The sequence below is a fragment of the Oreochromis niloticus genome, linkage group LG13 (genome assembly GCF_001858045.2).
Source record: "Oreochromis niloticus isolate F11D_XX linkage group LG13, O_niloticus_UMD_NMBU, whole genome shotgun sequence".
Lineage (NCBI taxonomy): Eukaryota > Metazoa > Chordata > Actinopteri > Cichliformes > Cichlidae > Oreochromis > Oreochromis niloticus.
Genome location: NC_031978.2, coordinates 3,552,888 through 3,624,976, shown reverse-complemented (window position 1 = coordinate 3,624,976; position 72,089 = coordinate 3,552,888). Strand labels below are relative to the sequence as shown.

Here is a 72,089-nt window from a genome sequence, read left to right as displayed (position 1 = left end):
CAACAAATGGCGAAATGAAAAGCCGAACAACAACAACGCTGTTTCTTTAGAGAGTCTTAGCTTACATGTGTGTTTATTTCCATATTTTCAGTTGTTACCCTTCACGGCTAAATAAATCGGTTTCAGTAATGTACTGATATACAAGAATGGCCATAAGGAGCTTCTTTCAAAGAAAAAACTCTGGTAGATGTTATTTTATATATTATGCTTTGTATGTTGTTCAGTATATTTCTATGCAAAACAATAGGAATTTCAACACACAGCAGTATATTCACAGTTTAAAGCAGATACTTACATACACTTTATGGAAAACACAAGAACATTTTTTTACTGTACAAAGTCAATTTAGAGTAAATTTGTTTTGTTTTGGATAAATAAATATTTGAAATATCTTTTGAATTAGTTAAATGTCAGAATAAAGAGAGACAGAGCTGTTTATTTTAATCACTTTCATCAAATTTAGGAGTACATATACATTAAGTTTATTGTTAATTAATAAGAAAACTCCAGACGATTCCATTCTGAGTTGAAGAAGCTTCTGATAGGTTAGTAGAGTCCATGTGAGTAAATTGGTGGCACACCTGTGGATGCATATAAGGCAAAACACAGAGCCTGTTTCTGTGACATGGGAAAATCAAGAGATGTCAACCAAAACACCAGGAAAAGAATTGTGGAGCTCCATAAGTGTGGCTCAATTTTGAATACAATTTGGTGCCATTTGCAATTAAGAAAAACAGATAGTTTCTCTCTTTACTCTTAAAGTTAACAAATATGTTTTTTATATTTATCAATCTAAAAAATAAACATTTAGTCTGATTTGATGTTACAATTAAAAAAGTGTTTGTGTTTTGATCTGAAGAGAATGTAAATATCTGGTTTCCACTATATATTTGATGATTGTCAGCACAAAGAGGGAGAGAGAGGAACAGAGAGGGAGAGAGAGAGAGAAAGGAACAGAGAGGGAGATGGAGAGTGAGGACAGAACAGAGATGGAACAAGAGCAGGTGAGACACACATGTTAGTCAAATGGTTGTTTAACAAAAGTATCACCGTATCATAGGTACTCATGTATCTCGTACCTAGTGTTTCTTTTTAGGTTTGTTACTTTTCAAATTCTATATTTATTAAGTTATGCAGGCTTGTTTGCACAACAAGGCTAAATAATTATATCAACTTTTCTGAATCTAAATAGTGGACTTTGGTAGAATTAAAAAATAAGTGTAGTGCAGGTCTGTGATGATTTTTAGTGCTACTATCATCTAGTTCTGATTCTGGTTCTGTCTTGGTTAAGTCCTAAGTAGTCCTGATTTTGAACTGTTGTAGTCCTGTTTTAATTCCGGATCAGTTCTGGGTCTGGTTGAATTGGGGTTTAGTCCCTGTGTCTTGATACAGCCTGACTTTGTTCTGCCTTGCTGCTTAATTGAAAAACTAGTTTAAGGTGTCCTGCATATGTGATATATATTTTTCCCTATATGAAGTCATTCTTTTTTGAACAAAACTCAAAACAGAGCCAATTAATCTTTCAGTCATTTCTAACCCCCCCCCCAAAAAAAAAAATCCCACATGCATACTACCCTTTAGGGGTAAGCCCCGGGTGTTTCAAATGTCTGGCTCCGCCTCTGGTAATCGGCCTACAAATGCCGTTATCTTGTGTGCAGCACTTTGTGATTCTGTCTAGAAAGGTGCTATACAAATAATTTTTTATTTATTTATTTTACCTGGAGACAACCCTTGCAGACTTGGGAAGAACATGGAAACCCCAAACAGAAAGGCCCCAGACTGGATATGAACCCATTACCTTCTTGATGTAAAGTGACAGTGCTAACTACTGCACCACCATGCTGCCCGTCAGAAGAGGTGATGAAGTAATTTGAAAATTTTCACTAAACTCATCCAACTACTCAACAAAACAATGCTTCCTGTTACTCCTATAGGTGCAGATTCTCTACAAAAATTGATTTCAGGTGATAAAAATATTTTGGAAATGATGGTGTTTATCTCACACTTTCTAATTCCTCTTTTCACCCATCATGTGATTCTCCATTTTCTCTTTCCCTTTATCTCTGACTATGTGAACCTAACTGTCTGTGCTAACATCAGTCACATCTCCTGTGTTGTTGCTCTCCATACTGCAGCAGCACAGACGTGCCAGCAGCCTGTCAATGGGCCCATTACACTTGAAAACAAACAGAATCAAGTCCAACAATGAACTAAAAAGAAATAAGATCATGATAGTGAAATCAATAGTTGTAATAGGGAAGTGTAGCTCTAATTTGAGAGTTAATAAGATGACTGCAGGAAGGTTTATGAGAAAGTAATTAAGCAGCAACAGAACCAAGGTTCCTACAATTCTTCGTTTTTCTTCAGTGGGCACTGAGGTGGCAGCAGGCAGAGCTTTAAGCGTCCCAGCTAGACAGATGATGAACAGGGGGGCAGGGAGGGCGGCATAAATAATTAAACGTACAAGGTCATGTAAGATTATTGCAAGAGCAACACTGACAATACAAAAGACCCAGACCAGAACACAGACCAGAAGAGAACTGTTAGTTTGTCTGAAGCAGTCCAACAGTGGGAGGGCGATGAAACAATACCTGCAACACAAAACAGACAGATGATCACAATAAAGATGAGTTTATTTCTAACTATATTGAGCCTTCAGAGTACAATATAATGTTCAGAGACATGCAAGTACACACACACTGAAAGTAAGATAGGTACCTTTCTAGAGCAATGCACAACTTGAAGTAAAGACTGGTTGTCACAACTAAATAATAAAAGAAATACAAGGTCCTGTCATGCAGTTTTGTCCACAAAAAGAACGTCATGCAGCGATGGATTAGATTGGAGATGAGGAGGTTTATGTAATAGATGAGAGGGACCTCAAAACTTCGACCCTGCAGGAAATATGAATTGAAAACATTCTTTTTTATAATAATGATAACATAATCATAGGTGTAGCTGTCAGGACATTTACAGTAGAAAGTCATTTAATAATCTAAAGAAAATGTATATGTATGTGTGTGTGTGTGTGTGTGTGTGTAAAAACCGAAATTAAGTAAGTAGTAAGATTATGTATGCTACAGAACATTACTGTTTCATATCTATCGATCGATCGATAGATAGATATGTACAATACGGTGTATATATATGATCTACAATATGGCTGATCTACAATACGGCAGCAGTGATCAGCAGTGATCAGTGAGATGCTTGGCTACAAGTTGATCAGCCACAAGGGGGCAGTACCCTCCATGGAGAAGGAGGCTAGAGGCTAAAATCAAGGTAGCACAGAGGGAGGTTAGCCAACTTGGACTTGGAAACTGCCAAGCAACAACTCACAGCCTTGGCCAGCTGCTTGATGACATACACCAGAGAGATCAAAGGCAGGAGAATAAACCAGCTGTTCTCCATAAAACCAGCCAAGGTCTACTCTGAGTGGCAGGGGAAAACAGCACCACCAAGGCTGGAGACGAAACAATACTGGAAGAGCATATGGGAGAAGGACGCAACCCATAACAGTAATGCTGGGTGGCTAGTGGATCTGAGGGCAGAACACAGCAACCTCCCTGAACAGGGTCCAGTAACCATCAAAGTGGCAGACATCCAAAAAAGGGTCTCTAGTATGAAGACTTGGACAGCACCAGGCCCCAGGCCTCAGTGAGATTATTAACAAGACTGGCTACCGATACAGAATGGAGCAGTTGTCAGCCACCTCCTGTACATGGATGACATCAAGCTGTATGCCAAGAGTGAACGAGACATCGATTCACTGATCCACACTACCAGGATATACAGCAATGACATCGGAATGTCATTCGCACTGGAGAAGTGTAGTCGGATGATAACAAAGAGAGGGAAGGAAGGTAATCAGAACTGAGGGGTTCAAACTACCAGAAGGCTACATTGCAGACATAGAGGACTGCTACAAGTACCTGGGGATCCCACAGGCAAATGGGAACCATGAAGAGGCTGATAGGAAAGCTACAACCACCAAGTACCTGCAGAGGGTCAGGCAAGTCCTGAGGAGTCAGCTGAATGGCAAGAACAAGATCCGGGCTATCAACACCTACGCCCTGCCCGTGATCAGGTACCCTGCTGGGGTAATAAGTTGGCCAAAGGAGGAGATAGAAGCCACTGACATCAAGACAAGGAAGCTCCTGACCATGCATGGAGGGTTTCACCCCAAGTCTAGCACCCTGAGACTGTACGCTAAGTGGAAGGAAGGAGGCCGGGGACTGGTGAGTGTCAGCACCACAGTCCAGGATGAGACAATTAACATTCACGAACACATCGCGAAGATGGCCCCAACTGACAGCGTGCTCAGTGAACACCTCAGGCAACAGAAACCCAAGAAAGAGGAGGAAGGCGAGGAACCAACATGGAAGGACAGGCCCCTGCACGGTATGTACCACTGGCAGATAGAGGAGGTGGCTGATATCCAGAAATCCTACCAGTGGCTGGACAAAGCTGGACTGAAAGACAGCACAGAGGCACTAATCATGGCAGCACAGGAACAAGCTCTGAGCACAAGATCCATAGAGGCTGGGGTCTATCACACCAGGCAAGACCCCAGGTGCAGGCTGTGTAAAGATGCCCCAGAGACAATCCAGCACATAACAGCAGGGTGCAAGATGCTAGCAGGCAAGGCATACATGGAACGCCATAACCAAGCGGCCGGCATAGTGTACAGGAACATCTGTACTGAATGTGACCTGCAAGTCCTGAGGTCAAAATGGGAGACGCCCCCAAGGGTGGTGGAGAATGACTGAGCTAAGATCCTGTGGGACTTCCAGATACAGACAGACATAATGGTGGTGGCTAACCAACCGGACATAGTGGTGGTAGACAAACAGAAGAAGGCGGCTGTAGTGATCGATGTAGTGAATGACAGCAGAATCAGGAAGAAGGAACACGAGCAGCTTGAGAAATACCAAGGGCTCAGAGAAGAGCTCGAAGATGTGGAGGTCCCAGTGGTAATCGGAGCACTAGGTGCAAACTAGAATGAGTGGCTTCATCAGATCCCAGGAACAACATCGGAGATCTCAGTCCAGAAGAGTGCAGTCCTAGGAACAGTTAAAATCCTGAGGAGGGCCCTCAAGCTCCCAGGCCTCTGGTAGAGGACCCGAAGGATAGACTGCCCGCAGGGGTGAGCGGGGAATTATTTATATAGATGTGTATATAGATAGATAGATGTGTGTGTGTGTGTGTGTGTGTGTGTGTGACATTTCAGCCACTTACATGAGCACTTTTGGCTAACTGGGATATTAAATTAATCTTTTGTTGCATAACCAAGAAACAGGAAGAACAAAGGAGGATTTAAATACATCACCTTCTTGTTATAAAGTGAGTGTTAAACCACAATCCATGCTCTAAAGTAAAAGGCAGATACTAATTATTTTCTATTTAACTTCAATAAATAAGTAAAATTTGTTCTCCAGGATTTAGAGACGATTACCAGAAGCTGTCAAAAAACATGAACAGCAGGTGTCACACTGTATCAACCTGCTTGGTTTCTCTGCAGGAGAAAGATGAGTGACAAATTAAAGAAAAAAACCCCACATCCTTGCATACCCTCTTCAAGTGAATTGTGACCCACTAGAATGTATGTGGGAGATTTTGTCAAACAGTGGTGTCAAACTTCATCAAAACCCAAAAGGATGAAACACATTTTAATAAGTTTTCTTTCCTGTAATAGTCCCAGACACTTGGAGGATAATTTCAGAGAAGTATTGAAACTGTAAGAACATGACTGGCTGCAGTACCTTCAATTTGTCAGCTTATCTGCATGTTAAGAGTTTTCATGAGATGTACCAATTTTATCGAAACATATTAGAACATGTTGACATTTTCAAACTTTAGTTTTGCTCCATAAGTAAAATATGCTAAGAATTTGTTATTTTATTCTACTCTTCCTAGACTATCAATTGGCTACTTAGGTAGTCAGATGAACCTATAGAGTATCACTGAAAAGTAGTTTTATTTTATTATATTTTAGTATGTTTTTTCAATTTCTCCATTTTGTCAACTGTTTGTCTTATATTGCTTTTAAATTGCTTTTAGTGTTTTTCCCAAGTTCTTAAATTGTTCACATACTCAGAGATATAACATATTTACTTACCGCACAGCACACACAGCAGAAGAACAATATGGTCACGGGAAGGAAGACACTGACGTCGATCCATATCACCACTTCTTGCATCTCCAACTGACTTTTTCTGTTGAGTTGTAGCAAAAGAATCTTTGATTCTCTTTTATCTAAAAAACAACAACAACAAAAAACTTAATGTGAAATAGCAGTTGTGGAGCTGTGGTCTTGGAGACACCAATTTATATAAATTATACATAGTATATACACCTCTCAAAAATTTGAAACACCCCCCACGTCTTTGTGCTCTTTTGCACAAATGGGTAGATACTGGTCCTGCTGATGGGTTCAGGACCTTCTAAAGCAAATTTGACATTCTATTTCCCCAACACATAATATTTTATTAGACTAACAAAGTGTACCCACTACACTGGTAACTGATAATATCAGCTGTACACAGTACTTGCCTTAATGAGGATCAAACAACTTATTTAAGGAACATCTTTGTAGTAAAGATGAGGTTGTTTTGGTTTCTTTCTAATACTGTAGGAACTTTATCTTAAAGCACCTTGAGGAAACTGATGTTATGAATTACACAAAAACACACTGCAAACACAAAAGAAATGAAAGCATTCACTAACTATTTATTAAGTTCACCTTCACAGACATATTTATTAAGTTATTTCCTCAGAATTATGCTCGTCTTCAAGTAGAAATAATAATAATAAAAATCCCTGAAAACATTGGCTCTACTTACCTGAGGACTGCTTTGACGTGGTAAAAATCTCTTGTATGATGATTTTGTCTTAAACGGAAGTTCAGGTGCTTACTTTACACCCCACCCCCACTCACATGTGGTAACACTCACAACGCAGATTTGGCTGATTTGCAGCACAGAAACATTTTTTTGTTTTTTCAAGATGTGGCCCACTTTTTAGTTTAATGTACAGGGTGGGCCATTTATATGGATACAGCGTAATAACATGGGAATGGTTGGTGATATTAAAGTCCTGTTTGTGGCACATTAGTATATGTGAGGGGGCAAACTCCTCAAGATGGGTGGTGACCATGGTGGCCATTTAGAAGTCGGCCATCTTGGATACAACTTTTGTTTTTCCAATAGGAAGAGGGCCACGTGACACATCAAACTTATTGGTAATGTCACAAGAAAAACAATGGTGTGCTTGGTTTCAACGTAACTTTATTCTTTCATGAGTTATTTACAAGTTTCTCTTTGTTCACAGCCATTGACATGTCGAAGAGGTTAACACGTGAGGAGCGGATCGAAATTGTGTTGATATCTGGTGAACGCAGTAACCGGGTCATTGCAGCAGATTTCAATGCAAGACACCCTACGAGACCACCCATCTCCCATGCTACAGTTAGCAAACTGCTTGCTAAGTTTCGTGAAACTGGTTCAGTGTTGGATTTGCCAAAATGTGGACGCAAGAAAACTGTCACTAATGCAGAAACATCAGTGGCTGTCCTAGCTTCATTCAGCAAGAGCCCACAGCGTAGCACTCGCCGCATGTCACTGGAGAGTGGCATTAGTCGAACATCCCTTCGGCAGACATTAGCTACTCACAAATGGCACCCTTACAAACTCCAGCTACTGCAGCATCTCAACGAGGATGACCCAGATCGGCGCACAGAATTTGCAGAATGGGCAAAACAAAAATTGGAACAGGACCCTCAGTTCACGCAGAAGATTTTGTTCAGTGATGAGGCAAACTTTTATGTGAATGGTGAAGTTAACAAACAAAACCACCGCTATTGGTCTGACACTAACCCACATTGGATGGATCCCTCCAAGACTGTTGGAACAACAAAAGTGATGGTTTGGTGTGGTATATGGGGTACAACGATAGTGGGTCCATTCTTCATCAATGGAAAACTCAAGGCCACTGGATATTTGAAATTGCTACATGATGATGTGTTTCCCTCTTTATGCACTGAAGCTGGCACGTTCCCTGAGTTTTTCCAGCAAGATGGTGCACCACCACATTATGGGTGCCAGGTCCGAGCATTCCTAGATGAACAGTTTCCTGGAAAGTGGATTGGTCATCGTGGGCCAGTTGAATGGCCCCCAAGGTCTCCTGATCTGACCCCCTTAGACTTTTATCTTTGGGGTCATCTGAAAGCAATTGTCTATGGTGTGAAGAGACGAGATGTGCAGCACCTGAAACTACGGATACTGGATGTCTGTGCTGGCATTTCTCCTGCTGTGTTGCTATCAGTGTGTGAAGAGCGGGAGAAGAGGGTTGCATTGACAATCCAACACAATGGGCAGCACATTGAACACATTTTATAAGTGGTCAGAAACTTGTAAATAACTCATGAAACAATAAAGTTACATTGAAACCAAGCACACCATTGTTTTTCTTGTGACATTACCAATAAGTTTGATGTGTCACGTGGCCCTCTTCCTATTGAAAAAACAAAAGTTGTATCCAAGATGGCCGACTTCTAAATGGCCACCATGGTCACCACCCATCTTGAGGAGTTTGCCCCCTCACATATACTAATGTGCCACAAACAGGACTTTAATATCACCAACCATTCCCATGTTATTACGGTGTATCCATATAAATGGCCCACCATGTACAATAATTCCAGTCTGTCTATCTGTGCCAGAGTAACGCCAGAGATTAACAATCTTTATCTTGACGTTTGAAAATATGGGAACATAGTTGAAGCACAAACATTTGTCAACAAAGATTGGTTTCCAGCTTTAGACTTGGGCAAAGGTCCCACACAGTCAACAGTTACACATTCAATTCAATTCAATTCAATTTTATATATATATCGCCAAATCACAACAAAAGCCGCCTCAAGGCAAATGGTGCCACCTTCTTCTTCATGGCATCCTGCTGACTAAGGACTTTGACAGCATTATATTATCTTCATCATCAAATTACAAATTACTTTATTTAATTCATTAAAGAAACTGTTGGACATTATGGACAATGCTGGGGATCCTCTGCACACGGTCATAAACAACCAGAGCAGTCTGTTCAGTGATAGGTTGCTTCTCCCAAAGTCAAGGACCAGCAGACTCCTTTGTCCCACACACCATCAAACTGTTTAACACCTCGCTGAAGGGGAGAGGGAGGGGAAACGGGGACAAAGGAAGACGGGAACAACTAATCTGTAGTGCCCTTTTCACTGTGCAATAATTTTTCTATATTCAACGGCGCAATAGACTCAAAGCAGTTGAAATGTGCAGTTCCCTAGCATTCCTATTCCTATTTATATATTATTATATATATATATATATATATATATATATATATATATATATATATACACTCTTATATACTCTGTATTTATATATGTGTATATATGTTATATTTCTGTTTCTGCTTACATTCTTTTGCAACTTCTGTCGGTGCTGTGCTACTGGAAACAGAATTTCCTGGAGGAACCCACCCAAGGGATTAATAAAGTTTTATGTAATTTCTCTCTCTCTACTGATTAATTATCTGTTGTCACGTTTTTGTCGCGTAATCTCTGATTATTGGTGTTTCTTTCTAATACTGTTGGGTCTTTATTTTAGAATATAAAGTTTACTCCATTTGTACTGTAAACATGATACACATTAAACAATCTCATAATCCATACCTTTCCTAATTATGAGGTCATGTCCTCCTGCTACTCTTAATAATAATAGATTGCATTTATATAGCGCTTTTCGAGACCCTCAAAGCATTTTTCAATTCCACTATTCATTCACACACTGGTGGAGGCAAGCTACAGTTGGGGCAGACTGACAGAAGTGAGGCTGCCTTCTGGTACATATATAATCTCTCCTTTGTTGTTTTACTGTGAAACTGTTTGGAGATTCCCTCATGATCCTTCAAAGGCCAAAATGACACAGTGTCAGTGTCACAGACTCCTTGAACTCTGTCACCAAAAGTCCAAAAAAGTACACTCATCGCACATGCAGGTTCACATTTTAATTTCTTTTAAAAAATTTTTTTATTTGTTTGACCGTCACAGGGTATTAAAAAACACACACAGCTAGAGTTTTAAACAGTTTTTACACAAAGGATATGATCCAGCAATGATTTGGAAATTAGATTTATTTTATGTTTACATCATATGTTGACACTTTGAAATTACAATGTGTGGCAGTGAAATTATTTCATATTTGTCATAATTGTCATAATTTCATATCTTCTACATAATAAAAAAGGCAAATAATAAAATAAATATTACTTTATCTCTTTTACTTCACAAAGAAAGATGATTTTTTTAAGCCGGGGTGAAAGAAATGTCACAGTATTCTGTATAATAACATTTCAAGACACCTTGAACTGGTGGATCTGCAATCAGTCACATTTGACCTAAACAATCTCAGCAGCTATACAACAGCATAAAATGTTAATTTTTGATTTTTGTGTATTCATAACCTTTTTGTATTATATGTATTTTGGAAAAGTAATCAACTTTCAGGTCGAAAGACAGATATCTAGGATGACTTTTCTCCTGTCAAATGTAAAATGTGTTAAATTAGACCTGAGTAGTCGGTAAGGGCTAAAAAGTCATATATGGCTGCTGGGCTAGGCTCCACCCACCTGCAACACTAAAGCAGAGGAGCAGAAGAGTATGGCTGGATAATTGGATATATTATTTGTGCATAGAAACAAAGGAGTATGTTTTGGGAAGCATAATTATAAGCAAGGAAAAAGTAAATGACAAAAATCTATATGTGAAACCATAACAGACAAAAAAATGTAAGATGGTATTTCTGTGTTTAATATTGGAATATCAAGTTATGATTTTTTTATTACAAACTTCAGCTGAGACATGCATGGCTAGGAGGCTGATATCAACTCTCAATAATATTTGTGAAGGACAGTATGTGATTAATTGAGAAACACTTTAACTATTTTTACTACCATCAGCCACTCTGTTGATCAGCTGCTACATCTGATACAGTGCTCTCTGCATTGCAGCAGCATACACAACATGTCAATTGTCCATGGAAATAAAACAGAATCAAGTCCACCAACGGAGAGAACAGGTACAAGATCAAAATTATACGATAGAAAGTAATTGAAAAACAGGAAATATCACAGATGATTGCAGGAAAGATTATTAGAAAATAGTTAAGGAACAACAGAATCAGAGTTCTGAGACTTCTCTGTTTTTCCTCAGTGGACACTGAGGTGGCAGCAGGCAGGCCTGTGTAGGTCTGAGCTAAGCAGAAGATGAACACAGGGCCAGGGAGGAGTTCATACATTCTTAAATGTACAGTTTCTTTCAAGAGTATTGCAAGAGGGACACTGACAATGCAAAAAGCCCAGACCAGGACACAGACCAGCACAGAACTCTTAGTTTCTCTGAGGCCGTCCAACAGTGGGTGCATGACGAAAAAATACCTGCATCACAAGATAAATATTCTGATTATAACAGTGCAGAATAATATTTTGCTGACAATACAATATAATGCAATATAATGTTCAGAGACATGTAAGTACAAACACAGTGAAAGACAGATACCTTTCCAGAGCAATACACAACTTGAAGTAAAGACTGGCCAACACAGCAACGCAATAAATAATAACACATGTGCTACTTTGCACTCCTGCTTCCCAAACAATCATTATGCAGATCTGGATTAGATTAGAGATGAGGTGGTTTGTGTAATAGATGATAGGGATCTGACTCTGTTGTACCTACAGGACACATAAATCATAACTATAATAATAATGTAATGAAAGAAAAGACAGAAGACACAAATAAATTAACAATCAGTGTTATCTGTAGACTGTAGCAGGGATGTCATGGGCCAGAAGGCAGGAAAATGTAAAGGATCTAATACACTTTTGGATTTTTGTAGTATTTACAGCTATTCCTTTTGTTAAACTTCTCCATAGTCATTCATGCTAAACCAAAGTAATTAAGTAATAGATACAAAAAAATTAAATCACAGAAATATACCTGTTTTTACCATCTATATTTATTTAGTTAAAAAAAGAAGATTTTCTGTTAATGAACAAAAACTTTCTGTTTTATAAATACAGGACAGTCTGGCTAAGGAACTATCACAACTTTGTTTTCTGTAAATTGATGCATTTATCATGTAGAAATTTTGAGACATGCTGTTGAAATTGCATCTTCATCTATTAAGATACCTCAGGGATTTCATGTGTAGTTAAACATATTTACAGTGACAGAAAGGGGAGTTTCATACAGCCCACTTAAGATTAAAGTGAGCTGTATGCCGTAAAATGAATTTGACGTCCCTGTGAAAGTGACTCTTGACTTGATTTATTTCTTATTGGTTTTCAAACTATTAGTTTGTCAAATTTGACACACAACTGTATGTATGGAGATCAGAGGGGAAGCTGCTGAGTGAGGTCACTACAAAATGTATGAGTCTGAAACAGGCTGCCCTCAACCCACCCAAAATACCCCTCACCCTAAATGACAGGAGCTCCCTCATGTGAATGCCCTGTACACCCAAAAGAACTTTTGTTTTAATAAGGAGATACATAAATAATAAATAAAAAACCAATGCCCTCATTTACAGTCCCTCAAGTTATACAGAAGCACATTTCAAGCAAATTATTGCAGTCCCATTATTTGCTAAACCTTCACATTATTCACATATTCATAGATTTATAAAAATACATAAATGGAAGTTATTATTTACTTACCACACAAATACAATAGAGGATCACTATGGTCAAAGAAAGACAGATACCATTGTTGACCCATATTATCTCTGGAGGTGCATTCAGCATGCCTAACTGTCTAACTGTGCTGTTGGAGTTGCTGTAAAAGGACATACTCTTCTCATCTGAAAAGACATGCAAAAAAACAACATTTATGTGAAATAGCAGACAAAGTGGGTAAACACTGCTCTTCACAGTAGGACAAATCAGAACACTTCCAACTTGCCCCACTCATAATCACCTAATTTCATTTGCACAATAATTTTGCCATTTCTAGTGAAGCTATTCAAAAATTCACTTTTTATGAACATTGTAGAGTTGTAGTACTTTGACACATTTCCAGTTGCCATATTGTTTTCCTAAAAGCTTTAGGATTTTTTACATCAACTGCAAATGTTACAATCTAGTGATTTTTTTGTATCCAATTTTGTGTTCAATATCATGCAATATATACAGTAATATATGTAGTCTTAATATCAAAACTGCACCAATTTAATGTCTAAAATGTAGAGTAAGAGATAATGTGGTTCAATACTTAGCCTCTAGCCGTTCTCATTTAAATGAACCATCATTAAGGTAGGATTAACACAACTAATGATTTTAAGGAAAGATCTTTGTTGCAAAGATTTGAAAACAAATTATTGATCCGTTATCAAGTCTCTATTAACCAATCTGTGCAGAAGCAAGTGCATTTTGTGCATTACAGATAAACACATTTAAATTTACTGTATTTATATAGAAGCTCACTGCAAGCAGAAAATAAATAAATGCAATCTCATAATAATGATTTGTTCTAATTATGAGGGAGTTTCCTCATAACTATGCTGCTCTTGAAGTAGAAATAATGTGAATAACTGTCAGCATAGTGTTTACTTACCTCAGGACTGCTAGAACCTGTGGGTAAATTCTATAATATGAGTTTATCTGGAACAGGGAAGTTGTGGTTTCCTACTTCACACCCCACCCCCACTGACATGTGCTCACACTCAAAATATAGAGTAGCTGGTTGAGTTTCAGCAAACATTTTTTTTCAGATTTTTGCCCACGTTGAAGTTTTGAATAGAATAATTCCACCTCCAGTCTGTGGCTACATGAAATTAAAAATGCCATAATGGAAAAATATTTTGTATATGACGCTTATGAGTCTCTTTTCTTTACCCTTTAAAGGCTAAACTAAGGAATAATTGCCAGATAATGATTTCTGATCATTGAATGTCAACAGTCCAGCTATTTTTTTTTTTTTTATCAAAGAAGTAGTGTCGTAACTTCCATTGCTATCTCAAAATTCAAACTTCTCCTGATTATAAGTCAGTTTCTTCATAACTACGCTTCAAGTAACTAATAAGAACAGGTGTAAAAATTGCCATTACTTGTCTCAATAAGGGCAATTTTTACCAGTGCGTAATATCAGCTATGAAAGATATGACAAGTTTATCTTGAACAAGGATGTTGTGATGGCCCACTTTATAAACCCCACCTCCAAAACTCTGCAGTGTTCACACTCACAACAGCACAAACATTAAGCCAGCAACAGTCACTGATATATTAATTAAACTAACCATGCAAATAAATGATTGATAAATGATGCTAAATTTAAATCTTTATTTCACTTTCAAAGTCCTGAATGATTGATGCTGCTCCTTTTATGTCGCAGTGAAAAATTCTGTCCTATTTCATTTTCTGCTACAATGAGCGTAGGGTTTGCTTTTGATATAAAAAATTAGAGACTTTCTTTTTTCAGAAATACCCACTAGAAAACGGCTTGTGAATTACAGCTAGAAATAATCCGAAACAAATGCAGTTTGTGTATGTACAAATGCAGTACATACACGTTTGGCTTACTTTTGCAAAGAACTGCAGTTGGCAGCTGCTTTATGAAACTATGTTGTTGACTTTATGAGCTCCTAACAAACTTAATCTTCCTGTTTCCACCATATTAAAACCCACAGACTTTCCTGCGAGCAGCTGAAGTAGCAACAAACACCGTGTTGATGTTTTTCAAGACTCCTATCTTCAGTCAGAACCTGTGGCCAGAGTGTGAAAGTTTGACTCAGGTCTATAGTAGTTATTAATGTTTGATGGAAGGAGTTTTAACTTTGTTAAAAAACACAGATCTTACAGCTCCAAATCATAAAGATTATGCAGTCGCCAGTTTGTTGCATCTGCTCAAAAGAAATATGTGTGTGTGTGTGTGTGTGTGTGTGTGTGTGTGAGTGTTTGTGTGTGTGTGTGTGTGTGTGTGTGTGTGTGAGTGTTTGTGTGTGTGTGTGTGTGTGTGTGTGTGTGTGTGTTTGTGAGTGAGAGATGGATGGGTCATAAAGATTCCTATTACTATAACATTCACAGGTGGTATGAAGGTACAGGTATCATTCAGTCATTGTTCTCTTTTCTATTTTCAGACACTAAAATCACAGGAGCATTTCTAAAACTAAACTGTGTTTGAATCTAATTTTGTTCTGTTCTTTAAATTCTTGTAAAACAACAATTTTTTAAAAACTGTTTTTTATAATAATCATGTTTGTTTCTCATTCTGGTTTTAGATATTGTGAACAGTAATTTTATTGTTGCTTCTAGTGGAGTGTGGTTGGGCACTTGGCTTTCTAGAATCGCTGTCTGCTGCTCTATTTGTGACACAATAAGTTACACTTTCAGCAGATAAATGACATCATTGTACATTTTGAGATATTTGCAACTTGTCAGTGGAGTGGCATCAACAAAAATACTGCTAATAGAGAATATAATGCCATGTGAAGCCATGTTAGGTGATCAATATTATTATTAAGACTTTAATTTATCACAGGTTCAGTTTAGTCTCTGTGTCTCTTATTGTTAAAAGAAAATTGTAAATAGTGTGATCAGCTACATGAAATGTGCTCTTTTTATGGATCACTAAGTAAACCACATGTCTACGTGACTTTGTACCTAATAACTTTTGTGATGATAAACTTACCAATTAGCAGCTTCCTCTTTTCTGGAACATACAGACTTAGAAAAGGGGAACCTCAGCTCTGAGTTCTTAGAATAACTTTGTTATCTTTGTACACACATAAGCTTGTATAAATAAAGAACGCAGACAGTGATACAGCGCGAGTCTGTGAGTACGAGCGCTCTATGACTGCCCTCGCGAGTAAAAGACAACTGCAGTGTTTGTGTTTTCTAACTCAGGTGTCTCAGCTGAAGAACTGCGGGGTGATTTTTAGAAATCCCCTGTCACTTATGATCATCATGCTTAGCTTTTTAAAAATGTATCATTTTGGTTCTCTTTCAGTGTCACTTTCAGACCTCGTATTGGAGGATGAGCCAAATGCTGACCCATCATTAAAAGAACTGTTTAAGCAATGCATCCAGATAATGAGCTGGAGACAGCTGACCAGGGAGGAAGGCGGTAAGGGATTTGCATCCTTTTGATGACTGTGCTGTGGGTAATGTTGTTTTTCAGGTTGTAGCTCCATAAGAGCTTTGGAAGGACATTCCTAAGCTCATTTTGAAATCTGAAATCTTCTCATGATGCTGTGGCTTGACACCTGGGGATGAAGTCAACTGATGATCAACTCCTATTCTATTTTTATTGGCCTGGAATGAAAAAGGACATTTCCGCATATATTAGAACTTATGGCAAGCCTAATCAGTCCATTGAGCCCGCCCACTTGTACATGGTTCCAGCAGTCTAGAAGAGAAGAAATTAAGCCAGTGTTGGTTGCATCTCACATGGGAGATTTAATGGAAGAGGATGATTCTAAAGGAGTGTGTGACCCTGATGACAGCATCTTCCATGACCACCTTAACAACTCAGAATCCCTTAAACATCTGGACCCGCTGTTGGGGCATCTACCCAAATCTAAGATAGTACAGTTAGTCAGTCTCATATACTCTTCCCTTCCTTGTTTTGAGACACCCCTTGTCAGACAAACTTGATTGAGCATCACCCGATTAAGCCAAGAGAACCACATCATCCGCGAAAAGCAGAGATGAGATTCTGAGACCACCCAAGTAAAAGCCTTCCGCCACTTGGCTATGCCTAGAAATTCTGTCCATAAAAATTACAAACAGAATTGGGGCAGCCCTGGCGGAGCCCATAACCAACCAGAAACGAGTCTGACTTATTGCCGGCTATCCGGACCAAGCTCTTGCATCAACTGTATAAGGACTGAATGGCCCGTAGCAATGGGCCAGACACCCCATACTCCCAGAGCACCCCCCACAGGACCCCCCCGAGGGACACAGTCGAATGCCTTCTCCAAGTCCACAAAACACATGTAGACTGGTTTGACAAACTCCCATGCACCCTCAAGTATCCTTGAGAGGATAAAGAGCTGATCCACTGTTCCACAACCAGGATGAAAACCGCATTGTTCCTCTTGTATCCAAGGTTCGACTAATGGATGGACTCTCCTTTCCAGCATCCTGGCATAGACCTTCCCAGGGAGGCTGAGGACTGTGATTCCCCTATAGTCTTTCTTAAAGATAGAAACTACCACCCCGATATACCAATCCAGGCGTACTGCCCCTGATCTCCACGCAACATTGTAGAGGCGTGTCAACCAAGACAGCCCTACAACATCCAGAGCCTTCAGGAGCTTGAGGCGACCTCATCCTCGGGCACTCTCCCCGGGTCTGGCTCCAGGGCAGGGCCCCGGTAACCCTATCCCGGGCAGAGGGGAACATTTCCCTCAATGGTCTTCTCATAGGGGTCTTCTGAAGTGCTCCTTGTCTGGTCCCTCACACATGACCAATTTGCCATGGGAGACCCTACCAGGGGGCAAAAGCTCACAGACAACATAGCCCCTGGAATCCCTGGGATACACAAACCCCTCCACCACAATAAGGTAGGGATTCACAGAGCAAGTCCATCTCTGGCTTAAGAAAAACAAAATGAAGACTTTGGAGTGACCTAGTCAAAGTCCTGACCTGACTGGAATTGAGACAATGTGGCATGACCTTTAAAAGGCAGTTCATGCTCGAACCCCCCTCCTCCACCCCAATCCAATGTGGTTGAATTTCAACAATTCTGCAAAGATGAGTGGGCCATGGTGCAGATGTTAAATAATATTAATCACAATTTAGTGTCCTGCCGAGTTTTACTGGTCCTTGTATATTTTTATTGGCTAATGGACAACAGATTTTACTTTTTTTAAATATTAATGCAATTTAATTAATACAGTGTTTTACATTATTTCCCTTTCAATGTGAAAAATGTTAAGAAAGCCTTGAAATTAATATGGTGTAGGACACTCCATGGCCCAAGTCTGTTGATCAGGTGCTTTGATGAAGAAGTCCTGTTGTGAATGGTCATTATGGGAACACTGCTGCTGGTTTGGATGCTAGAATGGACGCTCCACCTCTTACCTCTTTTCATGCATAAATATACTCCGCCTCCACGTTAAACTGTGCCAGGGTCATCATCACTGCTACTGTTGTGTTATCAGTGCTTATGTTTAAAACTGGCAGCTGTGTGGGCTTGATGTTGTCAAACTTTTTATTTACGCGTTGCTCCTAAATACGTTTACATTGCAAAACTTTTTTTAGTTGCAAATGTGTGACAACTGCGTGCTACAGTGCCATGTGTAAAACGAAGCACCGAAGCGAAGAATTGAGGATTTTTTTTATAATCGAATCGAATTGCTCAATGAATCGTCGCAGCCCTACCAAGACATGTTGGACAATTTTATGTTCCCTTGGAATCTACACGCTGGTGATGGTGGTGAAGATGAAGATGGATGCTGGAGCTCTGTGTTACTTGGGTTTAGGTGGGCATGGGAAGGAGGTGAGTTGCATGAATGAGAGTTTGAAAGGGAGAAGGAGGGAGATTTAAACTTTGCAGACTGGAGGTCTAATTGTCTCAAAGAAGGCAGGCAAGAAGATGATTTGATTTATGAAGTTAAGACATTAAGTCTGGTGTATCCAGCTATTTAAACCTGTTCTGAAGTAGCTACAAAACTGCTATGTATGAATATACAGTGTAAAAAAGGTTGATAGGTAGATTGATAGAAAAATCTTTTTATTGAACATGTTACAATTACACAAATAGAAGCAGGAAGAAGCATAAACTAAAGTTTAAGCATAAATCCTTATTTACATTTTGCTAGATATATTTGGTTTTGTAACACACAAAGATATATACATATTTACAGATATATAGACAGATTTTTAGTAGATTTACCATTTTATTTTATTTTTTATTTTAAAAATGATTTACACAGACACACTTCAGCTGGGAGAAGCACAGCTGACAGTCTGATGTCCTCATGCAACAGTATTTGTGAAGGATCTGTTTTGCCTTATTTGTCAGAAACTCTTTAACCATTTGCATCCTTGTTTCTCTCTTCACTCTGTTTTCATCAACACACCTGTCTGTTCTAAAGTAAGCCACACTAATCATCATCTTGTTCATCTGCTGCAGTGCTGTCCAAACATAACACACACATGCAGAGAAGATGAAAAACCCCCAGAATCAATTCCACAAAAGGAATGAACAGAAACAAGATCCAACTGAGATACCAGGGATTATCTAGATTATAACAGGTGATTGTGGGAACGATTATTGCAAAGTAGCTACAGAACAGCAGAATCAAAGTGTCTAGACTTCTCAATTTTTCCTTAGTGGGCATTGAGGTTCCAGCAGGCAGGACTCTGTAGGCCTGAGTTGAACAGAAGATGAACACAGGAGCAGGAATGATGGCATAAATAATTAAATGTTGAAATTCTTGTAAGACTATGGCAAGAGGGACATTGACACAACAAAAAGCCCAGACCAGAACGCAGACCAGCACAGAACTCGTAGTGTTTCTTAGACAGCCCAGCAGTGGGTGCCTGATGGAAAAATACCTGTAACACAAGAGAAACACAAATTCTAATTATTACAGCACAAAAATAGTATATTTCTGACTGTAAGGATGCTTCACACAGGATCATGTTTAGAGACATGCAAGGATGCACACACACTGAACAGATACCTTTCCAGAACAATGCACATCCTGAAGTAAAGGTTGGCCATCATAACACAGTAATAAATAATGATGGTGATGATGCTTTCCACTCTTGTCACCCAAATGGTCATCATACAGATCTGGATTAGTTTGGTGATGAGGAGATTTGTGTAATAGATGATAGAGACCTGACTCTTCTGCACCTGCAGGAAATATAAATGTAATTAATTCATAAATAATTAAATTGATATTTACTATAACTTACATTAATGCAGTAATAAACATGACATGAACAGCACAAGAAGACATAAAACAGCAATCAGTGTCTTCATTACACTGTAGCAATCCCCCTAAACACAGTGTGGCTCCTGACTTGCTTATTTTTAAGACTTTTCTATAATATCAGAGCTACTCTTTCTTATTTATTTTTAATGGTTATCAAACTGGTGGCTATGGCTCAGCAGGTAAAGCTGGAGGTTGGTGGTTCAATCACTGGCTGCTCCAGTTTCCATGCTAAAGTATGCTTACGTGAGAAACCCAGAGCTGCTGCTGATGCGTTCATCAGTGGTATGTTAGATAGAAAGCACCGAAACACAGAAAAAGTGCCTTTGTGAATGGGTAAATGAGACAGAAGTACTTTGAGTGCATGAGTAGAAAACCACTATTTAAGAACAATTCCATTTAGCAAACTGCCTAAATCACCAAATGAGGTGTTTTTTGTAATTACTTAATACTGTTCATTGTAAGAGACTTGGGCCAGGTTAAGTAAATGAAGCAAAATAGCGTGAGAGCAGTCAATCCCATAATAGTGCTGATGTAGGTAGTTTTGCAGGTGATTTGCAAAAGTTATGCTGTTTTCTAAACACGGGTGCAGTCTTTTCATTTCAATCTTTATGATTATTGACTAACAGGATGAGCACAGCTTGTTAATTGGAGTCTGAAAAAAAACACATCAATATACATGTATATATACATTTATGTATGTGTGCATTAAATATAGGTCTGTGGCAGTTCATCAGAGAGAGTCATCATAATGGAAACAGGCTTCAGTAACTGACAACATCTAAGCATTCTTAACCTTTTCTTATATTAAGACAATTGTCATTCCTTCAAGTTGTAAACTGACCAGAAATGACTGATTGACAAAAGTTTATTTTTATACTCTGTGCCTGGTGGTGTTACAGTACCACCTCAATTTGTCGGGTAGTGGTCAGGTGACCACCGGGCTGGGGTTTAAAAGGGGAGATCCATCTACCTGTTCTCCTCTCAGACATTGTTTCTCTCGTGTCAGGAGCTCTGAACCCCTTGCCTGCATCAGCCTCTGCTCGCCTCTACACAGGTGCGCCGATTTATCGAGAATATCCATGCACGTGTAGCCTGGCTAAATTAACCAGGCCAGAACACAGATTATCTTTGGGGTTCTTTTAATTTGAATGATAAAGTAAGCGCTCAGAAGAAGATGAAAAAAGGTTGTAAAAATAAAGAAATAAAATTGTTACAGACAGTTCTTATCCAGTAACAGCTTTGTGCACTGGTAACCCACTGCTACTGCAGGTTATTTTCCCAACTTTATCAGCATCTGGAACTCAAAGATGTCTAGCGTCAATTTGTGACTGATATAAACCCATACAGAAATACAACAAACTTAGCAGTGCAAAAATAACTGTAGTGGCTTCTCCTGCTAAAATACAGAGCCAAAATTAAACAGTTAACAAAGGTACATTTTCCCTCTTACCCACAGAGATATTATAATACAAGTGTGAACTCAAATACATATAGTGCATTAATCCAGCAAAAACGGAATACAGATCCCTCTGAGATGAACGACGAAGTCGGTTGCAGCAACTCCTGGTGCCTTAACTGTTCCACACTTTGTGTTTAAAACAGACCACGCAGCGAAAAACGGCATTACACATCCACATTACACCATTGCAAGCTAGCACTTCCGTGAATGTGTCTGTAGATCCCCATCATCCCTTGCGCTCTCAGAGGTACCCCAAAAGAAACAGCGCCATCCAGTGGCATGGTGCCATAACACCGACCCTCCACCCGGCCACACACGTTTCCCCAATTGTGACAAGATGTTTGAGCCACACATAGACCCAGTGGAATTTGAACACTTCAAATTACAACGCCGAAGTGTTGTATCTTCGTGGTGTGGTAGATTGGCAGAGCACAAAACTGGAATCTCTCAGTGAAATGATTATCCAGCTTTCCGCTTCCATCACCACATTGCAGCGTCAGTCGTCAGCAGTGAGCGAGGAACCCCGCATCTCCTGGTCATCGTGTCAGATCCTGGCCTGGGGTCCCCAGTATCTACGTTGTTCCCTTTTTCCTAAGACCAGAATTGTTCCCACAGAAGCCTCTCCTCCGGAGCCCATTGATTTGGGCAAGATCCCTCTGGTTTATCACAAACTCTCTGAGGTCTTCAGTGAGAAGCGAGCCTCTACTCTACCCCCACAACGCTTCCACGACATGGCCATTGAGTTCTTCCCCGGAGCTGTGGCCCCCAGTGGTCGCCTGTTCTCACTGTCCCCTGGGAAGAACAATACCATTAGCATATTAGTGAGGCTCTCCAGCAGGGCTTTATTCGACCCTCCACCTCCCCTGCTGCCGTCCCTGTATAGATAATTGAGGTTTGAATAAAGTCACCATCAAGAACTGCCACCCTCTTCCCCTGCTCTCAACCGCACTCAACTCCCTTTCCCAGACCTGTATCTTCATTAAACTGGATCTGCCTCAGGACCTCAGACACTCCAGCAGGTCGGCTCTACATTCCCTCCAATTGTGATCAGGAGTCCAAATCCTCCACCAACCTTCTGTTGGTGACCTTGAGCCTCTCCCTGTTCCCAGACGTCCCTAGTCACACATCGGCCTTTGTTACCACCAGTGGATGGCCTTGACACTATCCTCACCTTTGTGGATCGCTTCTCCATGGCAGTACACCTGGTCACCTTAGCTGGCTTCCCCTCCGCTAAGATAACCTTTATTAGTCCCACATGGGGAAATTTGTTAAATGGACAGTCGAACTCTTTTTGGAACATGTCGTCCAGCTGCATGGCTTCTTCCCCAAGGACATCGTTTTTGATTGGGGCCCCCAATTCACCACCAGGTTCTGGAAAGCTTTCTGCCACCTGATTGGGGCCTCTTCCAGCTTTACGTCTGGCTACCATCCTCAGACTAATGGGCAGGCGGAACAGGCCAACAAACAACTGGGATGCTTTTTTAGATGCTTCATCCCCAACCATCTCTTTGGCCCCGTTATCTGCTGTGGGCTGACTGTCTCACAATCTCTACGTCTCCTCCTCTAGTCTGTCATGTCTGTCACCCTCTTGTCTTTGACCACCAGGAGGTTGAAGTACTTCCTGCCCAGCGGTTGGTCTGGCCTGGATTGACTGGCCTGGATCAAGGCATGAGCTGCTATTTCCTGATATAATGTCCAATACACCATACAACATCGCCGCCGACACCCCCTGGGCCATCCATTTCAGCCAGGGGACCGGGTCTGTCAAGTAGTGGTGTTTAAAAGGGGAGAGCCACCCACCTGTTCTCTGCTCATGTCAGGAGCTCTGAACCCCTTGCCTGTTTCAGCCTCCACTTGCCTCAGGTGTCGTAAGTGTTGCTTCACTTTGTGAAGCTCATCCTGGTGCATCCCGGTTCCGGGTAACACTGGTTCTGAAGCTGCAATTAGCGCTCTGGGTGTTACTAAAGAAACTTCGTGCCTTTTCCAACCCATTGCTAGCTTTTGTCTCGTTTGGGTCTAGCCAGCACACTAAACAGGTGCACTGATTTATTAAGAATAATCTGTGCGTGTTTTCCCCAGTCGTGACACAATTTTTCCATGCTGGATTTGATTTCATGTGGGATCACTGATCAGAACAGATACCAGTTGTTGGTTTTATCTAAACACAAACTCTGCTGGAACGTAAGACAACCAACTGCAGCAGCAAAACAAGACACAAGATAGAGCTCTTTGTGTGTTCACTCACAAGGGAAGCCGACCAAGGTCAAGTGCTGTTCCTTCCAATTGAACCCCGTCAACCTTGGCCGGACTCGCCGTACCGCTCCTTTTATTAACAACTGTGATTACATGAATATGCATAGTTCCATTAACATGTGACAGTCTCAAGCAGGCATTCAATTCAATTCAATTCAATTTTATTTATATAGCGCCAAATCACAACAAAAGTCGCCTCAAGGCGCTTTATATTGTACAATAGATCGCACAATAATAAATACAGAGAAAACCCCAACAATCATATCATATGATATGTGTGTGTGTGATATGCATGTGTGTGTGAGCGAAGTGTACGCCTGTCTGTGGGTGTGTGTGTGGGTATGTGTGTGTGGGTGTGTGTGTCACAATATGACCCTGTGAAAACTGCTCAGCCAGGCCTAACGATGTTTTACTATGTTATCTGCAAAGGGATGAAACTACCAAGATGACTGGTGCCAGGAGCCTCCCGTGAGAATAGTGGGAGTCTTCCTTGCAGCAGCCCAACTAAGACAAAAGAATATTGTAACTGAAAAGATATACAGTGTGTGTTCCACCATACCATATATCACCAAACAAGATGCGACCTTCCTCTGAATTTAACATGTGTATGAGGCACAGAGTGCACACAGAACCTTAGCAGACCTAAATAAGGATGAGATATTTTATCAATATACAAACGATTATATATCTCTAAGCATAATTGATTAAATGTTTCTAAGTACAAATGACAATCTCAAGTTATCACTCTCACACTAGTAGCACCTTTAAACTTTTAAATCAATCCATCCAAGGCCTGATTATATTCAGGAGGAGATCCAAAGTCAGTGTCATCCCTCTGTTCTCTCCAATTTTCCATCTAACTTTAAATTTAAAAAAGCCAAAAACAACATCAATAACAAAAGAACAACTTTAAAGTGCATTGAATGGGCTATGAAATCCCTGTCACAAAAGCTACATTATGTTGCAAATAGCCAACTACAATTAAGTCCAAGAGAATCATGCTAACAGATTTTACCCAATTATTACAGCAGCTGTCATGATCTGCATTTCGAGTGACATGGAAAGAGGTGAGGAATCAAATGCAGACGTGGGCAGACATACAAATATGCAAAACAAATGAAAGAGGGAGACTAATACAGTGCCTTGAGTATTCATACCCCTTGAACTTCTACACATTTGTCATCATTGCAAAATGATCTACATGAGTTTTTTTCCTTTTATTGCTAAATCTTCTAATTATTTAGATATTTGCAGACTCACAAAAGGAGATGTAAGAAATGTAAGTTGTAAGTCATTATTTACTCACCAAATAAGACACACAGTAGATGATCAGTATGGTCAAAGGAAGGCAGATACATATGTTGAGCCACATCAACACTTCAAGAATATACCGCTCCTGTCGATGACTTTCTGTGATGGGGTTTTTTCCTGTGTAAATCACTTTATTGTGTGGGATAGCAAGTGGTGGAAAAAGCATTAGGTTAACATTGTTCTTCTTTTCTGTATGTAAATTGGGAAAGAAGAAACAAATATTAGATAAAGATATGAGACGCTTTTAGCTCTGTCTAATGAATTGGATAATAAATTATATGGGCAATGGTTTTCTTATATTGTATTCATCAGGATCAAATACCGTAGTTTTCGGGTCATAAGCCGCTACTTTTTTCCCAAACTGTGAACACTGCGGCTTATACTGACGTGCGGCTAATGCATATTTTTTTTCATGCGGCCAAAAACATTTTGCCTGGTAACAGTAGACCAATAAAATTGATAAGTAGTATATATACGGTATATATTTTTACCGGTTGTTAAGAGATGTTGTAATGTTGTTTGTGCACTGTTCTGTAAAAAAACCATAAACAACGTAATTTGTGTGTTACTGATACGTATGTATACTGAAAGGTAGCCGTGTTACAGGCGCTGTTCGAGGAAAAAAAGCATTTGCAGTATGTATTTTTGTATGTTACCATAACGTTTATGTTACCATGTTTATGTTACCTTACGGATTAAATTAAACGTTAAAAATCCTCACGTGTAATATTTCTGTGTAAATATCTCATATTACAAGTGAAAAGTACGGGTTAAAATCCGGTGCGGCCTGTACAAGTACAAAATTGATTTTCTTTCTACAATTAGAGCATGCGGCTTTTAATCAGGTGCGCTCTGTAGTCCAGGATTTATCGAAAAACTTTTCCAAAAATTACTGATACTATGTGATTTCTGTGAAATACGCAGACCAAGTAGAGTTATTATATTACCAATAGACAGATTAACATTCTCTGCATTTACACAGAGACTCACTGCAAGCACAAAAGAAAAGAAAGAAAATATGGACATGTCCTAATTATGATTCAGTTTCTTCATAACTATACTGTTCTTCAAGTAGAGATAAAATGAATTGCCCTTACTTGTCTCAGGACTGCTTCCAGCTGAACCAGTGATTAAAATCTGCAATATGACAAGTTTGTCTTGAACGGAGGAGTTGTGGTAGCCTACTTTACAAACCCCACCCTGTACTCATTGGTTTTCACACTCAAAAAAAGCCCAAACATAGAGTCAGCAATAGCAGGACACATTTTAACTCAGATTTTCTGCCCAGCTAAGTATCATCCCTTCAGCTCCTGACTGTGATAATTTGCTTTACACTGATGCTAACAAATATTCTCAACACCTATTTCAGACAGAGAGGTCAATGTCTGTCCTTCTCAAAGTGACTTGCACAATCTTTTTAACATAAACAGTGTTTTTTTCCCTCCCCAGTGCTGCTGTTGCATAAATCATGACACAGCTACAGGAAACTTAAAATATGATTAACAATTAACAAACTGTGTGACAGCAAACATGATGTAACCTGCTATTATTTGGGACTGATAGTAAAAAAGTTATTATTAATATTAATGGCACATGGAATCAGCAATGAACATGTTAAAGCCGGGGCAGTAGGTGATGGCTTATTCCACATTATTTCTGTTATAATCAGCACGATAATTCTGATAAAAACATAACTAAGATTGTTCTTTTTACTCAGTAAATTATCATTTGTGAATTACAGATAGAAATAATCATAAACAAATGCAGTATATGCATGTTTATTGTCAACTGCAGTAGGCACCTGTGTTAAGAAGTTTTTTTCAAACTTCATGAGCTCCTTACAGACTTAATCTTCCTGTTTCTACCACATTAGAGCCCACAAACACAGCAGATGAGAGTAGCTGAAGTGGCAGCAAACACACTGTTGACAATGTGGTTTTAAAGACTATCTTCAGTCACAGACATGTAGCTTTAGTGTCCCAGTGTCCCAGGCATGGATGGTCATGTACCTCTGTATGGTAGGTGATCGACATAACCACCTGATAAGCGGAAGACCTATTTGTGTGGTCTGAGACCTCATTGGTCCATTTCCGCATAAATAGGCCTTCATTGGCAAAGTAAGCCACTTTCTTCTTTATGGCATCCTGCTGACTAAGGATAGAAGGGAGACATTTTGACAGCATCATATCATCTTTCTGGGCTGTGACCAACTCCTCTTGGGAGAGCAGCAAATGCAGGATTCATTTGTGACACGTCAGCAGGTGGAACCTTTGTCTGACACTTAGACCCAGACTTTATTGTAATGATATCAGGAAAAGGATATCAGAAAAACCCATGAACGAATCAGCTCGGTCAGGACCATACTTTTGTGTCAAGCTTTTTTTGTTTCGTTTTCACAAAACACTTTTTTACGTCTATGATATATAGCATGTTAAACTTTACTTTTTTACTTGCATTTTGATACCAAAGTCATGGTCTAGCTGTGATTTGTCCCATATTAAAGAATTTTAGAATATTTCTATGCAGTGCCATGCAGGTATCACAGCAGTGCACATGATGTTCCACATCCCGTCGACAACCAGGCCAGTAGAACTGTCCCCTGAGATGGCAGAGAGTTTTGACATTCCCATAGTGGCCGGCCCCCACCGAGCCATGGACAAGCTCAAGCACCTGCAACCGCAGCGACCGAGGCACCAACAGCTGCAGGAGATCTTTGCCCTGACCTGGGGCCCGCCATCTCCTGTATAGGAGGCCGTTGTGCATCTCCAGATTGTTGTACTGGGAGTGGTAGGCCTTTACTTCGGGCCCCTGTTCCGACACCCCCGTCCAGTCCGGGGTTTGCACCGCCTCCAGCCAGGCCCCCACCTGAACCAACGTCGCGTCAGCCTCCTGCTGCTGCTTCAGCTGCTGCATGGTCAACGGGAGCCATCCCCCTCCGCTGGCTGTGGCCTGAGCAGTAGCCATGCCCAGTGCCACCTGGGCCCGCTCCTCCTGCCGCCGACAGTAGCGGCCCTCGAAGGCCATGCAGGGCCGTCTGGAGAGGGCATCAGTGTTGCCATGCTGCCAACCTGCCCGATGCTGAGTCTCGAAGTCGTAGCCCTGAAGGACCTCCAGCCAGCGGGCCACCTGACCTTCTGGGTGTTTGAAGTTCAGGAGCCAAGTGAGAGATGCATGGTCAATGTGCAGGAGGAAACGGCAGCAGTGTAGGTATGGCCGGAAGTGCCGCACTGCCAATACTAGGGCGAGCAGCTCCCGTCGAGTCATGTAGTAGTTCGTCTCAGCCTGCTTCAGTGCACGGCTGACGTATGACACCACTCGTTCTCCGGCCTCATCCTGCTGGGAAAGAACCGCCCTGACTCCTACGTTGCTAGCATCAGTGGCCACAATGAAAGGTCGCCGAGCTTTGGGGTAGGCCAGGACTGGAGCTGTGGTGAGGGCCTCCATCAGCTGTGCAAAAGCTGCAGCGCAGACATCACCCCAGCCAAACGGCTGGCCCTTATCGGTCAGGCGGTGGAGAGGGTTGGCTATCGTCACGAACCCCTTGATGAACCGGCGGTAGTAGGAGGCTAGGCCCAGGAAGCTCTGCAGTTGTTTGACGTTCGAGGGAGTCGGCCAGTCCTGGACCGCAGCCACCTTCGCTGGGTCAGCGGGGATGCCTTGAGCGCTGACCACATGGCCCAAGAATTTGGTCTCTCTCGCCAACAGCCGGCACTTCACCGGGTTGAGCCGCAGCCGGTGTGGGCGCAGACGGATGGGTTGAGCAGAGCCGGTGTCGATGGTGTGCTGAACCAGCCCTGTCTGCCTGCAGTCTTTGTCACTAGCAGCAAAGATGTCCACGTTCTCGTCCAGGAGGCACCTCAACCGCTGGCACTGGTCAACGGTGAGACCTACGCTGCTGCGCTGCCACAGGTCATCAATAGCTTGGGTTGTCTCGGTCGAGGGAGGTTTGACCGGCCTAGAGGCTGGGGCTGAGGTGAATAGAGATGATCCAGAGCCGCCAGCGTCCGAAGTCTGTTGAGCGGCAGCTGCCTGGAGCCCGGCTTGTCTGTCGCTGGTCCCCTCCGTTCCTTGCTTTTGACCGCACTGGAGGGCCAGAGTCTCTGTACCAAGAGTGATGGGCAGCTTCACGGTGTCAATGCAGGCCCCCCAGCGGGTCAGCAGATCAAGGCCAATGATGCACTGGTCTTGGATGTCAGGAAGCCCGAAATCATGCACCAGTTCCAGATCCTTTGCTCGCCCGCAACGGCTTCTTCCCCCGCATGTCAGTCCTCTCCCCCGTCACCGTCATCAGCTGGGTGTCGGTAGGTGACCAACCTGTTAGAGTGAATTGTTAAATGTTGCCATTATTGTACTTCAATTTGTAAACCTTGTCTTAACCTGTATGTTTAGAGATTTTTCTGTTCCTTCCCTACATCTCGGTGGGGGAGGCAATTAGCTATAGTTTTTAACTGCAGACAATGCATATAAGGTTCTGGGTGTCCTTATTTAGTGAGGATGTTTTACTTCCTGCCCTTTATGGCCTCACCTGTGCTTGTGTATGGTGAGACTGTTAAAAAGGGGCTGAGCCATATACAGGATGAGGGGAAATGACCCTTTGTGATCAGCAGGAAGTCACACAAAATCACCCACATGCATACACACAGGCACACTCATGCTCGCACATGCATACATACACACACACACACAGTGCCTGAGTTTTATGACGCACCACAGGGTTTTTTACAATGGGTGTTTGTGAAACTGTGTGTCACAGAATAAAAGACTGCAGGGGCGACTGGTTCTTTGGAGTCATCTGAGGTCGAGGGCAAAGGTGCTGCTCTGAGATCCAACCAGGCTCCCCTTGCTAGCAAGTTAAAACCGGTTGAGCTGTTTGTCTTGCTTTCTTCATGGGTGATAAGTCTTTGAACCAGCGGGACCTGCGAGGCGCAGACCCAACAAACACATCACAAGCAGCCCGGACGTTCCGGGGAGCACACCAGGTCGTATTAGGGAAATGGTAGACCCCGTATCCACCAGGGCCCGGCAGGGCTGGTCCTCAACACAGCAGCTCAGGTAGAGTCTTTTGATGTGCCCTACTCGGCCCACCACCGTGCATCATCCTTGGATGGGGGCAGGAAACTGGAGCGGTGGTCCCCTCACTACACCGCTCCCCCTCCGTTTCCCTGAGGCCGCGTAGTTCTGGTCTTCAGCGCAGGTGCCGGGCAGTCGCGCGCCACGTTGCCAGGCTCATCGCACCGGTAGCAGTGGTCGGTCAGTCAATGAGGACGCCTTCGGGGCACTGAGGGCTGCAGCTGGCATATCTCCGCGACCTCCCCCTCCCCGTCGCAGTCTGCGGCTCTGATTTGGGGGTAGTTTGGGGGGGTTACCTGCTGGTTAGGTCGCGAGGCGAGTACCAGCTCGGCCCTTTCAGCCTCAAGGAGCGCCTCACGGAGAGTTCGAGGCATGGCCAGGCAGACGTGTTGGCGTAGTCGCTCCAGAGAAAGTCCTCGCAGCAAGGCAAGCAGGCTAAGCTCCTCCCGAGCTGCTGCTGGGAACTCCGGGTAGCCACGACAAGCATACAGCAACACATCCGCTGCAACGGTGCCCAGGCTCTCCACCGCCCAACGGCTCCGGTTGGTCAGCTGCTCCCTGCTCTGATCAGTGGAGTGCCGCTGCCCAAATCGCCTCTCAAGTGCCATGGTGAGGGCCTGGAGCTCATGCTGCTCTGCGGGGCTAGGTCAAGGAGTACCTGCTGTGCATCTCCTTCCAATGCTAGCACTAGGTGCGTAGCAGCCTCTTCGTGGCTCCAACCACTATGCCTTGCTGCCAGCCGGACTTGTGAGAGGTAGGGCTCTAGCGGGGTTAGCCCATTGTATTTCGGTACCTTAGCTGGCATTGTAGGCATCACTGCACACTGCCGGGGGCTCGGCGTGTCGGTCAATGGAGGCAGCCCATGAAGCATTGTCCTAGCGTCTGTCGTGGGGGGCCACTGCTCCCCCACCATCCCGGCTGCCGTGGACCCACGTTGCCGCGGTTCGCTCGCGCCATTGGAACCCGTTGGGGGACTTGCCTGGTCGCTTCCTCTCGCTCCAATCGCCAGCTCCCCAAGCAGCGAATGCTCTCCTCGACGGCTTGCTCCAGCCTCTGAATCTCTCTCTCCATTCCAGCGAGGGTGAGCTAGCCCATTTCTGACACCAATGTGGTGAGCTCAGAAAAGGAGGAGACATAGGTCTCATTTGGTCTTGCTTCCCCGATTTAGCGAGGGACCACAGCCGTTTATTTTTTCCAACACTGAACACACCGCCGCTAAACCCAAGTGCTCGGCGTAGCTTGGCATAACAACAACAACAAAGGCGCTATCTCCACCCAGAAACACACAGTCGCAAAGAGAGAGCCTCACACTGTAACCATGGCAACCGTAACGCTGCCGCCTGGAACAACAGAACACAATTGTCAAACCCCAAACAGCCCTGACCGGTTCAATATATTGTTATTGGCAAATAAGATCTGTTAGATGCATGATATGTAAAGACAAGAAGATAACACTTTAGAGAAATTTGATTTTACTTTTATTTAATTTTGTACAAATGGGATTCAGAAGGATTTGTTGGTAGATACGTGTTTTATTTTACAAGTGAAGTGATTCCTCTGCACATTGTGTGCAGGCTGTTTTTTTTATTTGGTAGAAATCTGGTGCAAAGACTGAGTGGTGCCATCTAAGGACTGGATTCCACTGGAGATGCCTAGGAAGGATGCTCTCAGTCAGAAGGCCACCTGTTTCCTTGGAGGGTGGTAAGATACAATGATTTGCAATTTTTTTTGAAAGGATTAACAGGTTTTACTAAGATCTCAGGACACTTTATGTTGCTACTTTTTTCCTTTTGGGGTCAGATCTGATACCACTTAACACAAAAACTGATGCATCAAAAAGCAGAACTGTGACTAAAGACAATCCAAATAACTTGAACACTTATGTGCACACATGCTAGTGACCATTACTGAATAGTATCTTTATAACAGGGTCATAAAGGGAGGCAAAAATAACACAGTGTGCTTATTATTAAATTCATGGCTGGGACAACAGTAGATCACAACAGTGATTAAAGAAGAACAGAATCTGCTGCTCTTTGCACCAGTGAATAAATACAAAAAAATCAAACGCTGGTCACGTTATAGCAGGATTTATTCACATCCATTTAAATCAATGATGGATAAATTTAAATATTTATTTCAGCTTTGAAGTCCTGAATGATTGATGAGGTTTCTGTGTCTGCCAGGGTTGGAGAATTCTGATAAAAAAAAAATAACACAGATATACACAGGATATACATGCTTATTATCAATTGAGGTTGGCAGCTGCATTATGAAATTTTGTGTTTCCATGAGCTCCTTTCAGACTGAATCTTCCTGTTTCCGCCACATTAAAACCCACAAACACAGCAGATGCGAGTAGTTGAAGTGGCAGCAAACACACTGTTGACAACGTGGTTTTAAATATCACTATCTTCAGTCACAAACATGCAGATTCAGTGGGGTTCAGAGCCCAGCTAACACAGACACAGTCACACCTATAGTCAATGACTAGTTACAATCCCATGCATGTTTTTAGACTTTGGGAGGAAGTCAGGATACCTGAAGAGTAGAGATAGTGTCTGTCTCCTGAATCCAAACTGGTAGCTGCTGCGGTGGATTTTTGGATGACATGTATACCTATGTAACTATATAGACTATATATCTATCTGCACGGAACATATATATTTTAACTTTCACCTAGAGTCTTAAGCAGAAGACATTTTGCTCCACCATGGTTTATTAAGGTGGTACAGTAACGGGGCAGTTAATGCTGGGGAGAGTTCTCCTGAATAACTCTCTCTCCAGCTCCGGTAACTAACCCCCTCCCCAAATACACACTCAACATCTCTCATGCAGCACAACCAAAACAGTAACATTGTAACAGAGATACTGAACACATCACGATAAGATCACCTTAAGTATCACATAATATAACACACACACAAACACACACAAGTATTTTTATATGAGAATCACCATGTTAAGCATGTAACCTATGTCATTAGGTCAAGTATTATTCACATGTATATTATAAGATTATGCCACTTGCTAACTGCTTGTTGTAAGATTTAATATTTAGGATTAATGTGCGACTTTTGGTCCCTATATATTAGAGGACCAGAGGACACACCAGCACTTCCTTTGTTTTCCCTGCTACTTTCTTTCCGTCCCTGTGTTGCTCTGCTGTCTGTACTTAAGGACCGGGGTTTTCCTTTTCTTGTTTTCTGCTATGTAATTCTCTTGCTAAATGTCTGTATGTATTTTTCCTGCTGTTCCAAGAATTCTACTCTTTTCCAGAACATCTTTTTGAGTGTCTTGATTTTAATTGGATCTTAAAAGGAAGCTGCATCTCCTCATCATTGGTGGAATAGAGTTCCATAGAAGAGGGGCCTGAAAACTTAAGGCTCTGCCTCCCATTCTACTTTTAAATACTCGAAGAACAACAAGTAGGCCTGCAGTGTGAGAGTAAAGTGCTCTAATGGGGTGATATGGTACTATAAGATTATTAAGATAAGAAGGGGCCAGTTTGTTTCTGTTATTTCATTGGACAGTACAGTTTTATTTATATGGCATATTTAAAAACCCGAAGGCACACCAAAGTGCTTTACAGTAATACGGAGAAACAATATAAGTCAATAACAGGGTACAGATCGGGCACTAGCACAGACGGAATGGAGGCATTAATAGACCAGAAGAGTTAAATAAAATACGTATCAAACCTCAATAAAGAGGGATGGTCAGATCTCGAATACAAAATATCCACTAAGAAGACAAAAACAGCAGTAAAATTAATAATAAAATAATAAATTTAATAAAAAGTTTAAAAGCGTAATAACTGGTCAGGAAAGCCAGGTTAAATAGATATGCTTTCAATCTTGATTCAAAGGATTGGATAGAGTCCAAGGCACGAATAGAAGCAGGGAGGCTATTCCAAAGGTTGGGTGCAGCTGAAGCAAAGGCACGATCGCCTCTGGTCTTCAGTCTAAACTTAGGTTGGGCCAGAAGTAATTGACCTGATGATCTTAATGCACGACAAGGAGTGTACAGATTGAGGAGGTCAGTGAGGTAACTGGGCGCAATATTATTCAGGATTTTAAAAGTGAGTAGCAAGATTTTAAACTCAGTGCGATATTTGATTGGTAACCAGTGTAGATCAACAAGAGCTGGAGTAATAGGGTCAAATTTTCTAGCTCCAGTAAGAAGGCGAGCCGCAGCATTCTGAACGAGCTGCAGCCTTCGAAGAGAGAAGGCTTGGAGACGACAGTAGAGAGAATTGCAATAATCTAACATGGAGGTCACAAAAGCGTGGATAAGTTTTTCCAGATCCCTGTGTGGTATATAATGCTTAGCTTTAGAAATCTGGCGCAATTGAAAGAAGCCAGATTTAACTACAGATGACACTTGCTTATCGAGCTTAAAGGAGCTGTCCAAATAAACACCCAGGTTACGTATAGAATCAGAGAGAGAGTTAGCTAGGGGCCCCAGCAAGGCAACAAGCTGGTCTCAAGGATTATGGCTATCGAACACCATAACTTCAGTTTTTTCTCATTTAAAATGAGGGAATTATCTGACAGCCAATGTTTGACCTCTCTCAGGAAATTGAACCGGGAGTGCAGTGATGCTGACAGATCATCAGTCAGTTCACAATAGATTTGAATGTCATCAGCGTAAAAGTTATAAGAAATATTGTATTTTTCAAATATGGAGCCCAAGGATAGCATATACAAAGAGAATAATAAAGGGCCCAATACAGACCTCTGGGGCACACCACAACAGAGAGGGGCAACAGACTACTTAATCATGGTGGAAGCAGCATAATTCCTGTCATGTTCTGGTCAAATCTGTCTGATTTATAACTTAAAACACTCATAAAGCCTATTAATCAACGAAAGACCAAGACAGACTTTTAATTCATTTGAAAGCCTGATGCTTAGCCTTGCCCACCCCAGCTGTAAAACTCAGAAACCAGTCTTACTTGTTACCATCTATCGTCCACCTGGGACTTACACAGAGTTTCTGTCTGATTTCTCAGACTTTTTATCTGATTTAGTGCTCAGCTCAGATAAAATAATTATTGTGGGTGATTTTAACATCCATGTAGATGCTAAAAATGACAGCCTCAACATGGCATTTGATCTGTTATTAGACTCAATTGGCTTCTCTCAAAATGTAAAAAAACCCACCCACCACTTTAATCACACTCTAGATCTAGAATTTTAATCATTAGAGAAAAAAATTACCAATAATCATCTCACAGATGTAACATTATCTACAGCTACTTTCAGTACCATTGATGTTAAGTTAGACTCTTTTTCTCCAATTGATCTTTCTGAGTTAACTTCAGTAATTACTTCCTCCAAACCATCAACGTGTCTTTTAGACCCCATTCCTACAAAACTGCTCAAAGAAGTCCTGCCAGTAATTAATGCTTCAATCTTAAATCTGATTAATCTATCTCTAATAATCGGCTATGTACCACAGGCCTTCAAGCTGGCTGTAGTTAAACCTTTACTCAAAAAGCCATCTCTAGACCCAGCTGTCTTAGCTAATTATAGGCCAATCTCCAACCTTCCTTTCATTTCAAAAATCCTTGAAAGAGTAGTTGTCAAACAGCTAACTGATCATCTGCAGAGGAATGGCTTATTTGAAGAGTTTCAGTCAGGTTTCAGAGCTCATCACAGCACAGAAACAGCTTTAATGAAGGTTACAAATGATCTTCTTATGGCCTCTGACAGTGGACTCATCTCTGTGCTTGTCCTGCTAGACCTCAGTGCTGCGTTCGATACTGTTGACCATAATATCCTATTAGCGTGATTAGAGCACGCTGTAGGTATTACAGGTACTGTACTGCAGGGGTTTGTATCATATCTATCTAATAGACTCCAATTTGTGCATGTAAAAGGAGAGTCCTCTTCACACACTAAGGTCAACTACGGTGTTCCACAGGGTTCAGTGCTAGGACCAATTCTGTTTACATTATACATGCTTCCCTTGGGCAGCATCATTAGAAGACATAGCATAAATTTTCACTGCTATGCAGATGACACCCAGCTCTATCTATCCATGAAGCCAGGTAACACACACCAATTAGTTAAATTGCAGGAATTTCTTAAAGACATAAAGACCTAGATGGTCGCTAACTTTCTGCTTCTTAGTTCAGATAAAACTGAGATTATTGTACTTGGCTCTTACTCTGGATGGCATTACCTTGGCCTCCAGTAACACTGTGAAGAACCTTGGAGTCATTTTTGACCAGGACATGTCCTTCAGTGCACATATTAAACAAATATGTAAGACTGCTTTCTTCCATTTGTGCAACATCTCTAAAATTAGAAATATCCTGTCTCAGAGTGACACTGAAAAACTAGTTCATGCATTAATTACTTCCAGGCTGGACTACTGTAATTCATTATTATCAGGAAGTCCCGAAAATCCTTCAGTTAATCCAAAATGCTGCAGCAAGATTACTGACAGGGACTAGAAAGAGAGAGCCGATTTCTCCTGTATTGGCTTCCCTTTATTGGCTTCCTGTTAAATCCAGAATTCAAAATCCTGCTCCTCACACACAAGGTCTTAAATAATCAGGCCCCATCTTATCTTAATGACCTTGTAGTACTATATCACCCTATTAGAGCACTTTGCTCTTGCACTGCAGGCCTACTTGTTGTTCCTAGAGTATTTAAAAGTAGAATGGGAGGCAGAGCCTTCAGTTTTCAGGCCCCTCTTCTGTGGAACCAGCTTCCAGTTTGGATTTGGGAGACAGACACTATCTCTACTTTTAAGATTAGGCTTCAAACTTTCCTTTTTGCTAAAGCATATAGTTAGGGCTGGACCAGGTGACCCTGAATCCTCCCTTAGTTATGCTGCAATAGACATAGGCTGCTGGGGATTCCCATGATGCATTGAGTTTTTCCTTTCCAGTCACCTTTCTCACTCACTATATGTGTTAATAGACCTCTCTGCATCGAATCATATCTGTTATTAACCTCTGTCTCTCTTCCACAGCATGTCTTTCATCCTGTTTTCCTTCTCTCACCCCAACCAATCACAGCAGATGGCCCCGCCCCTCCCTGAGCCTGGTTCTGTCGGAGGTTTCTTCCTGTTAAAAGGGAGTTTTTCCTTCCCACTGTCGCCAAAGTGCTTGCTCATAGGGGGTCATATGATTGTTGGGTTTTCTCTGTATCTATTATTGTAGGATGTACTGTTCAATATATAGCGCCTTGAGGCGACTGTTATTGTGATTTGGTGCTATATAAATAAAATTGAATTGAATAAATATTGTGTTTTACATCTGATTGCCTCAAGGCCTTATGATATCCTCCACACTATGCACTTGAACAGATAAAAGTGATGATCACCTCTTTCATTGAATTTTGAGTACTTTAATCAACCTTGTTACATCTGCATTGTTCCTGGTCAAAAGTGACTGCCAATGGAAATGAATGGGAATCCATTCAACACCTCCCCACATTGACTGAACAACCCACTAAAGAAAACTAAGGGGGGTAAATGAAACTGGAGGGTTAAAGGGTAAATAATTTCTTAGTCTTCTGTAAGTGAATACACTTCCAAGAGTTTAAATGAGGCAGCAACAAATTGGAATAAAATAAGTGTTCATAGCAGATTATAAAACAATTTTAAAATAATTTACACAGGAACACTTCAGCTTCAGCACAGCTGACAGTCTGATGTCCTTGTGCAACCGTATTTGTGAAGGATGTTTTTTGCCTCATTTTGCAGAAACTCTTCAACAATTTGCATCCTTGTTTCTCTCTCTTGACTCTGTTTTCATCAACACTCCTGTCCGTGCTAACATGACTCACACTCATCATCAACTTCTTCATCTGATGCAGTGCTGTCCACACACCACACACATGCATAGAGGATGAAAAAAAATAAAATCAATTCCACAAAAGGAACAAGCAGAAAGAAGATCCAGCTGATATAACTTTGAGTAAATGTAATATGAAGGAGGGTTGTGGGAAGGGTTCCTAGAAAGTAGTTAAAGAACAACAGAGTCAGAGTTCCTAGACTTCTCTTTTTTTCCTCAGTGGGCATTGAGGTGACAACAGGCAGGGCTCCGCAGGTCTGAGCTGAACAGAAGATAAACAGAGGAGCAGGGAGAATGGCATAAAAAATTAATTGTTGAAATTCTTGTAAGACCATGGCAAGAGGGACACTGACACAACAAAAAGCCCAGACCAGAACACAGACCAGCACTGAACTCTTAGTGTTTCCGAGACAGTCCAGCAGTGGGTGCATGATGGAAAAATACCTGTAACACAAGAGAAACATAAATTCTAATTATCACAGTGCACAATAGTATATTTCTGAAAGTCAGGATGCTTCACAGTACAAAGATCATGTTTAGAGACATGCAAGGATGCACACACACTGAACAGGTACCTTTCCAGAGCAATGCACACCTTGAAGTAAAGGTTGGCCATCATAACACAGTAATAAATAATGATGGTGATGATGCTTTCCACTCTTGTCACCCAAATGGTCATCATACAGATCTGGATTAGATTGGTGATGAGGAGATTTGTGTAATAGATGATAGAGACTTGACTCTTCTGCACCTGCAGGAAATATAAATGTAATGAATTAATAATTAATTAGATTTATATTTAATATAACTTACATTAATGCAGTATAAAACAGGACATGAGCAGTGCAAAAAGAAGCAGTGCAACAGCAATCGGTGTTTTCTTGAGACTTGCAATCCTCCTAAACACAATGTGGCTCCTGACTTGTTTAGTTTTTGGGCTTTTCCATAATTTCAGAGCTATTTTTTGAATTCATTTTTAATTTAAAAATTTAAAATTTTTTAATGGTTATCAAACTGGTGGTTCTGGCTCACCAGGTAAAGCTGGTCATTTTGGGGAGGTTGGTGGTTTAATCCCTGGCTGCTCTAGTTTGCATGCTAAAGTATGCTTACGTGAGAAACCCAGAGCTGCTGCTGATGCGTTCATCAGTATGAATGTTAGATAAAAGCACTGAAACACAGAAAAAGTGCTTTTGTGAGACAGAAGTACCCTTGAGTGCATGAGTAGAAAAGCATAATTTAAGAACAATTCCATTTAGCAAACTGCGTAAATCACCAAACAAGGTGTTTTATGTAATTACCTGATACTGTTCATTGTAAGAGACTTTGGGCCAGGTTAAGTAAATGAGACAAAATAGCATGAGAGCAGTCAATCCCAGAATAGCACTGATGTGGTTAGTATTGCGGGTGATTTGCAAAAGTTGCTCTTTTCTAAACAGAGGTGCAGTTATTTAATTTTAATCTAAGATTTATAGAGTAAATATTATTTTTTGATGCAATTCAGACTTCTCTCTTACACAATGTCAGTCTTACAATTCCTGTTTTTAACTAACTTCATTTTTCTAATTTTTCTAAGTTGGATTTAGAAAAGTTAGAAAAATTTTTCTAAATTATTTTTCATGCGGGAGCACTGCTCAGAACAGAAATCAATAGCTTTCAAACCAATTCAAAGTACATCCAAAGTCCATCCAAGGCCTGATTATTAAACCCCAAACAAACAGCAACTTTAAATTACATTACACAGGCTGTGAAATCCCTGCCACAGAAGCTACATTATGTTGAAAAGAAACAATTATACTTTAGTGCCAAAGATTCATCCTAATAGATTTTGTCCATTGATTACAGCATTGTTTTCTCATCATGTTGATATGTTAAATGTTCATTTTCAATGGAATTTTGTTATCAATAAAAAACTTCTGGAGTACAGACAGCTCATCTTTATGTGATGCCATATTTTCACACAGAGTTTAAGCTGTTTGTCTGAGTTAACTCATCCCAGTTTGTTTTTATCCCTTGTCATAAATGCAGGTATGTGACTGCACTACTGTTTAGAGGATGATATGCATAGCATTATGTACAGTCCTTTTCTTTGAATCTTGTAATATGTTACACTTTGTGTTCAGTGTTATCAAATAGGAAATACATGTAATATTATTTGACATCAATTGTGATATAGTTTAGTATTTTTCTGCATTCTTCTCATTTTGGAAATTTAACACACAGATTGTTTCTGTTAAATTTCCTTTATTTTGTTGGCATAAACCTTATCCACTGTATGATCACACTGCCAATGTTTTGAACAGAATGTAATTTATAAAATATTTTACATACAATAATAGAAAAGCACTTGGAGTAATCCTCAGAGTAACGGAGGATTCGTAAAGAGAGCTGATGCTGTTTTTCCACAAGTGCAGATATCAGTAACAATACTTTTAACTTAGAAAGGCCTCTTATGTAGGCCAGAGCAGTGTGTCATGGCTTATATAAATTCTGAACATATTTTAGTGATCACTAAGTCACCATGATTTACTTTCCAAACCATTAGGTAATGTAACAAAAGAAAACCTTACATGTATTTTGAAAGTGGGTTTTTTGAGACCTGGAATATAAATTTGCCTCTGTCTAAAAGAATTTCGGTAAACATCTGTTGGTTAAATGTTATATAGTCTATAACTACAATAGATGGGACAGTCAACTGTAAAAGGTGGGCTATAGAAACAAATATCGATTATATTATGCTAGTACAGTGGCCCCTTGTTTATAGCGGGAGTTAGGTTCTAAAAATAATTCGCGATAGGTGAAATCTGCAAAGTAGCCAGCTTATTTTTTTTTTTTTTACAATTATTATAGATGTTTTAAGGCTGTAGAACCCCTCATTACACACTTTATACGCTTTTCCCAGACAGGCATGAACATTTTCACACTTTTCTCTATTGTTTAAACTCTCTCAAAGTTCAAACCTTCGTAGAAAAATAAGTCCAGTATTACAGAATGAAACCAAAGATCAAACCCTGTTTTCAGGTCCAGAACATGAGAATAGAGCAGCTGGGAGAGAATTCAACATTAATGAATGTACGGAAGTAGAGGAAGGAAGAAGAATGAGTTGAGTAAAGTTTGACTAATCTGACTGTTCTGTTTCGCTTAATGCGCCTCATAATTCGGTGTGCCATATGGTCCGGAAAATACGGTAACGTCTACGTTCCGCATTTTGTACTGTACAGGAGACACGAGACGGAGGACATCGACAATGGTGTACAGCCGATCAGGACGCAGAACACAGTGCGCTGTAAAATAACCCCCCCCCCACAAAAAAAAAGAAAACAAAACAGCGAGGCCGCGAAAGGTGAACCGCGTTATAGCGAGGGACCACTGTATTCTAACACCAGCATTGGTATTGGCAATAAAGACATTTGGATTGATACGGCTACCTCTAGTACAAGAGTTAACCAAACCACTTTGTTATCCTTTGTCATCAATACAGATGCCAAATCAAGAGCTTTTACTATCAAACTGACCTGCTCCAATTCATTAATTTAAACAGCCTGAGAAGGTATCATCCAGTAATGACGGAAGGAACTAATGATTCATTTCTAATTGTCATTAAATTAACACGTTTTTTTCTTTTATTGCTGGATCTTCTAATTATTCACATAATTGCAGACTCACAAAATGAGATCAACAAGTCATTATTTACTTACCATATAAGACACACAGTAGATGATCAGTATGGTCAAAGGAAGGCAGACACATATGTTGATCCACATCATCACTTCAAGGACATATCGCTCCTGTTGATGACTTTCTGTGATGGGGTTCTTTAATGTGTAAACCACTTTATTATGTGGGATAAGAAGTGGTGGAAAAAGCATTAGGTTAGCATTGTTCTTAAATCTAAATATATAATCTAAATAAATTTAATTATTTAAAAATAACTCAAAGTGAGGACTACTTAGGTCACAGTGAGAGAAACACAGGTTTTACCTGAAAACTTTCCCTGGAACCTCCCAGTGTGGCCACAATTTTCACCCTACAGTACAACCATCTCTTTACCCTCAAAACTTAGCCACTCTTAATTTCCTTTCCTCTTTTAAACGAGCCTTTTCTCACAGCCGACACACACTTTTGAATTGGAGCTGTTTGTTCTTTTTTAAAGAATGCCATCCTGAAGTCTGATTCACTACCTTTTTAATTTCTCCAATGAATTTTGGACATACACAAAAACTCTTTTTTAACTCTGCTGACCTCAATTTACAGAGTAAACACACCAACATCCACAGAATGCAGAGCAACTTCTTGAAAGACCATCAATACCACTGATGCTTTCCACTTCATGAGCCATTTTCTGAGAGGAGTTCAAACAACTTCTAACATAGAGATAACAGAGACATGGGACTACTCTCCTGTGGCTTCATTACTGTTTTCATTATTATTTGGTGATTGGTTGGAATTTCCTCTCTGTCTCATTATGACACACCATAGTCTCCCGCTTCATTACCACTATTTTATCTGAAAAAAGTTACTAATACTATTTGATTTCTGTCAAATACATAGACCGAGTACAGTTCTTATATTAACAACACACACTAACACATTAACATGCACTGCATTTACAGAGAGGCACACTGCAAGCACAAAAGAAAAGCAGGTAGTGTCATGACTACAACATGCTGTCTGAAAATATGGACTTGTCCTTATTATGAGTCAGTTTCTTCATAACTATGCTGCTCGTCAAGTAGAGATAATGTGAATAAGTGTAAACCTGCCCTTACTTGTCTCAGGACTGCATCCAGCTGAACCAGTGTGTAAAGTCTGCAATATGACACGTTTGTCTTGAACGGGGAAGTTGTGCTAACTTACTTTATTAACCCCACCCTGTACTCACACTTTCTGCACAGCTACTAAGCATCATCCCTCCAGCTCTGTTGACTGTAGTCAATGTCTGTCCTTCTCAAAGGTACATGTAACATCGCTTCAACATAAACAGTCTTTTTTTCTTCTTCCCCAGTACAGCTATTGCCTATATCACAACACAGCTATAACAAACTATCAATGTTTAACAAACTTTGTGACAGCAAACATGATGTAAGCTGCAATTATTTGAAAGTTACTTTTATCAATGTAGAAATCTGCTATCAAAGGTGCAGCTGGATGTTTCCATGGCACATGGAATCAGCTGTGAACATGTCAAACCTGAGTGGTAGGTGATGGCTTATTCCACATTAGGCAGACAATAAAGAAGCTCTGATGTCTTGGAATAAATCCACTAGTATGTGCACACATGCTAGTGACCATTGCTGAATAGTATCTTTATAACAGGTTCATAGAGGGAGGCAAAAATAACACAGCGGGCTCATTACTAAAATCATGGCGAGGACAACAGTAGATCACAACAGTGATTAAAGAAGAACAGAATCTGCTGCTCTTTGCACCAGTGAATAAATACAAAAAATCAAACACTGTTCACATTATAGCAGGATTTATTCAAATATCCATTTAAATGGATGATGGATACATTTTAATCTTTATTTCAGTTTTGAAGTCCTGAATGATTGATGAGGTTTCTGTGACTTTATCACCTAAAGGGTTGGAGAATTCTGATAAAAACAAAACACCACAGATATACACATTATATATATGTTTATTATCAATTGTGTTTCCATGAGCTCCTTTCAGACTGAATCTTCCTGTTTCCACCACATTAAAACCCACAAACACAGCAGAGGCAAGTAGTTGAAGTGGCAGCAAACACACTGTTGACAATGTGGTTTTAAATATCACTATCTTCAGTCACAAGCATGCAGATTCAGTGGGGTTCAGAGCCCAGCTAAAACAGACACAGTCACACCTATAGTCAATGACTAGTTACAATCCCATGCATGTTTTTAGGCTGTGGCAGGAAGTCAGGATACCTGGAGAGAACCTTCATGGACTCAAGGATAACATAACAGAAAAGCCCCAGACTGGATATGAAGCCAGAACCTTCCTGCTGTGAGGTGATGGTGCTTACCACTGCACACACATTCTACTCTTCAGAAAAAATAATTAAGTAATTTCTAAGTTCATATTGACGTCATACTCAATGCTTCCTATTAAAACCAGTGGGTGCAAATTTACTAAGACCTGAGTTTCAGCTTTAGCTGAAAAAAATATTTGGAAGGGATCGCGTGTCGTTCGTGTTTCTATCAGAGATTAATAACTAGTAATGATTCAATCCAGAGACACCCATTAACACATAGTGAGTGAGAAAGGTGACTGAAGAAGAAATACTCAGTGCATCATGGGAATCCCCGGCAGCCTACGTCTATTGCAGCATAACTAAGGGAGGATTCAGGGTCACCTGGTCCAGCCCTAACTATATGCTTTAGCAAAAAGGAAAGTTTGAAGCCTAATCTTAAAAGTAGAGATAGTGTCTGTCTCCTGAATCCAAACTGGAAGCTGGTTCCACAGAAGAGGGGCCTGAAAACTGAAGGCTCTCCCTCCCATTCTACTTTTAAATACTCTAGGAACAACAAGTAGGCCTGCAGAGCGAGAGCGAAGTGCTCTAATAGGGTGATATGGTACCACAAGGTCATTAAGATAAGATGGGGCCTGATTATTTAAGACCTTGTATGTGAGGAGTAGGATTTTGAATTCAATTCTGGATTTAACAGGAAGCCAATGAAGGGAAGCCAATACAGGAGAAATATGCTCTCTCTTTCTAGTCCCTGTCAGGACTCTTGCTGCAGCATTTTGGATCAGCTGAAGGCTTTTCAGGGAGTTTTTAGGACATCCTGATAATAATGAATTACAGTAGTCCAGCCTGGAAGTAATAAATGCATGAACTAGTTTTTCAGCGTCACTCTGAGACAGGATATTTTTAATTTTAGAGATGTTGCGCAAATGGAAGAAAGCAGTCCAACATATGGACTGGTTCTTATATAGCACTTTTTTACTCTGAGTACTCTGAGCGCTTTACACAACATGCCTCATTCACCCAGAGAGCAAACCACCAACCTTAAGCCAACCCAAATTTTTTAAATATATTTAATATTTGGTTTAGCTCGATTTAGTAAAAGTTAAATTAATCATTTGATGACATTTTCTTTAATTGCCCTGAGTGTCTTTGAATTTAAAACTACACAAGCTCTACGTTGGCAAATCAATGAGCAGCAGAGTTTGTTTCTATTCTTTCATTGGACTACTTAAATTATGACGGAAGCAGCAAGCTTGGCGAAGTTCAGTGGGTTCAGTTGAAAGCATAAAGGTAAAATAATTTCTCAGTCTTCTGCTGTATTTGTATCTGAAAATGCTTCCCAGAGCTTAAATAAGGCAGCAAGAATCATAGCAGATTATAAAACAATTTTAAAATAATTTACACAGACACACTTCAGCTTCAGCACAGCTGACAGTCTGATGTCCTTGTGCAACAGTATTTGTGAAGGATGTTTTTTGCCTCATTTTGCAGAAACTCTTCAACAATTTGCATCCTTGTTTCTCTCTCTTGACTCTGTTTTCATCAACACTCCTGTCCGTGCTAACATGACTCACACTCATCATCAACTTCTTCATCTGATGCAGTGCTGTTCACACACCTCACACATGCATAGAGGATGAAAAAAAACAATAACACCAAAGGAACAAACAGAAAGAAGATCCAGCTGATGTAGCTTTGAATAACTAGAATATCCAAGAGCACTGTGGGAAGGGTTCCTAAAAAGTAGTTTAAGAACAACAGAATCAAAATGTCTAGACTTCTCTGTTTCTCCTCCATGGACATTGAGGTGGCAGCATGCAGGGCTCTGAAGGTCCGAGCTAAGCAGAACATGAACAGGGGGCCAGGGAGGGCAGCATAAATAATTAAACGTTGAAATTCATCTAAGACTATGGCAAGAGGGACACTGACACAACAAAAAGCCCAGACCAGAACACAGACCAGCACAGAACTCTTAGTGTTTCTGAGACAGTCCAGCAGTGGGTATGTGATGGAAAAATACCTGTAACACAAGAGAAACATAAATTCTGATTATCACAGTGCACAATAGTATATTTCTGAAAGTCAGGATGCTTCACAGTACAAAGATCATGTTTAGAGACATGCAAGGATGCACACACACTGAACAGGTACCTTTCCAGAGCAATGCACATCCTGAAGTAAAGGTTGGCCATCATAACACAGTAATAAATAATGACAGTGATGATGCTTTCCACTCTTGTCACCCACATGGTCATCATACAGATCTGGATTACATTGGTGATGAGGAGATTTGTGTAATAGATGATAGGGACCTGACTCTTCTGCACCTGCAGGAAATACAAATGTAATTAATTATTAATTAATTAGATTTATTTTTAAATTAACTTACATTAATGCAGTAATAAACATGACATGAGCAGGACAAGAACACATAAAACAGCAGTTGGTGTTGTTAGGTCTAATTGTTGAATGTTGCCATTGTGTTTCTTAAATTTGTACAGTCTTAGTTCAAGCAGTATTATCAAAGCCATTCCTTTGATCCTGAACACCTCTAACCACTCTGTGTTGGGGGAGGTTTAATTGTAGATACATCCTATCTGAAAGATCTGTTTCTTGTGTCGTAAGCTTCCTGCTTTTACGACCCTTTGGTCAGCAGGAGGTTTCACACACACACACACACACACACACACACACACACACACACACACACACACATTCCTACTTACATATAAAGGTTCACACATATACATACAATGCCTTAGAACCATGTGGGCGTTGCTTGCTGTGTTTTGTGTGAACTGTCTCTCAATAAAAGGCAGCAGGAGGAGGCCATCGGGGGGTCATTTTCGTGCTGGACACAGATGAGGCCTCCTTTGCGCAAGTAATCGATCGATCGCTGACTGTCTTGTTTTCTTTCATGATGAATAAGTCTCTAGAACTAGCGGGGTTTGTGGGAACAGACCCAACATTTATTTGGTCCTTCGAGAGCCGGATCCTAACACATCGCATTCACCGAGGAGAGGGAGAGGACGCCACCACAGTCTGCTAGCAGCCATCGTCTGGGACGATTGACGAAAGCCCTGTTACTTTGCTTTGTTCCAGGCCGGACAGTTTGCGCCTGAACTCCCCTCGGGATGGATGGCGATTGACGGGAACCAGAGACTCTTCCCATGAACGGAAATAACACGAACAGTGAGTACAGAAGGTCTTAGAGAGCGGCTACGTGCCCGTGCGTTAAAGCAGGTACGTGAGTGCGCAAGCTGTGCGTGTAGACGCAAGCTGCCTGGTTTCTCCGCCAGTGTTTTTGTTTTTAATCTTTTTGATTTATTTAAGGAGGGTTAAGTCGGTTTCTCCACCGAAGGAGGTTTAAAGAGGTTTCTCCACCGAATAGAAGGAGGGTAAGGACGGTTTCTCCACCGAAAGGAGGATAGAGCTCTTTGGTCAGCAGGAGGTCTCACACACACACACACACACACACACACACACACACACGCACATTCCTACTTACATATAAAGGTTCACACATATACATACAATGCCTTAGAACCATGTGGGCGTTGCTTGCTGTGTTTTGTGTGAACTGTCTCTCAATAAAAGGCAACAGGAGGAGGCCATCGGGGAGTCATTTTCGTGCTGGACACAGATGAGGCCTTCCTTGCGCAAGTAATCGATCGATCGCTGACTGTCTTGTTTTCTTTCATGATGAATAAGTCTCTAGAACTAGCGGGGTTTGTGGGAACAGACCCAACAGGTGTTTTCATTAGATTGTAGCAATCCTCCTGAACACAAACTGTCCCCTGACTTGCTTGTTTTTAAGACTTTTCTATAATATCAGACCTCCTATTTTTTTTAAATTCATTTTTAATTTAGAGCTATGACTGAATAAAAGTATTGAGACTGACATGTTGAGGTGCAGAAGGGGTTGTAAACATGCTTACACATCATAAGTAGAGCTAAAGTCAGCGTAATATTTTTCTGGGCTAAGGGAGTCTGAACAGAATGTCCCAGACTTAGATAATAAGTGGAAAAAGTAGGCTGAGTATTATTAGATTATATTACTGTAGAAAGGTTAGGTTAGGGAGGTGTTTTTCTTTCTCTGTCTTATTCCTGAAAGAGGACAAGATACGAGACGAGGTCAGACGTGAATGTAGTGGAAGAGAAGATCCGCAGGGGAGACGGCAGGACTGCCACGTCGATTCCTAGAAGAAGATAGTCATAATGATACTTGTTTTTGTTGTGGTATAAATCACTAAACAAGACGTTTTATATAATTACTTAATACTGTTCATTGTAAGAGACTTTGGGCCAGGTGAAGTAATGTCAGGAATAGAAATATTTTCCTGCTATTATTTGCTGCTATTTTTATAATCATCATTACCATTTCATGTTAATAGGGATGTTGCATTCAGATGCATTCAGATGTTCAAATATATTGGTATTATATTAGCCTTTATTACAGGTCCAAGAAGAACCACTTTAAACGGTTGAGTTGAATCTATAATTTAAATGTTTTTAATGCTTTTATGATCTCAGTGTAGAGGGCAGAGACAGGAAAATACACTCTGTGCCAAAATGAGACAGGAAACGCGTCTGCAGAGCATGTTTTTGCAGAAGTGAAACTGAAGCCAGAGTTTAAGTGCAAGCCAAAGAGTAGGGTGTTTATTATGCATTTATTGCGGATTAAGCCTTAAGTAGTTGTGGTAGATTGAAACAGTTGTTTATATATTTTACATATAAGTCAAGATCATTACACACAGGATGGCCTTAGCCTGGTTGGTTGCTTAAGTTGAGGTCAACTAAGGTTCAGAAAGCAGATGCAAACTCTGCACGTACAGACAGACAAATAGTGAGAGAGGTCATGACACGTACGCAGTACACAGCACGCACGCGCCCCCGCACGTGTACGCACACACATACACACCATAGTAGATCTATTTTGGTAAGGCAGAAGTGAAGATGTATTTTTGCTGCAAATGCAGAATTGTGCCGAAGTACTTAGAGGAAGTGCAACTGATGTTGAGACAAGAGACGTAATGTTCTTTAAACTATGTTAAAGTTCACGGAACATTTTGTGGTTTAAGTTGACGTAAGCTGTACTTTGTCTGTTTTTGCAAAAGAGGGGGCTTTGTTGTTTCAACCCTATAAAAGTCTTTGTGCTGACGATTGTAGTTAGTCCAATACTGAATCTGAACAGTATTGGCTCCGCATATGTGTATTCATTAAAATGCCGTCTAAATTGCACACGCCTGGATCTGTGGTTATTTTTGGATTCCTCTCTCAACATTGAACCCTAACATTTGGGGGCTCGTTCCGGTGAGAGAGGGGAATGGTGTAGACGGAGAGATCCGGGGTCCGTGGTAATTGGACGGGCAGACGGTAATCAGTGGTGAAAGTGAGCAGGCATTCCCCGGGGCATTTAAAGGTAAGACACTGCCTGTTGAAATATATTTCCAAAAGGTGTCACATTGGGCATGTCAAATTAAAAGCCTGGTCACTGTAATTACTGGTGAATGTCTGTTTTTTAATTTTGGTGAAGTTTTCATGAAGTTTACCGGTTGAAGTAATGATAATGAAGTATAAGTGACAGTACTGAGTAATGAGAATAAAGGAATGAAGAGAGTTAAGGCAGTTGGACTGCCAAGCAGTTGGACTGCTAAGTGAACTTAGAATGATAGGGAATTTGGTCATTGTGTGGGTTAAAGTCCCGTTGGTCATCTGGTCTACGTGTGATGGTCATTTTTGTGGGTTAGAGTCCCCTATGTCCACAACGGGAGATCTGCCTCAATCTTAATCCTGTTTTGGGTGTAGATTGTTGTTTCAAATTACTCTAAATTACTTTAGGACGAGGAGTCTGGGACCCTTAAGAAGCGCATTTTCTCGGAGGTAACGCTCCCTCCTGGATAAAGACGTTTATCCTTGACCTACCCTGAAGAGTAGGGTTAGTACGGCACGACGAGCCGGGAAGGACTGGGGAATCTTCAAAATTGCTAGGAGTTAGAGTCTCCTATTTTTGCGCTTATTGGGTATGCTGGCAAATTAAGTTAGGTTTAGAAATCTGGACAGCACAGTCTGGGACCGCCCTGGTGAATTGAGCACAAAAAGTCTGGGACTGATCGGTTGGAGCCGTTATGTTATATTATCGAAATTACATAGGAGTTGAAAAGGCCTAAAAAATCTGTGCAGTTGTAATTAAAGACGTCTGTAATATAAAATATGAGATCTATGAGTAAGATCAGTCTCTGTGTCACCAATGCACAGCCGGATGTGCACTGATGGTGTGTGTAAATGCAAATGAGCAGCGGTGATGCGCAGAGAGGGTGGTTTCAGTTTTGAGAGTATTGAGCTTTATGACTATTGTTTGCCAATTTCGATAAATGCCTGTATATAAGAGGCTGGTTTTGCTTATTACGAGAGTATAAATACAGTTTGAATATATTAGTGTGGATGTATAGTAAATGACTGAATTTTGATAGATGTATATTTCGTGAGCCATAAAGGTTGGTGTGTTTTATTTTTCAGTTATGTGTGTGTGGGGAGAAGCTGTGAGGACGATGAGAGGTTTCAGTTTTCTTTTTCTTTTTCTTTTGACTTGCTCTTTCTGATTATGGAAGGCATGTCCAAGATACTCGTATGAAAGTGTATTTCGAGTGATTTTAACCGTGGGAATGCTGTCAGTATTTGATTTAAGTGACTCTGCATGATTTGACTGAGTGAGTGGAAAATGGAAGTTTGAGAGAGAAAAGGCAGTGTGTGTGAGACGAGTCATGGCGTCTGAAAGAGGTTAGAACATTTAAAAGTGTGTATGAAATATATTTCTTTTGTGATGTAAAGTAGGATGTTTTAAAGTTTGAAAGTGCTTTTAATTCAAGAAACGCATGAGTGAGGTTATGAGAAATTGAGTTTATTTTTTCTGATGGAAAACATATAAGTGTATACGCTACAAACTGATCTAAAGAAGGGTGAAGGGTGATGTGTGTGGAGAAGTGTTAGTTGTTCTGATGTGTGAAGGAGCTCTATTTAAATGTGTGTGAGTGAAATGAAGGTGTATTGTTTTTTAGATCAAGATTTAGTAGAGTTAAAGAGGGTTTTTAGACTATAAATATAAAGAGAGACAGACTCTGCAGAGAACAGGAAATAGTGAACAGGAACTCTGCATGCCCATAAAAGGAACTGAGTGTGTACAGAGAGAACACAGAGAGACAGATGAGGCACATGAAGCAAATGAAGCCTTTAAGAAAAAATGAATATAATACTAATTGTATGCTTTAGTGTGTCAATACAGGTGGACATCTCTCAACTTTGGAACCTTGAGTGCAGCACCAGAACAATAGATTAATAGAATTGGGAGAAAATAAGCCAGGCTTTGGCTCGAAATTGTGCAGCTTGATCTCTCACTTTGTCTTTGACCCTGAGAAGAAGCTTAAAGGACAGTCAATCGCCTGATGAAGACCGACAGAACATCGTGGACTTGAAGAATTAACTGAAGCTAAGAGCAGTGCAAGCGAAGGCAGTAACACTGACGACCACTGATGAGTCCAGCAGTGTGAAAGATGCAACATGCATGCTGGTGAAGAACAGGGTGATGTGTCTGCTTGAAGGCACTGACTCTCATATTTGCCATGAATGGAGAAGAAAACAGAGCAAATGAAAATAAGACTGAAGGCACTGAATGTGATATTTTGCCATGCTGGGACTTAATCTAAAAGAAAGACTGTAAAGAAACAGAGAAGAAGACAACAGCTGAGTTGAGACTGTGTTTGCTGGAGCTTTGAAGCACGAACAGGACACTGTGAATGAAAAAGAGACCGGTGAGAGATGAAGCTGGACGAGTTTGACTGCGAGAATATAGGATATAATTGGATTGAAAGTTGAAACCTGAACTCATGAATTGTTTAGGGATGTCCACCACAGCATAACAAAGAGGTAAACATTAGAAAAGGTAAGAATAATGAAAGAAAATAATTGTCATTACTTTAATGAATAGAAAACACACATACAAATTGTTACATGTGAGATTATTTTTGAAATGAATCAGAAGTGAGATAGTTTGAATCTAAAGCTCAGTGGTGAAATGCATAAATTAAATATGAATATATAGGATGCAATGAAGAAACAGCTTACACGTAGAGTACATTAACATGAATACATAGAAATGCAACGAAGAACTCAATGAATTAATTCAATGAAGAAGCAGTTTACACTTAATTAACATAAAATACAAGGAAGAACACGCTTACATGCATGGCATGATTGGTGTTTCTGACCAGAGATAGAGAAATGGGTTATTTAACCACTTGTGATAATAATGAAAATGTCTTAGTTTTGTTACTTTCAGGAGTAAAGCAGACTTGGACCAGTTCTCCAGACGCACCAGTCGGAAGAAAATTATAGGTTAACATCACTGGATAAGTTAAGGCAAATTTCTGGTTGAATTGTTCACAGAATGATGTGTCCATGAACCTGAAAAGCAAGCCCTAGCTCCTGGCTGAAGACCAGGAGGGATTTTATTTAAGGTGGGAAATCAAAAGTTTCGGTTAGTAATTTGGGGAAAAAGAAAACTGACTGCTTAACTGGAGAATTGGGAAGGAGTCTGGGAGACTGTGAAGCCATAGATGCAAAATAACACATACCCATACACACACAGACAGAAAATGCATTAACCTTATAAAGACAAGCTCCTGAAGCTTAATGCATAGAGACATTGATTAAAACCTGGCTAAGAACATAAGCATATGCAATGAAGATCTGCTTGCTGCTTGTATGAGTGAGAGAATGGTGTGAATGGTTAATAAAATTGATGGAAAGATTTAAAATAGATGGAAAAAACAAAAGAAAAGTGTTTATAAGAGTGACTTAGGAGTGCTCTCGTACTGAGTGATCAAAACCGGTGATTAGTATAGAAAGAAAATGAAAATAATTCAATAATGTGTTAAGGTTTAAACATGTATTTCTCTTGTCAAGTTGGCTGTTGAGCTGTGGGTTTATGCAAATTAGCTGGAGCAGAGACATTTCCTGTGTGGGTGTGTGTCGGAGGCTTTCAGTTCAAGAGAGAGCGGTGGCTGTTGAAGATTATTTGGCGAGATATATAATGGTAAAGTATCAGGATATTTGATTACGGTGGTCAGGTCTGTTCAGAGGGGCAGATTTGGACAGGAAATTTATAATTTAAGGATGATACGTTGTCGAAATTGGTTTAGATCTTATGCTGAATGAACACATGGTAAAGTGAGGAAGGGAGACATTGTGCAAACGGTCTTTGATCTTTTGACGAGGTTTTCGGTGTGTTGAACGGGTGAAATTTAAGATTGTTTCAGATTTTTTGAGGCTGTTGTTTTATTTCGAGAGAGGGAGTTTGATTAGACCTGGATAGGTCTGAGAGGGGCCCAGAGAAAAAAAATTTTTTGTAGTAGTAAGTGCACTCAGGAAAAAAAAACCTGTCAGGTGATTTTGTTTGGTACTTTAATGAGCTAATAATCAGCTCTCTTTTTTCATTTTTGTTCTAAGCAGGCCTGGAAGAGAGTGAACGGACGGCGTTGACAAAATTACCAAGTACGAAAATCAGGTGGGCTTTACAGATTATAATTGATTACAATCAGAGACTGATTGGCGGCAAGTCTCTGTCTAAAAATGGATTGTATCGATTCAATCCAGTCAAAAGTATAGCGAACTATTTTCCTAAAAAGGAAAATGAAATAAAACAAAGGATTGAGCTCATTTTGCTGATGTGGAGCATCTGATGACGTGCGCAGAAGGCTGCAGTATCAGCAAAAAATATCATGTGTGAATGCATGTGAGTGAATGCGAGTGATCGGACCAAGAGGGGAAATAAATAAAAGGTTGACAAACAGGAGGAGTGGAAGACTTAATTCTGGGGATGTTGATGTTTGTTTTGAGAAAATTATTTACTGGGGTTGGATTATGTTATTACATTATAGAATGCTAAATGCTAAAAGGGAAACATTGATGTAACTCAAGTTACCATTAACTGAGGTAACACATGATTAATAACTGTTCTGTTTAAGTTTATTTTGTGTTATAACACAGGTTGGATCATAAGTGGGGAAATTGAGTATGAAATGTGAAGTTCTGGTTAACACACAGGTTTTGTTTCCAGGAAGTTCCAAGGATCCAGACTTTCCATGGAGCAACGATTTTGAGGAGACTTGACATGATGATTAAATTGATTTTGTTCCTTAAACACAGGTTTTCAGGGCTGGAGCAAAATACCGGAGAGGAGGATGGCTGAGGTGTTCTGAGAAATGATAGGATATGACTAACCTTTTTTCCCTTGTTAATTTCCTAAGCTTGGGTGAAGCATTTTGAGTTTTTTGCCACATGAGATGTGTCAAAAAAAAGAGAGGGGTTTAAGATTTAATTTGTTTAATTTGAAATGGGTTTTATCGATCTACAAGCCCGTAGCATGCGTGACAACCTTGTATTTTCCGGTATTCCAGAATCTGCCGGAGAGGATGCAGAGGCAACGGTGAAAAGCTTCATTAAAATCCACCTGAAGCTGCCGGAGGACACCGTAAAGAACATTGCCTTCGATAGAGTGCATCGCTTGGGGGCCGTGAGGACGCCGGCCGGGAGACCACGTCCTATTGTGGCCAAATTTGGCCACTTCAAACAAAAGGAACAGGTGAAAAGCCGCGGGAGGGAATTAAAAGGAACGGACTTCAGCGTGAACGACCAGTTCCCCAAAGAGATCCTGGAACGACGCAGGGTCCTGTTCCCAATCCGACGCAGCTTCATCCAGAAGGGCTCCCGCGCTGTCATCGCTGTGGACCGGCTGTACGTGGACGGACAGCTCCACCGCGACCCCGACATCACTCCGTGGCTGTATTAACTTCACACCAGATAAGAATCCGCTACACCCTTTCCCTATCCACGCACACTAACTTGCATTAACTTAACATTAACATCTGTTTAACTTACCAGTATCAAATCGGCTCATCTTAATTTCATAGCAGAATTAACACCGTCACTCTCCGTCAACGGTATGATTGGAATGTTTCCGGGTTTGTTTGTTTGTTTGTTTTTGGTTTTTTTGCTATTGTTTTTCTCTCCTTCTCGTTTTTTTTCTCTCTTTTTCCCCCTCCTGTTTTTATGCTGCTCACCCTTGTACTTGGTTTCTTTCTTTATTTCTTTCACTGCTTCGATCACCTGCCTCCAGACTCATCCACAAACTTTATTTCGACACATATGCACAGCACGATCACGCACAATCATGCGCTCAACTGCAGCACATTTACATCAGACAGACAGCGCACACAGTATAGGATACACACACTTAAGTCAAGCGTACTACTCATATTAGTAAATATGCACACACATAATCAGACTCAGGGAGCATCTCGCCACGCATTTTTTCTCTCTCTCCCTCTCTTTATTTATGAACTGGTGATGTATTCTCTCCACCTGTCTAAGCGACACACACAGCATACACCCCTAGTTATACAAACATATCTATGGGTGAACTAAGATTCGTTACATGGAATGTAAATGGAGCTGGCTCCAGAGAAAAGAGGTTAAAAATATTTAACCAACTCAAAAAACTACAGGCAGATGTTGTCCTTTTACAAGAGACCCACAGACCTCTTAAAGGTTCGAATGAACTTAAAACACCTGAGTTTCCTAATGTGTTCTCAGCTTGTTATAATTCTAGACAAAGGGGAGTAGCAATTTTAATACATAAAAATATTAATTTCACAGTACTCGATACAGTTATAGATCCAGAGGGCAGATTCTTAATCATTAAACTATCTATATGTGATAAAAAGCTATGTATTGTAAGTGTATATGGTCCAAATGTTGATGATCCCTCATTCTTTCACGGTTTTTTCAGTGCACTCTCTGAACACTTAGATGGCACACTTGTTCTTGGAGGCGACCTCAACCTTGGACTAAATGAAGAAATGGATAGGCTCAATACAGCAGGAACTCAGCGTAATTGGCAGTCCACAAATATAATCAAACAGTATATGAGCGACTTTGGTCTTTGCGATGCATGGCGCTCCCTTCACCCCAACAGTAAGGAATATTCTTTCTTCTCACATGTTCATCACTCCTACTCTCGTCTGGATTATTTTTTGGTCAGCAGCTCACTGCTGAGTGACATTTCAGACACTGAGATTCATCCTATAGCTGTCAGCGATCATGCTCCTGTATCTTTAACACTAATGCACAAGAATAATACTACGCCAAGTAAAAACTGGAGATTTAATACTTCACTGCTTAAAGATGAAGACTTTATTAAATATTTTAAAAAAGAGTGGACTTCATATTTAGACTTTAATGACACTCCCGGAACATCAGCTTCTGTTCTATGGGAAGCAGGGAAAGCTGTGATGAGAGGTAAAATAATTTCTTTCTCATCACATAAAAAGAAAGAAGAAAACAAAAATATTCAGGAATTAGAAAAAACCATCAAATCCCTAGAAGAAGCTTACGCGTACCACCAAGATCAGGAAACACTGAACAAAATACGCAAAACAAAACTAGAATTAAATGAGATAATTGATAAAAAAACAAAATTCTTAGTACAAAGACTACGCTTACAAAATTATGAACATAGTAATAAATCCGGTCAATTTCTAGCAAACCAGCTAAAAATAAATAAAGAAAAAACAACTATATGTGCTGTTCAAGATTCATCTGGGAACACAATATTTGACCCGAAACAAATAAACAACATTTTCAGGGATTTCTATAAAACGTTGTATTCACCACAAATAAACCCATCTAAAAAGGAAATTGATCAGTTTTTAGACAACATAACTCTCCCAAAATTATTAGACACTCAAGCAATGGCACTAGATTCGCCACTGACACCAGGTGAACTCCAGGAAGCCCTGATAAGTATGCCCAATAATAAGGCTCCAGGCCCAGATGGCTTTCCTGCAGAATTCTACAAAGAATTCTGGACGATTCTAGCACCAGTTTTTTACAGAACGTTGTTGGAAATCAAAGAAAAGGGCAGACTTCCATCAAATATGAATTCTGCAAACATTAATCTCCTGCTAAAACCAGGCAAAGACCCTGTATATCCCTCAAGCTATCGTCCAATATCCCTTATAAATGTAGACCTTAAAATAATCTGCAAAGCTCTCTCGAAGAGACTAGAGAAAATAACCCCCCTCTTAATTCATCCTGACCAAACTGGTTTCATAAAAGGTAGGCACTCATCAACAAATACACGTAGATTACTTAATTTGATAGACTACTCATACAGTAAAAACCTTGAAACTACAATATTTTCTTTAGATGCAGAAAAAGCGTTTGACAGAGTTAACTGGAAATTTCTATTTGCAACTTTACACAAATTTGGTTTTGGATCTTCTTTCATCAACTGGTTAAAAATATTATATAATTCCCCAACAGCTTGTGTGAGAACAAATGACCAGACATCCTCCAGCTTCTGTCTCCTGAGGGGCACCAGGCAGGGATGCCCACTCTCCCCTTCACTGTTTGCAATTTTTATCGAACCACTAGCAGCAGCAATTAGACAGAATTCAGTAATTAAGGGCATAAAATGCAAGAATGTAGAACATAAAATCAGCCTTTATGCGGATGATGTGTTACTCTTTCTCCAAAATTCACAAACCAATATCTCTGGGGTGATTGAACTGATAAACTCTTTTGCAAGAATATCAGATTACTCAATTAACTGGTCAAAATCTACAGTCCTTCCGATTAATTGCTCCTTCCATAATTCCTCTTCTACTCCACTGCAATCGGGAAATATAAAATATTTAGGTATTAATGTATCTCCCAAGCTTGCAGATCTAACTAAATTAAACCATATCCCACTTTTAAAGAAGGTAGAAGGTGATCTGGCTAGGTGGAAATGTCTACCCATATCACTCATGGGAAGGGTTGCCGCTATAAAAATGATGGTATTACCAAAATAAATTATTTATTCTCAATGATCCCAACTAAACCGCCGCAAGATTGGTTCAGATCTCTAGATTCATATATGTCCAAATTCCTTTGGAAAAATAAGCCCCCACGTATAAGCTTAAAAACACTACAAAAGACCAAGGATAAAGGAGGATTAGAACTACCTAACTTTCAGCACTACTTCTTAGCCAACAAGCTTCAGTTTATCTCAGGATGGCAAAAACATACCCTCTTAGATGAACCTTGGCTAGATGTAGAACAAGCACTTTGCAATAATCTAGAGATTTCAGATCTACCATTTATCAGCTCAAACATCCAACGACATGAATGCTTCAAAAGCATCAACATCAGCTCTTCTCTGACAGCATGGTGGGAGTTTCTGAAGTTGACTGAGTCTTCATTAATCCCATGCAAACGTACACCTATCTGGAACAACCCTGACATATTACAAAACAATAATATGATAAACTTTTCAGATTGGAGTAGTAAAGGAATCAAATACTTAGAACATATACTAGAAGGAACAGAATTTATCTCATTTGACAGACTAGTTACACAATATGGGATCAACAAGAAAAGATTTTTAGAATATCAACAAATTAAATCCATAATAAATAAGAGATTTAAACCGGGTCAAGTTGAACTACAAACGACACCAAGTGTGGTTCAATTTCTTACTCTTAAAACCCCCAAATTACTATCCAAAATATACAGAATGCTTTCTAAAACAGATGAATCAATATCACTTCCTATTGCAAAATGGGAAGCGGATTTATCAGTTAACTTTGACCAAAACTTCTGGTCTCAGATTTGCTTAAAAACCTTTCATCTAATTAGAAATCCCAGTCTTCAATTAATTCAATACAAAATACTACATAGAGTGCACTATACAGGCCATCGGATGTTCAAGATGGGCTTTACGTCTACCAACAACTGCTCACACTGCCAAACCAATTCACCGGACAATTATATCCACGCTCTTTGGTTCTGTCCACCAGTTCAGAAGTTTTGGCGCGAGATATGTGAAGACTTATCAAAGTGTCTGAAATGTAACATTCCAACTTCCCCTTTAGTATGTTTGTTGGGCAGCTTAGATAATGTCACTCCGGAAAAGAATATAGCCCATATGGTTTTCACTGCCCTATGCATAGCCAAGAAAACAGTCCTCATGAACTGGAAAAATAAAAATAATCTTAATTTTAACCAATATAGAAATTATTTATTAGATTACATTAGTCTTGATACAGCCTCTGCCACCACATCAGATCAATTTCTCTGGGCTCCTTTGATCAGCTCCATCACCTAGTGGGGGTGGGGGGTCTTAGTTTGGTCCCACCTTCACTGTTGTGATTGGTGTGGGGGTAGGGACAGGCTTAGGGCATCAGGGGGTTCCCCGGGAGCATCTTCCTTGGGGGGCTCAATCCGGGGTAGCGGTCATGGCCAATTAGGGGCTCTGTTGGCTCTTAGGTGACGGTTTCCTCGTGGCTGCGTGCAGCGGGGCTAGGGGAGGGTCTGTGCTGACGGACGTGGGTTACTGACCTGGTAGCCTGGCTGCCCCTGGGTGGGTCCGGGATGGGCGTGAGGTTCTGGGGGCACTCCGTCTCTGGGCTGGGGCCCTGGCCAAGCCTCAGGGGCTTGGGTCCTGGTTGGTGTGTTGCCGGGGTTGTGGGCGGGTGGGTGTATGGGGGCCCAGTCCTGGCGCGGGGTGCCGCCTGTGCATCGAACCACCTGGGGGCTCTTCAACTGGTGGGGGAGGTTGTCAAATCCTGCAGGAGATTTCCTCTCTTCAGGAACTCTCTCTGCAGGAGGGGGAGATACAGGAGAGGTGGAGGAAGATCTCAGCCTGGGCGTCTATTGTCTTGTGTAGTCTGGAAGATGAGTGGATGATGGGGTGGGTGCAGTTTTCTCTGTGGTGGGGTCGGGTGGACTGTCCCGGGCTCTGTGGGGCTGGGCGGCGTTGCTGCACTGGGCCCCGGTCCGGATGGGCCTGGGCCCCCCTTTCCCTGGCGGGTTGCAGAGTATGGGGGTGCCTACTGGGGTCAGCGGGGGAGCTGGCCCCAGGGAGGGGTCACTTGCCCCTCCCTTCCTTCCCTCCCCATCTCCAGCTGCCTCCCTCTTCCCGCTCCACCACAATCACCCACACATGCAGGGCCTTGGGGTAGGGGTGTGTCACCAGGGTGCAGAGGAGACATCCCCCCCTCTGTCCCCTTCTGGCTGCCTCTGCCTCAATTTTATCCCACAACTTAGACATTCACATTACTCACACTCTCATTACACATACATATAGGATCTTGGGGGTGGGCACGCTACACGGATTCCAAATTACCATCAGGGTGTACACCTCACCCCTGGCGTCGTTGCCCACCTCTCAATTTTAAATACACGTAGACATTGAGGGCTAGCAGGAGGGGCTATACGCTTACCTGCTGCTCTGGCAGGTAGCTCCATGCCCTCCTGGGTTTTAAATGCACCTTAGAACACACATACATCAACACTACATATGAGCGGGTGGAGGGAGGTTTGGAGTCTTCCTACACCCCCGTTCTCTGCGGCCTGCTGGAGCGGGGGGGGCTAGGAGGAGGAGTTGGCCGTCCGACTGGGGTCTGGAATGTGGGGCCTCCCTGCTGCTGCGGAGTCGGGGCAGTCTGCTTCTCCCCACCGCAGGGAAAAGGGTAACATCACCTGGGTCTGGGCGCAGTTTCCCCCTCCAGGGGCAAGGGTACCTAGACCCGGGGCTTAGAGTACGCTTGGGGAGTGTGATTGTGTGTACAGCGTCTCTTTATGTCCGTCTCCACGTTGGGTGAGTGTTGAGTAATTGTATATGAGAGCATGAGGGTGGGAATAGATGTTTGTATCTGTGTGTGCCTGTTTGTCTGTGTCTATATGTCAGGTTGGGTATCAGACCCCACCTCTCTGGGGACATCTCAGGCCCTCCAAGGTTTGGAGGCCCATCTCCCCCACCACTTCCCCTGCCGGTGGCAGACGCCCTCAGACATCGGTGCGTTGGTGGTTCTTTGTGTCCGGGGGTGGGCGCCCAGGTACCCACCGGCTCACTCCTTGGCGGCTGCTTATCGGGGCCTGGAGCCTGGGGCTCGCTCGGGCCACTTCGGGGATGGGGTGCCCTCGGCCTCTCGGCCCGGGGCTCGGTCACTCAGGCACAGCTGGCTGCCGGCGGAGCTCACGGGCACGTCACTGCAACCCCCCCGGCTTCTGCTCCGCGGCTGCTGAGTGACCCCTCATAAAGGACTTCTCCTCAGCTCTTTCTGGGATAGTGGCGCGGCTGCCCCTCTGTTGGTCTTCCTTGGTCTCTTGTGTTCTGGGGGCCTCTGGATGTCTGGAGTTTTGATCTCCTCCATACCTGCTTCATGCCCTGGAGGATGGGGCAGTGGCCCCCACACCCTCTAGCAGATCATTACATGAAGGAACCTTTTAAAAACAAGCGCGTTCATGCTCACAGGTGCACACACGGGTGATCACACACACAAACTACACCCTTTTTGGCTCCTACCTCAAAGCACACTGTGCGCTGTCGATCTCACGTGCTGCACAGTAATGTTTAATATTTAGTATTTACTGTCATATTCCCATAGATCATTGTGATGTTGTTTATTACTCTCGTTTTCTTCTGCTTGCTTTCTTTTTTTCTTAACAGGTGATCCAGGTGATCGATATATGTATTTTTTGTCTGCTTATTCTGTTGGTTTTTGGTTTTTGCCCTTCTCCCCCGTCCCTCTTCTCAGCTGTTTTTCTTTCCCTCTTTCTTTCTCCCCTTTTCTTTCCACCAGTCAAGTCTGTCCCGTATTCAGCAAGTGAAAATAAAATAAACAATAAAAGGTGAATCAAATGGACCATTACGGCAAGGCTGGGATGGTCCATTTGGTAAAGTAAATCCGTTGGGCATCTTTCTTCGCCTTTAGACAATAATTCTGATGGCAAAAGAACCAAACGGGACAGGTTAAAAAAAAAAAAAAGAGAAAAAAAAAAAAAAAAAAAAAAAAAAAAAAAAAAAAAAAAAAAAAAAAAAAAAAAAGAAATGGGTTTTACTAGGATTTTATAACTATTGGGGTTGTTTGATAATCTAGATATAGTAAAACTGAGGATTTGTTAAAAGAAAGGATTAAAATGAACTGAATTAGGTTTAGAAGATAAAATGCGGTGTTCATAAGAAGTTGTACACCAAATTTAGAGGGAAATTGTGGGAATAAAGGATATGCTTTGGGGAAAATAGTGAACATTTTATGAGTAGAAAATGTGGGATTTCTTTTTGATTTTTAGGATAAGTTGTCACAGTGACAAGAGCTTTTATGAGGATGTTAAAAGTCTCGCTGACTCAAATGAATAATATTGGAGATTATATATGTAGAAAGGATTTTTTTCATACACATTGCATTTTTGTGCCTTTAACGGAGTTGTGGCTCAGAGAGTCGTCTCTTGAGGGTCACAAACTTTTGGTTAACGTTATGATTAGCCAATCTACTGTGAGAATGACCTGAGTTATTGAAGGATTGCACACGCTTACAGACATATAGAGTTCATCAACACACCTGACAGTATTGATTCCAGGCCAAAGGCCTGAAATCCATTTAGCATTTAACTGAATAGGAGTTGGGTTGTGACTAAACTGTGTGACATGTAAAATATTGAGATAACACATGCAGCTCTAAATTAGTCCTCTTATATAAAAAGCAGTTACAGAATAACAAATACTTGTTGAAGTGACCAAGTTTTTGTTTAAAACAGAAGCAAAGGGAGAAAGCTTATATATGTTGGTTAAGTCTGATAAAGTTTAAGTTAGAAGGAGTCATTACATTAAGAGCAGCAAAATGAAATAAAATGATATATTCAAACAGGTTATCACCCAGGAAATGGGAGTTCAAAATACAGTTAGAGTTCAGCTTTTAGCTATGATGAAGTTTATCTAGGAGCAATTAACTATGTGTTTACACGTAATGATTAAAGTGGTTGTTTTTTTTATTATCCTTTTAGTAGAATAAGCCGTTATAATGATTTTCTTGATACATTTTCTTGTGATAGGTGACTTTAGATGAGAGGCCCTTGCAGCAGTGACAGTTTGTGTACAGGATGTGGGTGATCAGATAAGGAACAACAGGAAACATATGACAGCAGTGCTGTAAGACTGTTAAAAGCTGTAGATTGAGATGAGTGATGTTTAAGATTATATAGGAATAAAAGTCAAAAACCAAATACGAAATTAGGTTCATGTTTTGAGTAATATTAGGTTGAATCAGGTTTGAATGAAGAGAACAATTGAGGAACAGAGTAAGTTAGAGCATAGTAGGGAGAAAGTGTTTTCTATCCTTTGCAGGAGGCCCAGAAGAGAGGGACCCAGAAGAGGAGCAGAGACCACTTAAGCATGAAGTGTTCTCAAGTGGGAGCGGGCCTTTTATTATTAAGACCATCTAGATGACATGGGGTTGTCTGGTTCGCTAAATCACAGAATGCCGAGAGAGGGTCAGAGTGGGAAAAGTGATCCTAATGTCCATGACGTCAGGGGTGGACAGGGAAGCAGCTGAATGGGCCAAGGAGTGACCCAACATAATGTATGGCGACCTCTGGTGTGCCAGAGGTCGAGATGGGGAGTGTCAGGAATAGAAATATTTTCCTGCTATTATTTGCTGCTATTTTTATAATCATCATTACCATTTCATGTTAATAGGGATGTTGCATTCAGATGCATTCAGATGTTCAAATATATTGGTATTATATTAGCCTTTATTACAGGTCCAAGAAGAACCACTTTAAACGGTTGAGTTGAATCTATAATTTAAATGTTTTTAATGCTTTTATGATCTCAGTGTAGAGGGCAGAGACAGGAAAATACACTCTGTGCCAAAATGAGACAGGAAACGCGTCTGCAGAGCATGTTTTTGCAGAAGTGAAACTGAAGCCAGAGTTTAAGTGCAAGCCAAAGAGTAGGGTGTTTATTATGCATTTATTGCGGATTAAGCCTTAAGTAGTTGTGGTAGATTGAAACAGTTGTTTATATATTTTACATATAAGTCAAGATCATTACACACAGGATGGCCTTAGCCTGGTTGGTTGCTTAAGTTGAGGTCAACTAAGGTTCAGAAAGCAGATGCAAACTCTGCACGTACAGACAGACAAATAGTGAGAGAGGTCATGACACGTACGCAGTACACAGCACGCACGCGCCCCCGCACGTGTACGCACACACATACACACCATAGTAGATCTATTTTGGTAAGGCAGAAGTGAAGATGTATTTTTGCTGCAAATGCAGAATTGTGCCGAAGTACTTAGAGGAAGTGCAACTGATGTTGAGACAAGAGACGTAATGTTCTTTAAACTATGTTAAAGTTCACGGAACATTTTGTGGTTTAAGTTGACGTAAGCTGTACTTTGTCTGTTTTTGCAAAAGAGGGGGCTTTGTTGTTTCAACCCTATAAAAGTCTTTGTGCTGACGATTGTAGTTAGTCCAATACTGAATCTGAACAGTATTGGCTCCGCATATGTGTATTCATTAAAATGCCGTCTAAATTGCACACGCCTGGATCTGTGGTTATTTTTGGATTCCTCTCTCAACATTGAACCCTAACAGTAAATGAGACAAAATAGTGTGAGAGCAGTCAATCCCAGAATAGCACTGATGTGGTTAGTTTTGCGGGTGATTTGCAAAAGTAACTCTGTTTTCTAAACACAGGTGCAGTTATTGTCTTAGATATTAGAGTAAATATTATTCATTGATGCAATTCAGCCTTCTCTCTTACACAATGTCAGTCTTACATTTCCTGTTTTTAACTATCTTCATTTTTCTAATTTTTCTATGTTGGATTTTATTTCATTTCATGTGGGAGCACTGCTCAGAACAGAAACGAGTAGCTTATGTAGGCCAGAGCAGTGTGTCATGACTATGACTTTCCACAATACAAAACAAAACTTTTCAACCAGTCATGGTTGAAAAAACAACACTTTTGAAAGTGTTGTTTTTTAATGTAAATTTGCCTGTCTTTAAAAGAGTAAACGCCTGTTGGTCAAATGTCATATAGTCTATAACTAAAATAGATGGGGCAGTCAACTGTAAAAGGTCAACTGTATTGATCATAATATGCTAGTATTAAGCTGATTCTAACACCAGCATTGGTTTTGTCACTAAGAACATTTGGATTGATAAATCCAGCTCTATTATGTTAGTAGTTAAACATCCTACTTTGTTATCCTTTGTCATGAATACAAAATCCAAATAAAGAACTTTTACCATGAAATTGACCTGTTCCAATTCATTCATTTAAACCACCTGAGAAGATATCATCCAGAAATGAAATATGCAACTAATGATTCTTTTCTAATGGTGATTCATTCAAATCATTGAAAGCTTTTTTTTATTTTTATTGATAACTCTTCTAATTTATTATTGTGCTATCTACTGTACAATATAAAGCGCCTTGAGGCGACTTTTGTTGTGATTTGGCGCTATATAAATAAAATTGAATTGAATTGAATTGAATAATTACTTATTTAAAAAAAATAAATGCAACCTTTATTTAAGTGGTCTCATTGAGACCCAATGTCTCATTTGCAAGAGAGACCAGTTTCAGACAACATATTGAAATTACGTATTAAAACATATTAAAATTAAATAATTATTCATTTAAAAAACAAACAAAACCGCCCTACATTGTCAAGTTCGCAGAGTTGATTTCACAAAAACATCTGCACTTCTTTTGAAGTCTGAAATCAGTTACGAGATCTTCAAGTCTTTCTGCAATGTATGAGAATGCCTTCTTCCCTTTATGTACTGATGAAACGATGAATGTAATGATATCCTGAAACCACAGTCTATGACTAGTGTTTGCCTAATATGTACTCCGATAAATAAGAGTGCAATAAACCAGAAAACGATTTTTAGATTAAATCATACCAATTAAACATCCTGCATAACGTCAATGAGGACCAGCAACCAGAGAATATAGAGTACAGGGGTGTGTTAAAGGTTTACAGCCAGTTATAAATCTTAATGCCCCATGATAGAGAGTGAGGCAGAGGCATTCATATAAATTATGGCAGCGTAATCCAGGACGGGTAAAAAAGTGGCAGCAACAAGCCGCCTTTTCATTGCTGTGAAAAACATGATCTGTTCCTGAAAAAGAACTCCAACTTCAGCCTCGGTTTCTTTAATAGATGTTCAATGTGTGGCTTAAAGGAAAGATTTTGATCATTCACAATACTTCGGTATCTGTATGAGGCCACGCTTTCAATATAAATACAAGAGAAAGAAGTACTGAAGGCACCCTCTTTCTGTTTAAGATAAACATGACTTTGTTTTTTCTGCATTTAAAACTGAGCTGACCCAGCTGACACTGAATGCTATCAAAAGCTTTTGCTGTAATTGGTTGAAAACCATGTCGATGGTATCAGCACAACAATAATAATTGTGTCATCTGCATAAAAATGAACAGATGCATCTACATTTTGTCCCACACTGTTGTCATATTTGCAGACTCACAAAAAGAGATGTAAGAAATGTAAAAGTCATTATATACTTACCACATAAGACACACAGTAGATGATCAGTATGGTCAAAGGAAAGCTGACATATAAGTTGATCCCCATCATTGCTTCAACAACATGACCCTCCTGTCCATGACTTTCTGTGATGGGTTTTTTTCCTGTGTAAACCACTTTATTGTGTGGGATAGCAAGTGGTGGAAAAAGAATTAGGTTAACATTGTTCATAATTTTTTTTAGTCCTTTATTTATCCAGATAAAAATCTCATTGAGATTAATAAACTCATTTCCAAGACAGACCTGGCATATCTGAATTTAAATATGTAAAAAAAACTTAAGGTGAAGACTAATTAGGTCACAGTGAGAGAGGCACAAAGTTCACCTGAAACTCATTTCAGTATCATTTGGTGATTGGTTAGAATTTCCTTTCTGTCTTTTTATGACACACCACAGTCCCCTCCCCTGTCTCTGCCATTTTATTAGGTACGCCTGGTTTCAGTCTACAGCACTAATCTATTTACCTATAATCTTTTAGTCCCACTGACTGCAAGCCAAACACAGAGACCAGCAGTAGCAACGATTTCAACTGAATTTCTTCAGAAACAGCAGTTTAGTTGAGTTTGTTATGTTCCTTCTTTCAGTTTATCCTGCATCGCCAGGATCAAACACTATTCATCTTTACTATTATAGTATTGAAAAGGTTAACACAAATTAGCAATACCATTTGATTTATGTTAAATACATAGACCAAGTACAGTTATTATATTACCAACAGACACATTAACAGCACTGCATTTACACAGAGGCTCACTGCAAGCACAAAAGAAAAGCAGGTGGTGTCATTACTACAATATAATGTCTGAAAATATGGACTTGTCCTTATTATGAGTCAGTTTCTTCATAACTATGCTGCTCTTCATGTAGAGATAATGTGAATAAGTGTAAACTTGCCCTTACTTGTCTCAGGACTGCTTCCAGCTGAATCAGTGTGTAAAGTCTGCAATATGACAAGTTTGTTTTGAACGGGGAAGTTGTGCTAGCTTACTTTACTAACCCCACCCTGTACTCACACTTTCTGCACAGCTACTAACCATCATCCCTCCAGCTCTGTTGACTGTGAAATTTTGCTTCTTACGTATACTAACAAATATTTTAAACACCTACTTCAGACTGAGAGGTCAGTGTCTGTCCTTCTCAAAGGGACATGCAACATTGTTTCAACAGAGAACGTGTTTTTTTTCTTCCTCGGTACAGCTGTTGCCTAAATCACAACACAACTACAACACAACTTGGAATACAAGACAATACATAAACTGCTGAATGGTGTCTTTTTAACAGGGCCATAGATGTCACGATCCTGGGTCTCTGACCCAGCGTTTTCAGTTTATGTTTTGAGTTTTTAAGTTATCCCTTTAAGTGTGTTGAGTAATAGGATTATCATTTGGTTGCCTTAAGTTTAGTTTAGTAATGTTTCACTTCAGTCTTCTGTGTTAGTCTGTCATGTTTCTTATCTTCTTCTTCATGTTGTCAAGCTTATGTTGTCATGTCTGCATTCCACTCTGTTTCCTGTTTTACTGTGAAAGTCCCTGTCCTATGTGCAGTGTGTCTAGTTTGCTTCCCCTTGTCTCGTTAGGTCTGATTTGTCCCAGCTGTGTTCCCACCGGTACCCCATCCCCTCATTATCTCTCTGGGGGTGTCCAAATTCATGGGCTGCATCCTCCTGAGGCTGCATTTGTAGGCCAATTATGTCACAGCGATGCGACGAAGGCTGTCCAAATTCGTAGACTCCTCCGAATGCAGCCGACAAATGCATCCTCCTTTCCCCCGAATTTGTAGGATGGGTCGGGTGTATCCTTCGTGGCCCACAATATCCCAGAATTCATAGCGCGGCCCAGCCAATTCCAGTTTTCAACAATGGCAGCCACTGCTAAGTATTAATATTACTCCTATTACTCTTTCTGGGTCACAAAATAAACTTTTAACATATTTTCAGGTGAGAATGTAGCTGTGTAAACTTCAAATATCTGCTCGGTTTATCAAGATATCACATATTTGCAAAAGTGCTCCAACGTTTTCGGAGATGTGTGTTACCCACCAGCTCGATAGCTAGCCGGGAGCTCGAGGGTCACTTGACCCATCGAGAACAGCAAACTCCCGGCACATCATTTTCAGATCACCACGGTCTTTTGCTACTCAGGTTAAACGTAACATATAAGTCACTTAGATAACCTAAAAATGTTATTGTTTGGCTTTTTTCAGTGTTTTATTTGTTCGTGAGTAAATCAGTTTGGCTGAGATTAAAGTTATTAGATTAGATTAGATCAAATAAAACTTTATTAATCCCCCGGGTGGGTTCCTCCTTGGTTTTCACACAGCTGAATAACCAGAAGTGTGAGATGGTCAAGAATTTACTCCAGTGTCCTGTTATATTTTAGATAGCAAGGAGCAGACAGCTGAGTTTATTAAACTCCACCGAGACAGCGGTGACGCAAATCTGAAGGCTCGACTGTCCAATTTCACAGCCGCTCACTTCTGGCCTCCCCGACCTTCTGAGGACCCAGTCCATGTAGACCACGAAGGACGGGTCCTCAGGAGGATGCAGCCCATGAATTTGGACACAGCTTCTGTGTACTTAAGTCCTCTGTCCTCCTCTGTTCAGTGTCAGGTCGTCTGTTTTCCTTTGTACTATGGTTCCATGTTTCAGGTATCTTTGTATCCACTCCAAGTTTCATGTTTTGGGTTTTATGTTTATCTTTATTTTCCCCAGTTTAGGTTATTGTTTATTCTCGTCTTGGTTTGCCTTATGCGTTACTTTGTATTTCTTCATCAGCCACATTAAGCAGCTCGCTTTTTGATAATACTCAAGTTTTGGTTCCACGATCCTTTGTGTCTGCATTTTGGATCCACTCTTCACAAATTCACACAGTCTGCTTCGGCACACTGTGACAATAGAGGGAGGCAGAAATAACACAGTGTGCTCATTAATAAAATCATGGCTGGGACAACAGTAGATCACAACAGTCACTAAAGAAGAACAGAATCTGCTGCTCTTTGCACCAGTGAATAAATACGAAAACATCAAACGCTGGTCACGTTATAGCAGTATTCATTCACATGTCCATTCAAATGAATGATAGCTAGATTAGATTTCAGTTTTGAAGTCCTGAATGATTGATGAGGTTTCTGTGACTTTACCACCTTTCATGTAGCACTGAACTTTGTTTCTATTATAATGAGCACAGAGTCTGCCAGGGTTTGAGAATTCTGATAAAAACAAAGTAATACAAATATACACAGTATATACTTGTTTATTATCAAGTGTAGTTGGCAGCGGCTTCATGAATTTTTTTTAAACTTTATAAGCTTCTTACAGACTGAATCTTCCTATTTCCACCACATTAAAACCCACAGACACAGCAGATGTGAGTAGTTGAAGTGGCAGCAAAGACACTGTTGACACTGTGGTTTTAAATAAGTCACAAACAGTGGGGTTAAGTATCTTGGGTACTTTGACGTGTAAACTGGCGGAGCTGGGGAAAAATCACGTGCCTTCGAACTATGGCCTGCTCTACTAGTGCAGCCTAAATCATGAGTTTCGTCACTGGAGTGTAACAGCAGTCAGTTCAGTTTTCTTAAAGATAGTTATCGTGTCACTCAGGATAAAAGGCTGCTGCCTTCCTGTCACCAGCAGCTGGAAATCTCTAAATTAATAAATAGGTATGAAAACAATGCAATTTTATATTTTTTCTTATACGATGTAGCAAACCAATAGTTAAAACTGATACCATGGTGCCCAGTGAACACAGACATAAAGAAACCAGTCACACTTATAGTCAATGACCAGTTACAAACCTAATGAGTGTTTCTAGGTTGTGGGAGGAAGTCAGGGTACCTGGAGAGAACCCTCACAGACTCGAGGACAACAGAAAAAGTAGCTGCCCAACTAAAACATGTTTCCAATAACACCCAGTGGGTGCAAAATTTACTAAGATCTGTGTTTTAAGTGGTACACAGCTGACACTTCAGTGGAACAGCTACTCTTTCAAAAAGTTTTCTGTCAAAGGAAAATCGTGTATTTTGTGATCAGCTAACATGAAATGTATTCTTTTATTGATCATTAAGCACATGTCTACGTGACTTTTCACCTAATAACTTTTGACATGAACTCTTCTGTGATAAACAACTTACAGCTTCCTCTTTCTGTTTTGGAACATACAGACTTAGAAAAGGGGAACTTCAGCTCTGAGTTCTGAGAATAACTCAGAGGATGGGGTTTGGGGGAGATAACAGGGGCAGAAAAGCTGCAGAGAGGCATGTAAGACTGCAACTCTGCTTCCTCGTGCTCACACTGCACCCATGACTACATTACAAGGAGAGCAAAGGGAAATTTGAACTTAGCACCTTTTACAACAAGTGAACAGCAGGTGTCACACTGCATCAGCCTTCTTCTTTTCTCTGCAGGAGAAACATAGATGAGTGACAAATTAAAGAAAACAATATTTAACACATACCCCTAAACTCACTGACTCTATCATGCCTTAGAGAGGCATATTACTGTTATGATAGTGATCACATTAATCTTAACATTAATCTAAAAAAAAACTGTTATTATTGTTACATTTGTAGTTTTGTTTTATTTACAGACTCCTGACTTTATTTGTGAGCATTGAAGTAACCACTCGATCTTCAAGACGACTCAACACTCCATGTTTTATTTTTTCCATTTCTCCTTTCTGTTTACTTTCTCTTTCTCAGGATCACGTGGGTGCTGGATTGCATCCCAGCTGTCACTGGGCCAAAGTTGACGTACACAGTGGGTATCTTTATTAATTTTGTATTTTATTGTTTATATTTTCAGTCAACATTTTTGAGATATTTTATTATTTTTTCTTTTTTAAATGTGATTTTAGTTTTTTTTAAAGAAAGCGAAACAATATATTTACATATTAACAGAAATAAAAAGTATAATAATATTATATATTAATAATATCAGCAATACATAAATATTTACATACTGAACAACACATACAGTAAAAACAAACAAGAACAAGAAATAAGAACAGTATGGTCACTAGAAGGAAGACACAGATGTCGATCCATATCAGCACTTCCTGCATCTCTAGCTGTGTGGTTGTTGTGAAAGAATCTTCTACTTTCTTATTATCTAAAAAAACCCTTTTATGTAAAATTGGAGGTGTATATGGTTAATATATACTAATAATATTGAAGATATGACAAAGGGCCTCCAGATGGCAGGAAGCTAGCAGTCAGCTCACACAGCCAGTGAAACCATGCAACACTTGCCTTTACACCCCAGCCCCCATTCAGATGCATTCACACTCACAATGCAGAGCACACAACATGCAAACATTGTTTTGTATTTTCAGGATGTCGTCCACAGTTTAACATGCAGTCATTTCTATTTGCCCATGTGTGCTGTTTTCTGAACACAACAAAGTGGCCTCATGAAACTTGGGTGAAGTAAAACTTTCTTTGTCTATGACGCTCATGATTCTGTGATTGTGTTTTTTTTAAACCTAAGTTAGGAGGTTTTTTTAATCCATTGTTTATCACAAACTGTTTCCATAGTGGTTCCTTTAGGTTGTTGATAACATCAGTGATCAGTCTTTATCTTAAAGCTTCAAATCCTGTTACAGAGCAGTGAACTAACAAAATCAGCAGTTTAACTACATTTAGGAAGAAGCTTTCTGGACGTTGACCAGATTCATTTTACTAATATAACAACAAATAATGTGGAATCTTTAAAAGAAAGAAATTATGTTCTTATTAATTTTTCTAAAAATGTTTCTCCTTTACGGTGACAAGGTCTGCCTTCTTCTTTGTTATGCGTATAGACTGTATATAAAA

The 72,089-nt window shown here is 40.5% G+C and overlaps 1 protein-coding gene across 1 annotated transcript; it reads right to left on the bottom strand.

Moving 5' to 3' along the window:
* Window positions 1–44,713: 44,713 nt before the first annotated feature.
* On the bottom strand, window positions 44,714–67,222 carry LOC112842040 (uncharacterized). Its single transcript, XM_025897792.1, has 4 exons — window positions 67,179–67,222; window positions 66,261–66,394; window positions 45,987–46,162; window positions 44,714–45,855 (listed from the first exon to the last, which is right to left on the bottom strand). Coding segments are annotated over exons 1-4 (771 nt in total). The 5' UTR covers window positions 67,180–67,222; the 3' UTR covers window positions 44,714–45,395.
* Window positions 67,223–72,089: the final 4,867 nt, after the last annotated feature.

What these genes read in the sequence shown, in the direction of transcription:
- LOC112842040 (XM_025897792.1), bottom strand. An exon ending in TCTACTGTGTGTCTTATGTG is followed by an intron (nt 46,163 to 66,260) that starts GTAAGTATATAA and finishes TATTTCCTGCAG; the next exon opens with GTGCAGAAGAGTCAGGTCCC. An exon ending in ATGTGCATTGCTCTGGAAAG is followed by an intron (nt 45,856 to 45,986) that starts GTACCTGTTCAG and finishes CTTGTGTTACAG; the next exon opens with GTATTTTTCCATCACATACC.